This window comes from Rhinoraja longicauda, chromosome 3 (genome assembly GCF_053455715.1).
Source record: "Rhinoraja longicauda isolate Sanriku21f chromosome 3, sRhiLon1.1, whole genome shotgun sequence".
Taxonomy (NCBI): Eukaryota; Metazoa; Chordata; class Chondrichthyes; order Rajiformes; family Arhynchobatidae; genus Rhinoraja; species Rhinoraja longicauda.
The window spans coordinates 53,247,279-53,319,367 of record NC_135955.1 but is presented as its reverse complement, the minus strand read 5'-3'; the positions used below and the strand labels follow the sequence as shown (position 1 = coordinate 53,319,367).

General features: G+C 42.5%; 2 long non-coding RNA genes across 2 annotated transcripts; both read right to left on the bottom strand.

Annotated features, from left to right (window-relative positions):
- Window positions 1-32,084: 32,084 nt before the first annotated feature.
- On the bottom strand, window positions 32,085-43,632 carry LOC144592406 (uncharacterized). The gene is made up of 3 exons (XR_013547121.1): window positions 43,338-43,632; window positions 40,314-40,461; window positions 32,085-33,725 (listed from the first exon to the last, which is right to left on the bottom strand). It is a non-coding gene; the product is annotated as an uncharacterized LOC144592406 (long non-coding RNA).
- Window positions 43,633-53,050: 9,418 nt separating this feature from the next.
- On the bottom strand, window positions 53,051-62,849 carry LOC144592405 (uncharacterized). Its single transcript, XR_013547120.1, has 4 exons — window positions 62,700-62,849; window positions 59,647-59,761; window positions 59,443-59,555; window positions 53,051-53,151 (listed from the first exon to the last, which is right to left on the bottom strand). It is a non-coding gene; the product is annotated as an uncharacterized LOC144592405 (long non-coding RNA).
- Between the last annotated feature and the right edge of the window lie 9,240 nt (window positions 62,850-72,089).

Genomic DNA, 72,089 nt, shown 5'->3' with positions numbered 1-72,089 from the left:
GCTCTAAGCTCTTCAAACTTGTTCTTGAGTGATTGAACGTTAGTGAGAAATATGCTGGGGGGGCACCAGGAAACCCACTTACATTTCTCAGCATTGGACTCCACCTGCCACAGTTTTGCATTCACTTAATCTCTCAGTTCCCCCTTGCAATGTTGTATTGCTGACTACATTTTTTAATGTAACGCCTGCCTTTGTGTCTTTGGCAGATTTAGGTATATAGCTCAATATTCCTTCATCCGTGTTCTGTCACAATTACAATGAGAAGCTGAGTGCCAAGCACATATTTCCAGATGGCTCAAGGGCACAGCTTGATGATTTGGATATAAGCTCTCTACTCTCTACATCCTATCTCCTAACCAAATCCTTACATTAGCCAATAAGTTGCTTCAAGTTCTATGTATAACATAGAACATAGGACAGTACAGCACAAGGACAGGCCTTGGGCCACTATGTCTGTTGCACACATAATGCCAAGACCAACTCTTATCGGCCTGCATATAATCCATATTCTCCATTCCTTGCATATCCATATGTCTATCCAAAAGTCTCTTAATTGCCACTATCATACTTGCCTCAACCACCAGCTCCAGCAGTGCATTTCAGGTACTCACCACCCTCTGCATAAAAAACTTGCCTCGTACATCTCCTTTAAACTTTGCCCCTCTCACTTTAAAGCCATGCCCTCGACTATTTGATTTTTCCATCCTGGGAAAAAAGGTTCTGATTATCTAAGCCTCTCATGATTTTACATACTTTAATCAGGTCTCCACACGACCTTTGTGATTCCAGAGAAAACAACCCAAGTCTGTCCAACCTCTCCCCATGGTTAATGCCCCCTAATCCAGGCATCATTCTGGTGAACCTCCATCATTTCCAAAGCCTCCACACCCTTCCCATAATTGGGTAAATGCAACTGCATGCAATGCTCCAAATACAGCCTTTGTTCATCCGGGTTTCAGTTCATTCCCTTAAGTGGAACTTTGTTGAATGCTTTCTGGGGGATTATATAAATTGCATGCTGAATCTCCAACATTTCTTAACTCCCTAAAAAAATTTAGTCAGTTCATTAGATATATCTGACCCTTTACAAATTTCTGTTTACTATTCACTGATGAGCTGTTAATCTAATAATAAGTTCTAATAATTTCCCTACAAGTAGTCTATAACTTCATAGCTTGTCTCGCCTAGTCTCCTTAAATAAAGCAATGAAATGGGCTTTACTGTAAAAACCAAATTCAAGGTAATTCAGTCACTCGAAATTTAAAATTACATCAGCACCCATGTCTGTCATGAGACCTATGTAAATCCTAGCCACTCTCTCTTCATTTATTGACAAATTTAGTGTTGACTTTAATACTCCTCAAAGATGTTTTTGCATTCCCTTATGTAGCTCTTGCTTTCTCTTTGTTCTTTATATTTCTCCCAGTGCAATCCTTCGCTTTCATGTAATTTTTTTTTTTTTTATGCCATCTCTCATTTCCCTTGTTGACCCAGGTTTCGAACAAAATAAGCAAAGGTTCCCTGTTTGGACCCAAGTATGACTCTTGTTTTCAGTCAGGTATTTTCTGAACTTTTCCCATAGTTCATCTGTGATTTTAGCTATTAATAGTACTCCCAATCCATTGTTATCAATTCCTACCTTATTCCTCCATTGCTTTTCAATGTGAAATCTCATTTGTCACTTGTCCTTTTCACTTCCAAATACAGAAGTCTAGCATGGCCACAGTTAGCTGGGTGTTCCCATATGCTTAGCATCCATCATCAACACTAAATGGTGGAAACCCTCACCACCTCATTATTACATTATGATTCCCCTTTTATCAAAATCCCTGGAGGGTGGAAGGAAGTCATTTATAACAGATCCTCAACTTGATTGACCATATACTGGATTTACATGACACTTAGTTCATCTCCAGCTTTTCCACCATCTAACAGCAACAAGTTCAAATGTATAATGTTGTTTCCACTGGTCTGGATCGGAACAGCTGCTGTTAGACTTCTCAAGAAGTCCAATGATATTAAGTGTGAAACAGCCTACTTGTTCCTTATCCACTAGACATCCACTCTTCCATCATTTGTTGCAGTTTGATGTGTGTTTCAGTGATGTGCAGTACACCACTTGTCTCTGGAAGTGCACCATCTGTTAAGGTGGATGCTGACAATTTACATCCTGAAAGAGGCATTTGGTGCTCAGTATATACAAATCAGTCAACCGGCCTTCTAACTTAGGACATTTTCCCCATAAAACTGGATGAAATATGCACCATTCAGTTCTTCCAATTTACTCAAAGACACCAAATGGATCACTGAAACCTTCTATTATGAAGGAAAATAACTGTTCATACCTTTATTTCTGTGGGTTCATTAGCACCTCATTGGCTCTATGTCAAGGAGAAGAGGAACTGTTGGTATGTGCTCAGTTGAGACCCAACTTGTGTTGATTTTTCTGCTCTGCCTGACTATCTCAGCCAATTTTTTCATTACTACACCAAGAGGAAATTTGAGTAAATCTGCACCAAGACTACATAATTGCCTGCACCTTAAGTAAGATGACTTTTTGAAACTCTTGTCATCAGCTATGAAACACCATGAGTCATCTTTTTTATGAGGGAGTGGAATGTCGTTATTTTGAGAACACCAGGGTGTTGGATGTAATTCTACTTTTAACATTTGAGAATCTGATGTACATTTACACCAGCTTGTAGACTGAAAGGGAAATTAGAAACATAGAAACATAGAAAACATAGAAACATAGAACTATTGAATAAGACATTGCAATAACCCCCGCACAAAAATTGGTTTCAGGTGACTGAATTTTCTTCAACAGTGTATGTGACTCAATAGGTTGGATGATACAAAAAGCAAATGTTTAGAGAGATGTTTAAGGACAATTAAATCTCCCGGGCCAACAAGAAATTGAGACTGTATTCCTTGGAGTGCAGGAGGATGAGGGGTGATCTTATAGAGATGTATTAAATCATGAGGGGAATAGATAGGGTGAATGCACACAGTGTTTTACCTAGAGTGGGAGAATCAAGAACTAGAAGGCATAGGTTTAAGGTGAGGGAAAATGATTTAATAGGAACCTGAGGGGCAACTTCTTCACACAGAGGGTGGTGGACATATGGAATGAGATGTCAGAGGAGGTAGTTGAGGCAGGTATTCTAACAACATTTAAAAGGCATTTGCACAGGTACATGAATGGGAAAGGTTTAGAGGGATATGGGCCAAACTCAAACAGGTGGGACTAGTGTAGATGGGGTATCTTAGTCTGGCATGGGCCAGTTGGGCTGAAGGGCCTATTTCCATGATGTATGGCTCAAACATACTGAAAGCCTTTGTGACCAGCTATCTATCTGTGATGCCACTGAATTTGCTTGGGAGTAGAATATGAATTTGCTCATGTTGGTCATTATTATATTTAGGGGAAAAAACACAATTTTGGAATACTACCAACATTTTGGGGATTGAAAATTGGGTCAAACATGAGCAGTTGGGACGAGCATAGATGGGGAATCTTAGTCAGCATAGTACAAGTTGGGCCAAAGGGCCTGTTTCTGTGATGTATGACTTTGTGACACCACTTTACATTCTGGATGCCAGTATCACCAGTATTGTTTGGTTTTGTTGTTGTCAACATCACAAGAGAAATTATGCATTCGTTTAGGGCAGCAGGCATGAAAGCCTGATTAAGTGTTATGGATCATTCCCACAGCTGCACTTAAGAGTATTGATCTGAGATATTCATTGACATCGCTGGCTACAGCAGCCTTTTGACGAGGGAAACAGTTTTAGTTGATCGCCTCGATATATATTTAGCCATTAAACAGTCATAACCAGGAATGACATATCCTGTCAACCTCCATGAGAAATAGCTTGACATACAATAAATCACCACAGTCAATAGAGCTATACTGGAGGGCACTGACTGGATAATCACCAAGTCAGTGCAAGGGGCTGGAAACAGGGCTGGGATTGGGAGCTGGAGACCAGAGCATATCCAGGAGTTTGCACAGAGAAGTGGCTGGATGGAAGGGGCAGGCAAGCGGAAAGGAGGCAATATGAAATGGCTCCTGTGCCCCAGCCCACATGTTCTTTGTTCCTGTTGTCACTGGACTCAGTCAAGTCCTTGTGGTGGAGGTGAACAACCACTACACCAATGAAAAGAACCAACTCAAAAGCAATATCCACTGCTCAGCATGAAACTTGGCATTGGAATATCAGGAGCCTCCTGGACAGTTCCAGCAGCGATGGACCAGAATGTAGCTTGGGGACGTAAACATTCTGACATCAACATTGCACAATATGCAGGAGATGGCCAGTTTAAGGACAATGGCACAGGGTGCATCTTCTGAATGGACAACCAGGAAGAAGAATATCATATTCATAGTAGAAACAAGGCATTACTGGCTTACAAAACATAATACAAAGTGCTGGAGTAACTCAACGAGTCAGGCAGCATCTCTGTAGAACATGGGCAGGTGAAGTTGAAGGTTGAGGGGAGACGATGGAAGTACAGTATATAAAATTATGAAGCACAGATAGGGTAGATTATCACAATCTTTTTTTTTGCAGGGTAGAAATGACCAACACTAGACAGCATAGCAATAAGGTGAGAGGGGGAAAGTTTAATGGAGATGTGCCGGGCATTTTTGTTTACACCTGGGGTGGTGGTGGAGGCAGATATGATCATGGTGATTAAGAGTCTTTTGGATAAGCACAAGGAAGTGCGAGGTATAAACGGCTATAGATCATGAACAGACAGATGTGATCAGTTTAACTTGGCCATGTTCGGCACAAACATTGTGGGCCGAATGGCCTGTTCCTGTGCTGCACTGTTCTATGTGTTATGTTCTAAACTGCTGGAATAACTCAGAGGGTCAGGCTACATCCCTGGAGAACATGGATAGGTGAAGATTTGGGTCAAGACCCTGTTCTCTGCCTTTCTCTGTTCTGTCGACATTCGGTCATGTAATGCTCATTTCTTTTCCACAGATGCAGCCTGACCTACCCAGTTGTTCCAGTATTTTCATTTTATTAACAAGAAAAACACACGGTGTAGCACCAGCCACTAATCATGACTTTTTTTTTTCTTTTTTTAAAATATTTTATTTAAGTTTTAACAGAACTCATACATTTTAAATTCTATAATAAACAATAATAACTACATTGTAAATTCGATTATACACGTATTGTTCTGTATTTTCTCCCCTCCCCCCCACCCCCCCCTTCCCCCCACCCCCCCGTTAAAAAGAAAGAAAAAGAAAAAGAAAAAGAAAGAGAGAAAGAGAGAAACCTGGAGGCCCGAGGGAGTCAGTTCTGAGTACTTTCTTATTGAATTCTTATTAAAGGTAACAAAACAATCCTGAGTTTAAATATTTCCAATTCTTAATCCTAACTTTAAAATGAATGGGTTCCACACCTTCAAGAAGAAGTCATATCTATTCCTCAGATTATACGTTGCTTTTTCTAATGGGATACAACTACGCATTTCTGCTTGCCATCTTTCAAATCTTATTTCATTTGGATCTTTCCAAGTGACCGCTACACATTTTTTTGCTACTGCTATTGATATTTTAAGAAATCTTTCCTGATGTTTATCTAAAATTAGCTTTGGTACTATTCCTTTTATGTTTCCCAATAAAAACAACCTTGAATCCATTGGTATAATCTTGTTCATCAATTGTTCCAAAAATTTTTTTAAGTCTTTCCAAAAAGGATTTACCTTCTGACATGCCCATGTAGAGTGTAAAAAATTACCAACGTCTTGATTGCATCTAAAACAACTTTCAGATGAGTTTGGTTTAAAATTGTTTAGTTTTTTCGGGGTTAAGTATAGTTGATGTAGGAAATTATATTGTACTAAACTATATCTCACATTAATAGTATTTTTCATACTATCTAAACACAGTCTTTCCCAACTTGGTTAATCAATAATAATATTAAGATCTGTTTCCCATCTTTCTCTTGATTTTTGAATTCCTATCTTTGGACTAGATTTTTGTCTTTTTTTTGTCTTTTTTTTAAACTCACAAATGCTTTTGACTCCATTAACTGGGAAGGACTGTGAAACATACAGAGGCAAACACTGTGAAAACTAGTGTGAAACTGGGCTGTTTGCTTCAACAACTTTTATATCCTTCTCACTGCAATATTGCACCTCACCAACAAGCTCTCAGCAGGACTGGAGCTAATCGTCAGACCTAATAAGAGAATGTTCAACCCACGCCAAGGATATTACAAAACCAAGGTCACTCCAACCTCAGTAGACGAGGTTTACGATGTTGTACTTGACATGCTCAGAGACTGCTTCAAGACAACATTGACACATTCATTGAAATCTATGGGGAGATGATTTTTACACTACACATCCACAAGATAAAAGTCTGCTATCTACCTCCATAGCGCAATCTACAACAAAAGTTCACAGGGAGATCCTCAAAAACACAGACTGCTTCCCATATTGGTGTCATAGTCATCCTAAAACTGAAGTCATCCTCAATCACTCCACTCCAATTTTTTTCTCTTCTTCTATTCCAACCCCCTCTCTTTCCTAACCCCAATGCACACCAATTCTCCCACTGCATTCTCCCCCCCGACACTTACCCTTTGACTTTAGGCTTCACATATCCTTAACTCTTCTCTTCTTATCATCACACTTTTATCTCCTTGCCTTCTTTACGCCCCTTTTGTTGTCCTTTAGAATAGATTTCATCTTTAGCCCATGTCCACCCACCTGCCAATTAAAAAAATCACTTGCCAGGCTTTATCCCACCAATTTTCCATCTTTCTTTGCCCTATTTCAATCAGTCTGACAAAGAATCACGACCAAAAACCTTGTCATTCCATGTCCTCCATAGATGCTGCCTGAGTTAATCTAGGACGTTATGTTCTACTCAATCCTGCTTGACTGAAGAAAAAGACAACAAAAAAGTAGCAGAACTTTCCGTAAGCCAATAAGGACTTGCCATCACTCACCACACATAATGGAGGTCAACTTCATATTTGCCTCCTTGTTCTCTTTAATGAGAAAGAAGATGTTAATAATCAAGAGGCTGTGAGTGGTAGAAAGCACTTCACTGTCCAGTGGGTTAGATACAGCTCCAGTGGAATTTCAGCAGCAAACTTCTTTGAAGCCCTGGATTTGTACTGAACTTTCCTATGGCTTTCTTGGAGCCTGGGGCCTCGTTGATCTAAATGAGGCAATAGAACAGAAGGGTCAAGAGTAATAATGGGGCCTTGATAATTTGGAAATTTATTTTGGTACTGGTGCTCACATATTCTCATATTTCCATATGACAGAGAACAAGGGTGTGTCAGCCCAGAGAAGATTAATTGAAAACAATTCCTCCACAACTCTATCTGTAGTGAACCACCCTTTATTCTGAAACTGTAACACCTGGAACCCCACTCCCCTCCCCATTAGGGGAAACATCCTCTTGGCACCCACCACGTTAATCATTTTCAGAATGTTATTCTTTTTCCACCACTTTTTATTCTTCTAAATTCCAATATGTATAGACCCAACTTGCAAAGCCTCCCTTTTTAAGTTAACCCCTTTTCTCACACTTGCTCACCCTATAATAGATATTCCTATTGTTCTACCCATTTGTTATAGAAACATAGAAACATAGAAAATAGATGCAAGAGTAGCCCATTTGGCTCTTCGAGCCAGCACCGCCATTCAATATGACCATGGCTGATCATCCAAAATCAGTACCCTGTTCCGGCTTTTTCCCCATATCCCTTAATTCCCTTAGCCCTAAGAGCTAACTCTAACTCTCTCTTGAAAACATCCAGTGCATTGGCCACCACTGCTTTCTGTGGTAGAGAATTCCACAGATTCACAACTCTCTGGGTGAAGAAGTTCTTCCTCATCTCAGTCCTAAATGGCCTGCTCCTTATTCTCAAACTGTGACCCCTGAACTCCCACAACATTGGGAACATTTTTCCTGCATTGAGCCTGTCCAATCCTTTAAGAATTTTATGTTTCTATCAGGTCCCCTCTCATCCTTCTAAATTCGTGAATACAAGCACAGTCGACCCATTCTTTCATCATATGTCAGTCCTGCCATCCCAGGAAATAACCTGTTGAACCTACGCTGCACTCCCTCAATAGCAATAATGTCCTTCCTCAAATTAGGATACCAAAATTGCACACAATACTCCAGATGCGGTCTCACCAGGGCCCTGTACAAGTGCAGTAGGACCACCTTGCTCCTAAACTCAAATCCTCTCACAATGAAGGCCAACATGCCATTAGCTTTGTTCACTGCCTGCTGCACCTTCAAGCTTACTTTCAATGACTGATGTACAAGCACACTCAGGTCTCGTTGCACCTCCCCTTCTCCTAATCTGACACCATTCAGATAATAAGCTGCCTTCCTGTTCTTGCCACCAAAGTGGATAACCACACATTTATCCACATTATACTGCATCTGTCACTGCCCACTCACACAACCTATCCAAGCCACCCTGTAGCCTAATAGCATCCTCATCGCAGCTCACACTGCCACCCAGCTTTGTGTCATCCGCAAACTTAGAGATGTTACATTTAATTCCCTCGTCTAAAACGTTGATATATATTGTAAACAACTGGGGTCCCAGCACCGAGCCTTTCGGCACCCCACTAGTCACTGCCTGCCATTCTGAAAAGGACCCATTAATTCCTACTCTTTGCTTCCTGTCTGCCAACCAGTTCTCTATCCATGTCAATATCCTATCCCCAATACCATGTGCTCTAATTTTGCACACTAATCTCTTGTGTGGGACCTTGTCAAAGGCTCTTTGAAAGTCCAGATACACCACATCCACTGGTTCTCCCTTATCCAATCTACATCCTCAAAAAATTCCAAAAGATTAGTCAAGCATGATTTCCCCTTCATAAATCCATGCTGACTTTGATCGATCCTGTCACTGCTTTCCAAATGCTCTGCTACAACATCTTTAATAATCGACTCAAGCATCTTCCCCACTACCGATGTAAGGCTAACTGGTCTATAATTCCCCATTTTCTCTCTCCCTCCTTTCTTAAAAAGTAGGGTTACATTGGCTACCCTCCAGTCCACAAGAACTAATTCGGAGTCGAGAGAACATTGGAAAATGATCACCATTGCATCCACGATTTCTAGGGCCACCTCCTTGAGTACTCTGGGATGCAGACCATCAGGCCATGGGGATTTATCTGCCTTCAGTCCCAACAGTTTACCCAACACCATTTCCTGACCAATGTGGATTCCCTTCAGTTCCTCCCTCCCACTAGATCCTCGGTCCCCTGGTATTTCCGGGAAATTGTTTGTGTCTTCCTTAATGAAGACAAAACCAAAGTACTCGTTTAACTGTTCTGCCATTTCCTTGTTTCCCAATATAAAATTGCCTGTCTCTGACTGTAAGGGACCTACATTCATCTTCACTAATCTTTTCCTTTCTACATACCTAAAGAAACTTTTACAGTCAGTTTTTATATTCCTCGCAAGCTTTCTTTCACGCTTTTTTCCCCCCTCTTAATTAACGCCTTTGTCCTTCTCTGTTGAGTTCTAAATTTCTCCCAGTCCTCTGGTTTGCCACTTCTTCTGGCCAATTTATATGCCTCTTCCCTCGTCAGCCACGGTGGAGCTGCCTTCCCAGTTTTATTTTTTCGCCAGGCAGGGATGACAATTTCTGGTGTTCATCCATGCACTCTTTAAATATTTGCCATTGCATCTCCACTGTCAACCCTTTTATTTGCCTGTCTATCCTAGCCAATTCCCGTCTGATCTCTTCAAAGTCTCCTTTATTCAAGTTCATAGAAACATAGAAACATAGAAAATAGGTGCAGGAGGAGGCCATTCGGCCCTTTGAGCCAGCACCGCCATTCATTGTTCAGGCCCTTGGTCTCTGAATTAACCATGTCACTCTCCATCCTAATGCAGAATTCCACCATATTATGGTCACTGTTGCCCAAGGAGCTTTTCACAACAAGATCGCTAACTAATCCTTCCTCATTACACAATACCCAGTCTAGGATGGCCTGCTCTCTAGTCGGTTCCTCTACATATTGGTTTAAAAACCCATCCCGTGTACATTCCAGGAAATCCTCCTCTTCAGCACTGTTACCAATTTGGTTGCCCAATCTATGTGTAGAATATAGTCACCCATGATAACCGCTGTACCTTTGCTACACGCATCCCTAATTTCCTGCTTCATGCTATCCTCCCTATTGCTGTTTGGTGGTCTGCATACAATTCCAACACGCGTTTTCTGCCCGTGGCTATATTGCCGTTCGACCCATACCGATTCTACCGCATCCAAGCTAATGTCTCTCCTTTCTATTGCATTAATCTCCTCTTTAACCAGCAATGACACCCCACTTCCTCTTCCTTTCTGTCTATCTTTCCTGAATATCGAATACCCCTGCATGTTTAGCTCCCAGCCTTGGTCACGTTCAGGTTGCCGAACCAGGCAATGATACAACCAGTCAATATGCTCTCTACTGTACACCTGTAGAAGTTCAAGGGAATTCTCTTTGACATACCGAATCTCCTTAATCTTCTCAGGAAGTAGAGGCCTTGATGTGCTTTATTTATAATTGCATCAGTGTGCTGGGTCCAGGAAAGATCTTCAGAACTATGCACGCCCAGGAATTTGAATTTTTTTTACTCTCTCCTCCTTCGTCCCATTGATATAAACAGAACTGTGGGGAGTCCAGAACCAGGGGCCACAGTTTAAGAATAAGGGGCAGGCCATTTAGAACAGAGATGAGGAAAAACATTTTCAGTCAGAGTTGTAAATCTGTGGAATTCTCTGCCTCAGAAGGCAGTGGAGGCCAGTTCTCTGAATGCTTTCAAGAGAGAGCTAGATAGTTCTTAAAGATAGCAGAGTCAGGGGTATGGGGAGAAGGCAGGAACGGGGTACTGATTGAGAATGATTAGCCATGATCACATTGAATGGTGGTGCTGGCTCGAAGGGCCGAATGGCCTACTCCTGCACCTATTCTCTATTGCCTATTGTCTATTGTCTCATCCTTCCTCTTCCAAAGTCCACAATCAGTTCATTGGTTTTACTGATATTGAGAGACAGGTTGTTGTGCTGGCACCATTTGGTCAATCGGTCAATCTCACTTCTATACTCTGACTCATCACCATCAGTAATTTGTCCAACAGGAGTGGACCTCACCTACAAAAAGTCCCAACCGGAGTGGAGTTTATCTTCAGAACTAATTAGAACCTGTTCAACTCAAGCCAACGACATTCTAAATCCAAGGTCACTCCAACTACAGCAAACAAGCTTTAATATGCAGGCAATGTTGTATTTGCTCAAGCTCAGATTCACTGAAACATATCGGAGGATGATTTTACGCTAAACATCCACAAGATTAAAGTCCTTTACCTATCTCACTGTGCTGTACACACCACAATCTACAATAAATAATCTAGTTGCCAGGACGAGAGTGTCTGAGCAATAGCGAGAGGTTGAATAGGCTGGGACTCTATTCCTTGGAGTGCAGTTGAGGGGTGGAGACAGCATAAAAGTAGGTGATTTCTCAACCATCACACATAACGGAGGTTCACTTTCAAGTTTGCCTCTTTGTTTTCTTTAATGAGAAGAAAGATGTTGGTAGACAAGAGACAGCGATCAGTGGAAAATAGGAATAGGTTATTAATCTATTGGGACTAATCGTTCTCTCGAATCTACAATGAATGAAGTGGAATTTGGTGTAGGACTTGGCAATATTAAGAAGTTTTGATGCATTCCTAAGAAATAATGTAAAATTCAATGAGGTTAGCAGGCATCATGTTGAAATAATATATGTTTTATGTTAAAAGAAGGCAAGTCAGAGAACTGGAGAAGGCAAGACCAGAGACAGACAAAGAGTGCTGGAGTAACTCAGCAGGTCAGGCAACATCTCTGGAGAACATGGCTAGATGATATTTTGGGTCAAGACCTGAGAGAGGGATTTGAGCATTGTGGAAATTTTAAATTGCATTATTAAAGGTTGTAAAGGGAGAGTGTTTTAATTGGATTTTTCATTATTAAAGACAATTGAACCATTGAACCATTCAAAAACATTGTTATATTATTATTGATGAGTGCAATTAAAGCTGTGATTAACTGACAATTATTTATATGTAATAATGTTAAGGATAATAAAAATTCTTAATCATCCAACTGCCCTGAGCTATACAGCTGATACATGCAAAGTGCTTATGAATGATTCTGATATTTTTAATAATTTAATCTTATTTTAGATTTTAAATTATCTTCCTGATTCTAATTCTGTAGTAAACATTTGCACAGTAATTGTATGAATGAACACATGCAAAAGGGGAGCACGAGATCAGGCTTTCAGCAAACGAAGCAAATGAGTAATAACTCATGTCACCAACCACGCACTCCACCCTCCCCCCACCCCTATCTTATGTTATTGCTTTACGTCCTATTTATCGGCAGTGATAAAGCCATATTAATTTTAATTAAGAACAGTTTAAAAGAGATGTGTGAGACAGATTTTACACAGACTATTTTGATAGTTTAGTTTCGAGATACAGCATGGAAAATGGCCCTTTGGCCCAACATGTCCAAGCCAACACAAGAAGGAGGTTGATCTGTCCCAGTAGCAGTATGTGGGACTAACAGAAACCTCTTGAACATTGGTGACCACATTTTCAGCAGATGTACAAAGACGTACAGGTATGTAGGTTAATTGGCTGGGTAAAATGTAAAAATTGTCCCTAGTGGGTGTAGGATAGTGTTAATGTGCGGGGATCGCTGGGCGGCACGGACTTGGAGGGCCAAAAAGGCCTGTTTCCGGCTGTATATATATGATATGATATGTGGTGAATTTTGGCTTTTTATAAGATGCCACTCAAAAGATTATTAAACAAAAGAGATTTTTAAACACAAAATTACACCATAAGGTATTGGGAGGGAAAAACACTAATAGGAATTGAAGGGCAAAAACTGCAGGTTGGAATATTTGAGCCATTTGGAATTTGGAGACTGGGCCAAGTTGGTTCTTTATTGGGGTCACAGTGAACAATAAATCTGTTGTATGGCTCATTGGGGAAAAGTGATAGAATTTTATAAGAGGAATGAAAATGATTTATTTAATTTGAAACCACAAAACGAAATAAAGGAAACGAAAAATGTAAGAGCATGAGTTAGCTATAATAGATTAAGAAATGTCATTAATAGATCTGACCGCACACAACACATAAAGAATTAAGACAGTTTACAAAAAAATTACAACTTTTAAGGCACAAAATCCTAATGGGGAAAATGTCCAATTGTGGCTAAGAAAGTAACTTAAATATAGTGTTAGATCAAAGGGAAAGGCTTTTAACATCGCCAAAATAAGCATGAAGGACGGGAAATATCTGAACATTTCAGATTTCTGGAAAGGTGAATCGGCCAATTGAGAAGAAAATGGAGAGTACACGTGTAACATAGAGAGAACATGCAAACACACTAACAATTTCTATAGTTGTATAAAAAGGAAAAGGTTAGCGAACGTTAATGTGAGTCCATTACAAAGTAAGACAGGAGAAATTGTACTCGAGAATGAGGAAAAAGCAGTGAAATTAAATCAATATTTTGTTTGTGTGAATTGAAGAAAGCACAAATAACCTTTCAGAAATGGAAGAGAATAACTGGTCTAGAGTGAATGAATTGCTGAATTGAAATTAATCTTGTTTAAAAAAATAACAAAGAAAAGATTCAAATGGACAGAATTGGGAGTGGAAAGGGCCTGAGAAATTGCTTCCTTGGAAATTGGAATAAGTGGCTATTGAAATAATGGTCATCATCTTTCAAAATTCCAAGATTCTAGATGGTTTACATAGATTGGAAGGTAGCAAATGTGTTCTCAATATTTAAAAATGGTGAGACATTGTATCGGTGGCTGGAGGAGACTCACTGTGATGGATGTTTCTTTTTTGTTTTGTGTTGGTTTGTGATTGTGTGTGTAATTGCTTATTTTAATGCTCTTATTGTTGGACTGTGGGTGACGAAATCTCGTCCAAAAGACTTGTTTTTTTTGGATGACAATAAAGGTAATTCTGATTCTGATTCTGATTCATTAGATACAAGAGCTGGAGAACTGCTTTAGGCCTACTTCACCTTTTAGTAAGATTGTGGTTGACCCAGTCTTGTCTTGAACACCACTTTCCTACTCTCTCCCCATACCTCTTGATTCCCTTGTAGTTCAATATCTTGAATATACTCAATGGCTCCACCTCCACAACTCCCTTTCTAAGATCTTCCTCCATCTTACGGGAGAATATGTCACTTTTAAGGTGCATCTCCCACACACACTGCATGACTTCTTCTCCATTTTATTCAGCTCTGCCTCCTCCACTGAATATTTAAAATTGTTAATGTGAGTCCATTACAAAGTAAGACAGGAGAAATTGTACTCAAGAATGAGGAAAAAGCAGAGAAATTAAAGACAAGAATGTCCTCTGAAAATCCTAGGCCTGGTACTTTAACTGCTCTCGGAAGAGGATGGAGGCAGAGGAAAGGTGAGATGAGGAGGCATGAGACATGGTCTCACAATTCCTGGACGTCCGGCAAAAAAAAAGCATTTACAAGTTCTTCTGCAACTTCAGCAATTGTTTCTTGAATTTATTCTTGAATTTATTCAGACAGAACAGGTCTGTCCTCTAAGGAGATCCAGTGATATCATTGAAACATATTTTTTGTTAAGAAATGGGAAAGTACAGTTCTGAGAGGTTGTTTGAAAGGTGTGATTTGGGCAGTAGTGGAGGGGTGAGACTGGGTGGTCATAATCTCAGGCTGATGAGTTGGTCACAGAGCAATGAGATGAGGAAACTTTCTCTCTTTTGAGAAGGATAGGCAGCACAGTCATGCAGCAGCAGAGTTGCTGCTATACTGCGCCAGAAACCCAGGTTAGAAACGGAGTTTGTATGTTCTCCCTGTGACCACGTGGGTTTCCTACGGGTGCTCTTATTTCCCCCCACACTACAAACACGTGTAGGTTTTTAGGTTAATTGACTTTGGTAAAAATTGGAAATTGTTCCTTGTGCATAGGGTAATGTTAGTGTTTGGGGGTGATCACTGGTTGGCGTGGTCTTGGTGGGCTGAAGGGCCTATTTCACGTTGTATCTGTAAAGTCTAAAAATGTGTATGCTCAATCAAAAAATATATTCAAGACTGATACAGATAGATTTTGGGGGCACCAAGGGAGATATACCTTACCTCACACTAAGGGCAGAAAAAGAGAACTGATGTCGAAAGTTTATCATGATCTAAAATTGAAAGCCATAGCAAGAATAAATGGTCTACTCCTGCTGTAAGTTTGCAGCTTTATTGTTATGTGAGTTATTGATATATAAAGCTGCAGCTTAGAACAGTAGACCATTTATTCCTACTATGCCTTTCAATTTTAGATCTTGCTAAAGTTTCAATTCAATAATCAATGAAACTTTCTTGTGACAATAAAGTATAATTGATCATTGAATTGAAACTTTACCATGATCTAAAATTGAAAGGCATAGCAAGAATAAATGGTCTACTCCTGCTCTAAGTTGCTGCTTTGTTGTTATGTGTGGGGATAAGAATATACTGTATGTGACCTTTGATCAACATGGGTATTTTGACAACTTGTACAACGTGGATGAGCCTTGTTATCCTGTTTATATGCAGTAGAAGCTCCAGCTCTGCATTGCACAGGTGAATGGAGAAGTGATCAAAACCTCTCATAATATCGAGATTAAAGCCTTCACTCTGACTTTCCACCCACAGAAATATAACAGCTCTCCTGAAATTCATCAAACATTGAGTGGATGTCGTGAGGCCTAACGCGACCTAACTTGAACTGGTATTGGCCTCATTCCCTGGGGATAATGATATCAGTAACGCTTTATCGCTTGGTGTCACATGCTGTGTATAGAATGGTTGGATATATCTTTGGCGCACGAAGAACAAAATCCTTGCACATGTTGTACAGCTCCTCAGCTGCTGAATATAATATGTCAGGATGCCTAATAAGAGCATGGCACATGAAGAAGCTCATATCCTTTCAGAGCTGTTCTGGGTTCCTCACAAATTGACACAAAATTGATCATCTTAGTTAGAAACCCCAGGGACTGTTGAGAAGCAAAACTGAAAAGATTATATTCTGTGACCTTGAGAGGTGAAAGTTAAGGCTAGCTAATACGAATGTTGTTGGTTGTACAAAGGACTGGGGATTTTATTTGCACATGTATTGGGTTTATTAATTTATTGAATGTTTATTACAGATGTAGTATATGTATTGTGTTTACAGGCCTGGTCTGCAGCTGCATGTAGCAATCCCATTGTTCTATTATGACAATTAAACACTTCTTGACTCTTAAATGAGAAAAATAAAATTAAAAAGGTTGATGTTTCTCTACAGTAGAGTCGTTGAGGCATACGACGTGCAAACAGGCCCTTGCGCCCAACTTACATACACCGCCCAACATGTCCGATCTACACATGCCTGCCTTTGAGGTTGAGTTTAGTCATGTGTCAACAAAAAGACAATACATGATTACAATCGAGTCATTCACAATATACAGATACTTGATAAAGGGAATAACGTGAATAACGTTTAGTGCAACATAACGTTCAGTAAAGTCTGATCAAAGATAGTCTGAGGGTCTCCACTGAGGCAGATATTAGCTCAGGACTGCTCTCTAGTTGTTTATAGGATGGTTCAGTTGCCTGATAACAACTGGGAAGAAACTGTTCCTGAATGTGGAGATGTGTGTTTTCACACTTCTATATCTCTTGCCTGAGGGGAGAGGGGAGAAGAGGGAGTGTCCATGGTACGACATGTGCTTGATTATGCTGGTGGCCTTGCCGAGGCAGCGTGAGGTGTAAATGGAGTCAATGGAAGGGTGATTGGTTTGCGTGATGGTCTGGACAGTTTCCACAATTCTCCGCAATTTCTTGTGATCTTGGATGGAGCTGTCCCCAAACCATGCTGTGATACATCCGAATGAAATGCTTTCCACAGCACATCTGTAGATGTTGGCAAGAGTTGTGGGGGACATGCCAAACTTCCTAAGCTTTCTAAGGAGGTAGAGGGGTTGGTGTGCTTTTTTGGCCTCTGCCTCATTATGGGTGGTCCAGGACAAGCTGCTGGTGATATTTACTTTTGAAGCTTTCATCCATCTCTACTTCCACGCTGTCAATGCAAACCAGGGTACGTAGCACTTCGTTTCCTGAAGTCGATCATTATCTCCTTTGTCATGCTGACATTGAGCGAAAGTGATGGCCATTTGGCCCATATCCAGCTAAGCCTATCCTATCCATCTAACAGTCCGAATGCTTCTTAAATGTTGTGATAATACCTGCCTCAACTACATCTTCGGCAGCTCGTTCCATATGCCTATCACCCTTTGCGTAGAAAAGTTGCCACTCAGGTTCCCATTAAATCTTTCCCTCTTAACCTTAAACCTATGTACTCTGGTTCTCTATTCCTTAAATCTAGTTCCTCATACCTAGGACCTAGTTTCTATTCCACAGACTCTGTGCATTTACCCTATCTAGTCCTCATGATTTTGTACTCCTCTAACAGATCATCCCTCATGCTCCTACGCTCCAAGGAATAAAGTCCTAGCCTGCTCAACCTCTCTCTATAGCTCAGGCCCTCGAGTCCTGGCAACGTTCTCGGAAATCTTTTCTGCACCCTTTCCAGGTTGACACCATCTTTCCTATAACAGGGTCACCTCAACAACTCAATACTCTGACTGTTGCAGGCCAATCTGCCAAAAGCCTTCTTGACCACCCTATCTACTTGTAATGCTATTTTCAAGGCACTATTTTTTATATCAAAAAATACTTTATTCCAGTAATAAATATTTACAAAACATTTTCTTTTCAAAAACTCCATCCGACATTCCCGGAGGTTACACATTCAATACAGGTATTCATTGCCAGATTTACACAGAATCCCTTCCCTTATTTGGAGGGGCGCCTCCACCACACCCTGCCCCCCATGTCCAGCAGCGGAAGGACCCTAGACTGTGCTCCTCCCCCACAGGACCTTGGCGTTGGTTGCACCAAGCTTCAGTGCGTCCCTCAGCACGTACTCCTGCAGTCTGCAGCGGGCGTGTCGGCAACATTCCCCGACGGACAGCTCGCTCCGCTGGGAGATCAACAAAGCTCGGGCAGACCAAAGAGCGTCTTTCACCGAGTTGATGACCTTCCAGCAGCACTCGATGTCAGTCTCTGAATGTGTCCCTGGGAACAGTCCGTAGATCACAGTCCTCTGTGACGGAGCTGCTCAGAATAAATCGTGACATGGGACCCCTGCAAACCTCTCCAGACTCTCTTGGCAAATCCACACTCTGTGAAGAGGTGGGCAACCGTCTCCTCTCCATAGCAGCCGTCCCGAGGGCAGCGTGCGCTGGTAGTGAGGCTCTGGCGGTGCAGGAAGGATCTGACTGGGAGTGCTCCCCTCACCGCCAGCCAATACCTTTTTTTTAATATTAAAAAATACTTTATTCCAGTAATAAATATTTACAAAAATATTTTCTTTTCTGAAACTCCATCCGACATTCCCGGAGGTTACACATTCAATGCAGACATTTATTGCCAAATTTACACAGAATCCCTTATTTGGAGGGGCGCCTCCACCACACCCTGCCCCCCATGTCCAGCAGCGGAAGGACCCTAGGCTGTGGTCCTCTCCCACAGGGTCTTGGCGTTGGCTGCACCTAGCTTCAGTGCGTCCCTCAGCACGTACTCCTGCAGTCTGCAGCGGGCCAGTCGGCAACATTCCCCGACGGACAGCTCGCTCCGCTGGGAGGTCAACAAAGCTCGGGCAGACCAAAGAGCGTCTTTCACCGAGTTGATGACCTTCCAGCAGCACTCGATGTCAGTCTCTGAATGTGTCCCTGGGAACAGTCCGTCGATCACAGAGTCCTCTGTGATGGAGCTGCTCGGAATAAATCGTGACAGGGACCCCTGCAAACCTCTCCAGACTCTCTTGGCAAATCCACACTCTGTGAAGAGGTGGGCAACCATCTCCTCTCCATAGCAGCCGTCCCGAGGGCAGCGTGCGCTGGTAGTGAGGTTCCGGCGGTGCAGGAAGGATCTGACTGGGAGGGCTCCCCTCACCGCCAGCCAAGCCAGGTCTTGGTGCTTGTTGGTGAGTTCTGGTGATGAGGCATTTCGCCAGACAAGCTGGGCAGTCTGCTATGGGAACCACGCCACAGGATCCATGGAGTCTTTCCCCTGCAGTGCCTGCAGGACGTTCCGTGCTGACCACTGCCCGATGGACTTGTGGTCAAAGGTGTTGGTCTTGAAGAACCTTATCCACCAGCGACAGATGGTGCGGCAATGTCCAGCTGACTGGCACATTGCGTGGCATCTGCACCAGGCCCATCCTTCGCAACACCGGGCCAATACCTGCACTCCTAGATCCTAGTTTGTTTACATACTTAATCACAAATGCTGGTGGAGGTTTGGGTTGGTATAAGGAAAGAAACAGTAGAACCAGGGTGAGAAAAAAACATTTTCACCCAGAGGGTTGTGAATTTGTGGAATTCTCTGCCACAGAGGACAGTGGAAGCCAAATCACTGGATGGATTTATGAGAGAGTTAGATAGAGCTCTAGGGGCTAGTGGAATCAAGGGATATGGGGAGAAGGCAGGCACGGGTTATTGATTGGGGTGCGATCAGCCTTGATCACAATGAATGGCGGTGCTGGCTCGAAGGGCTGAATGGCCTTCTCCTGCACCTATTTTCTATGTTTCTCTGTTTAGAATGATTAAAGATAGACACAAAAAGCTGGAGTAACTCAGCGGGTCAGACAGTATCTCTGTTGAAAAGGAGTAGGTAACATTTCAGGTCAAGGCCCATCTTCAGACCGCCTGAAGAAGGGTCTCGACCCAAAATATGAGCTTTTTGTGTCTATCTTCGGTTTAAACCAGCATCTGCAGTTGATTCCTACACAGTAGAATGATTAACTTTTGCAGCAAGAAAATAAGCTGTTTGTCCCATCATGCATGTCCTAACTCATTGTTGGAAGAATTCAAAACTAATTCCATTGACTTGTTCTCTCCTTAACTCCATACCTTCTGAAGCTTCAAATGTTAATATATCTTTCCTTTAAAGTAAAGGCAATAAATGCCTGTGGTGAAGCAGCCAACAAATATTTGTGTGAAGACCTACTAAACTAAACCAACCCTACTTCCTCTTAACTTTTGGTGACAATTTTAAAAAAGTTACTTTTTGTCATCCAGGGAAAATGTCCCACACAGGAGAATGCAGAAACTGGAATCTTCAGCAAAAAACAACTGCTGGAGGAACTCAACAAGTCAGGCAACATCTGTGGAGAGAAATGGACAGTTCATATTTCAGCGGTAGAGATACCTGGGTTCAATCCTGACCAAGGGTGCTGTCTTTAGGGAGTTTGTACCTTCTCCCCGTGTCCACATGGGTTTCTGCGGATGCTCCAGTTTCCCCCCACACTCCAAAGATGTGCAGGTTTGTAGGTTAAATTAGGATAGTGCTAGTGTACAGAGTGATCGCTGGCTGGCACGGACTCGGTAGGCTGAAGGGCCTGTTTCCATGCTGTATCTGCAAAGGCCAGGACCCTTCTTTAGAAAAATTGGTCCTTTGCTTTTCAGATAATCAGTATGCTTGTAAATGTTCATTAATCTCCTTTCAATCTTTCCTGTTCCATGAGAAATATTTCCAATATTTGAAACGCATTCAATAATTTGATGAGCATGAGTGAAATAAATGACCGTGCCATAATGAAGTAACAGAATTCTGAAGTCTGGATAAAGACTGTCAGGTTTTTTTGAGATAGCAGAGCTACAAGTATATCCATTAAAGCTTAGGGGAGAAATTATGGTAAAGAAAATGTGAGGCACCCAAATATGTTTGCATTCAGTTGATGTTCCATCAACAGAGCACTTCTTTGATGGTTCCTTAAGTTAGGGTGGTTCTCTATGAGACGAGATGGTTTGGAGGAGGGTTACTGAACAATATAATGGGAGCATCTGCGAGATTCAGCCTTAAGCATCATAAGAAAGAAGTGAAGACAGACTTGACTCTACAGCTGACTACTTCTGTCACCATCAATCCAAGCACAATGATGGATTTGAGCACCAGGTGACTTTACAGCAGATGGCACAACACTGCAATTGTTGCCAAGGAGGTATAGGAATGTCTGCACATGTTCTTGGTGTCAATTTGACAGGGACAGCAGGTCAGGTAGTGGTGGTTAATGAGCAGGACATCTTTCCTCATTTTGATATGTTGATGCATTAGGAAAAAGGGAGATGTTGAAAGCTCAAGACATATCATATCATATCATATCATATATATACAGCCGGAAACAGGCCTTTTCGGCCCTCCAAGTCTGTGCCGCCCAGTGATCCCCGTACATTAACACTATCCTACACCCACTATGGACAATTTTTACATTTTACCCAGCCAATTAACCTACATACCTGTACGTCTTTGGAGTGTGGGAGGAAACCGAAGATCTCGGAGAAAACCCACGCAGGTCACGGGGAGAACGTACAAACTCCTTACAGTGCAGCACCCGTAGTCAGGATCGAACCTGAGTCTCCGGCACTGCATTCGCTGTAAAGCAGCAACTCTACCGCTGCGCTACCGTGCCGCCCAAATATATTTACAGGATGATATTAAGTCTTCACTCAATATTAATTTGAAAAAATGTCTAGTGCATTATTAAGTTAAACTGCAATGCAGTGTAATATAATGTTGTATCCTTATGTGGTTATGCTTTATTCTTAATTGTTAACTGTATGTTTGTGTTGTCATTTGTGAGCGGAGCACCAAGGCACATTCTTTGTATATGCTCATACTTGGCCAATAAACGTATTCATTCATTCATAAAATATCAGGCAGGCTAGGATTTTATTCCTTGGAGCACAGGCAGCTGAAGGGGGGTTTTGTAGAGGTATATAAACATGAGAATAATAGATAGGGTGAATGTATAGAGTATTTTTTCAGGGATGGGGAATAAAGAGGTAGAGGGCATAGGTTTAAGGGAGGAGGAGAAACATTTAATGGGAACCTGAGATGCAACCTTTTCACACAGAGATGGTGGGTATTGCCAGAGTAAGTAGTTGAGGCAGGTGAATTAACAACATTTAAAAGTCATTTGTACAGACACATGGAGAGGATAGAGTGGAAAGAATACCTGCTATACTTGGCTTTATCCTTCAGGGCATTGAGTATTAGAGTCATGAATCATGGGGTAACTTTATAGGACTGATTAGGCCACATTTAGAGTATCATGTGCACTTCTGGTCACCCCATTACAAAAAGGATGTGGTGGCTTTGGAGAGGGTGCAGGCGAAGTTTACTACCAGAATGCTGCCATAAAATGAGCTTGCTCCACACTATCCAAGAAGCCTTTCCTTGCTTTGACCACTTCACGATGAAGAAGTCGAATTGTGGCACAATCTCAAGTTGAACTATATTAATTTAACCATCGTCTCCTTGTTGCACAATTTATTTTGAAGTAATTGTTTGGATTGTTCCTCTTCATGCGGTGCATGAATCCTGTGATAATGAGTTTTGAATAATCTAGGAATTAAATTTCCCAACCTGACCCAACTGAGTTTTGGATCATGATGATTCATCGTGTTGGGCACACATGTAAGTGGAATTGGTTCCCTCTGTGCTTGTAATTAGCACCTGCTCTCTAACTCATGTTGACCCAAATGCCCAAGGGCCAGCTCTAGCTTTAGTGAGCTTATTATCGCACGCATGACCTCAGCCTCTATTAAATCAGTTGTCTCTAATAGTAAGAATGTGGAGAGGGAAAACTGTAAAGGATGAAAATAAATATTTCCTGTGGGAGATGAACTAAGGAAATAGCAATGAACTTAGAAGCACCATTTTCTCTTACGTCGTACACATAGTCATGCAATATGAGTGTGTTTAGTAATTTTAGTATTGCCATCTGTTGTAAATTTCATTTATACTTTTAATGTAATCATAAGATCACGTCAGGTGCACTATAAACGTTCAATTAAGAATACATTTTATTAGGTTTAATAGATTAAAATACATTTTTTTAACTGGGATTTGCCTTTAAATTCTGGTCCACTGGATTACATTATAGCTTTACATTCTAAAAGCTTTCGGGTGATGCTGACTGATCAGTTGAGTGCTTCCTGATTTTGTTTTCTGATTTCCAGCACTTGCGGTGTTTTGAAGTTTGTTGATCCCCCTATTATGTTTGTTTCCCCAGTGGCAATAGACCAACAAATACAGCAACGCCATATAAGGCCCTATATTCAAGAGGAACAACAAATTACCCCTTAAATAATCATTTGTATTTTATTTTTCCCTTTATGCGATAGGGATACAGCATTAACAAAATACAGATATTTGAAATCAAATTAGACATGTCAGTGCCTTCTGGAGTAGGCAGATGAAAAGAGACAGATGTACAATAGAAGTCATGTAGTTTTAACCAATGGTTTTAATATGCAGCCAAGCTTTTAAAATAGTTATATATGCAGTTAAATCTATCATTGAAACTGGGTGCAATCCAGAAATTCTTGCCTGTTGTTCAAGTGTAATAACTCTTTCATTTAATCCAGAGGATTGTCAATTAGAGCAATCTCTCCCAGGCTATTGGCAAATGCAACTATAATATATCAATGATTTTAATAGAAACTCCAACATTTAGAGGATGTTTATTGTGAGAAATTGTTCTACTATCCAATATATATTTTTACTTAACGTACCTGGAAAATGAGCTTGCTCCACGCTATCCAAGAAGCCTTTCCTTGCTTTGACTACTTCACTATGAAGAAGTCGACTTCTGGCATTAATCACAAGTTTACCTATATTAATTTAACCATCATCTCCTTGATTGCCACTTAGTGCCAGAGTTCAACTGCATTTCCATTTGGTTTGATTATCAAATCATGCAACACAATCTAAAACGTATTAAAAATCATTATTAGTCAAACAATACATTTTCACAGCATGCCTCTGTACTAGACGTATTCAATTATTTTTATGCAGCTGCATTTGAAAAGAGGTAAATTAATATTAGCAGCTCACCAGGACTCACAACATATGAATCTAAATGATGGTAAATTATTTGTATATTTAATAAGGCTTCCAAATTCATGACATTATCAGGGTGCTAAAAGGCAGAAGCAGGCATTCTTTTTTTTAGAACTGGAAGGCTTTTCAAGGAATTTAAATCTTGTCTTCACTTACATCCTAATAGTTTGTAAGATAGTTTACAAGAGGTGAGGAAGAATAAGGTCCTTATCAGACTATACACCTTGCACCCTAGAAAAATCCAAAACACAACATGCAAGCTTTAAGGATTGGAAATAACTCTTTTAAAAATGATATATGCCTGAGGAGAAAAGCACATCCTTTCCCCTTACGTCAGAATGATAAACAAATCACTTCCAATAACATGTTGCTGTGGCTTTGTCTTTATCTTGATTTATTAAAAAAGCACCATCAATAGTTCATTAGATTAGCAATCTATTCATTAGATTATGACAAGTTCATTAGATTAGCAATATCATTAGATATTGTAATAATAATTACTTTATATCACACGGCATCGCCGGAATAAAATCTCACTCAGCGGAATCATTTTTAATTTGCTCTGTGACATTTTAAAGGGAGTTTTTAAATTAACTGACATGATAATTTAAATATCTATTTTACTCTACATCATAAATACAATAGGGTTTAATTTTCCATTGCCAGGAAAAATGTCATTGGTGTTAGAATGATTATGTTTGACATGATCTCCCGGTGGCTCAGGACTTCAACTCCCCCTCCCACTCCCAGTCTGACCTTTCTGTCTTGGGCCTCCTCCATTGCCATTGTGAGGCCCAGCGCAAATTGGAGGAACAGCATCTCATATTTCGCTTGGGCAGTTTGTACCCCAGCGGTATGAACATTGACTTCTCCAACTTCAGATAGTTCCTCTGTCTCTCTCTTTCCCCTCCCCCTTCCCAGTTCTCCCACTCTCTTCCTGTCTCATACTACATCCTATCTTTGTCCCGCCCCCTCCCCTGACTTCAGTCTGAAGAAGGGTCTCGACCCGATACGTCACCCATTCCTTCTCTCCTGAGATGCTGTCTGACCCTCTGAGTTACTCCAGCCTTTTGTGTCTACCATGTTTGACATTGTGTTTCTAAATTAAATTTGCTTAGTTTGAGATTGGGCATTCTGGCTAAAACCAGGCGAACTATGCTCAGGAGAGTGATGGGTAAGCAGCACCTTGTATCTGATTCCCAGATTCTGAGTTAAATTACTTTTTTTCCTTTGTTTAATATTTAGCTGCTCATGATGACCTATAATTCTTGCACCATGTGTGATCTTAAGAAAAAATAATTGGCTAATTCAATGATGGCTGCAATAAGCAATACAGTCCAACCCTCCACTCACCATCAACAACACCACAGTCACATCTGTGGAGTCATTTAAGTTTCTTGGAACCATCATCTCCAGGGACCTTAAATGGGGGGCCACCATCGACTCCACAGTCAAAAAGGCTCAACAGAGGATGTACTTCCTGCGGCAGCTGAGGAAACACAATCTGCCGCAGGCAATGATGGTCCAATTCTATACTGCCATCGTAGAGTCCGTCCTCACCTTCTCCATCATGGTCTGGTTTGGCTCAGCCACCAAGCATGACATCCGGAGGCTGCAACGAATTGTTCAATCGGCTGAGAAGGTTGTTGGCTACAACCTTCCCCCCAATGACGAACTGAACACTGCAAGGGCCAGGAAGCGAACAGGCAAGATCATCTCTGGCCCCTCTCACCCTGGCCACAAACTCTTTGAAGAACTTCCCTCTGGAAGGCAACTCTGGACTGTCAAAGCAGCCACAGCCAGACATCAAAACTGCTTTTTTTCTGAGAGTAGCAGCTCTACTCAATAACCAAAAGTCTGCTGTCTCTTTTTGCTCTGGTTTATTTCACTCACATGTGTAATGTATTCATATTCATGTGTTATGTTAATGAGTTGGTGTTCAATATAAGCAGGGAATGCTGGGTAATAATAGCCCATGTGATGCTGGCAACTAATGTGTGAGTCTAGTTCTTCATTCTGCCATCCGGAATATAACAAAATTGGTGACGAAGACGTATAGGATTGAGACTGAGTTTTATTTTCCTCAAGCTAGTATTGCCTTTGTACAGCTAAGTTTTAGGTGAATTGCTACACCAGAACAGACTGGAAATCAGGGTTTTTGAGCAGACTTTCCTCGTCCTTTTAAAAAAAAATAGAGGGACAAGATGGCGGCGTCCACGGGCTACATCGGAAACCTTGGCACTTTCGACAAAAGTAGAGAGCCGTTCAGCTCCTATATGGAAAGAGCAAACATGTTCTTCACGGCAAACACCATAATGGAGATTAGCAGTGAAGGAGAGGTAGTGACTGCAACAAATAAGGCCATTCGCAAATGCATGAAAGCAACTCTGCTCACGGAGATCAGTCCTGAAGTGTACAGCACACTCGTGAATCTCCTTGCGCCCATAAAGGCAAAATTCGTGCCATTCAATCTTATTGTGAAGAAGTTGGAGGAGCACTTCAACCGAAAGCCTCTGAAAATTGCAGAAAGCCATAAAGGCACTAGAAACCAGAAGCAGAATGAGACAATCAGTGAGTACATTGTTGCCTAGAAAAACGTAACTTTGCACTGTAACTTTGGAACCTTTCTCGAACGCGCACTACGCGACAGATTTGTTTGTGGTCTAGTGGATGAACGAATTCAGTCCAAACTCATGAACACTCCAGATCTTACATTCGAGAAAGCATGCAAGATTGCTACCAGCATGGAGATGGCATCAAAGAATGCTTGCAAGTTTCATCCACTACAGACTGCAGTGGCCATTTACAGTCACAAAACAGTGCCTATGGCCAAACCAAAAGGCGCTAAACCAAAACCAAAGTATGGCGGGGAGCCGAGTTCAGCCAGTTGTTATCGTTGCAACGGTAATCACTCATCCCAATTTTGTCAATTCAAAACAGCCAAGTACTATAACTGCCAGAAGAAAGGCCATATAGTCTCAGCATGTCAGGCCAAGCGTAAAGTGGGAAACACACGACAACACCAGAAAGGAGTTCACAACTTGGAGATGAACCCAGATGGAAATGAACTTGGGTTGTACACCATTTATGCAACCGACGTCGATAAGCCTACAACCAGCCAAGGCAAGGACTTTCGAACTAAACTATTGACTAATGAACAGTTAATCGATATGTGTATTGACATGGCAGCAGATTGTTCGGTCATGACCTGTACGAAACAAAGTTCCCACAGACACCATTGTCTGAGAGTAAGGTCAAGCTGAGAACCTACTCGGGTGAAGTTTTGGAGACATGCAGACAAATGAACTGTAGAATTCAGCATAATGGTCAGTCAGTAACACTGCCCATCATAGTAGCCATCTACAGAAATAAACCAACCCACCTTGGGAAGGATTGGCTGAGTAGAATAGAGTTAGGCTGGGAGAACATTTTCAGCGTCGATTTGTCCAAATCGAGTTACATAGTGGTTGTACCAGAGTCTTTGAGAAAAGTTTTGTGTATTGGCCTGGTATTGACAGTGACATCGAGTCACTGGTGAGCAAATGTAATGTGTGCCAAAATTGCTGGAGTAAACCACCTGAAACACCACTACAACCCTGGTCATGGTCAAGTACATCTTTTCAGAGAGTTCATGTAGATTTCTGTGAAAAGAGTAATGATCACTTTCTGGTACTAGTCGATAGTCATTCCAAATGGGTTAAGGTTAAGCATATGGGGCCAAGCACTACTGCTGAGTGTACCATAGATGAGTTGAGATCAATCTTGCATGCCATAGTTTACCGGAAGAACTTGTTTCTGATAACGGGCCTCAGTTTCATTCAGAACGGTTCAAAGAGTTCATGGTGTAAAACACACACTTGTTCCTCTATACCATCCAGCCTCCAATGGAGCGGCGGAAAGGTATGTTAGAGTTGTCAAAGATGCTCTCAAGAAACAGGTTTTGCAGGGTAGTTCAAAGCTCAGCATGAAACATCGTTTGGCTAGTTTCTTGCTGAAGTACAGAACCACACCACACACAATAGGTTACTCACCTGCAGAACCGTTGATGAAGAGAAGGCTAAGAATACGCCTAAGTCTAGTTCAACCCAATTTGGCCTTGAGAGTTGAGCAAAAACAGTTACGTCAAAAACGCCACTTTGACTCCCACAAAAAGGAGAGGAACTTTAAGTCAGATGAGCAAGTTCGTGTTCTCAGTCCTCCCAACAAGTCCAGTCGAGAAAAAATGGGATGTTGGGAAAATAATGGAAGTGTGTGGAATAAAAAGATACTTAGTTGAAGTTGGAGATAAGATCAAAAGTGTTCATGTTGATCAAATGATTCCAGCCAAAGATTAACCAAAAACTGAGCATGACGGCGTGGAAAAGGGATTTAAGGGATTTATTAAAGTTTAAAATGTCAAGAACTTTTAAAATATAACATAAATTTGACCGAAACTTGCTGCTGCACACCCTTGGACCTCTCATGCAGGCCCGGCAACCCTCCCACAACTGACGACACTCACCCACTCCATCCCCCCTCAACTCCTCTTTTCAGGCTCAAGGTTATCCGGCCATGTCCAGGCCCAGGCTTAGCTGCTTCCCCCGGCACCAGGCCTGGCTCTCCCGCCACAAACTTACAAACTTACAAGCACACGGTATTGGGGGTTCAGTGTTGAGGTGGATAGAGAATTGGTTGGCGGACAGGAAGCAAAGAGTAGGAATAAACGGGTCCTTTTCGGAATGGCAGGCAGTGACTAGTGGGGTACCGCAAGGCTCAGTGCTGGGACCCCAGTTATTTTACAATATATATTAATGATTTGGACGTGGGAATTGAATGCAACATCTCTAAGTTTGCGGATGACACGAAGCTGGGTGGCAGTGTTAGCTGTGAGGAGGATGCCAGGAGGCTGCAGTGACTTGGATAGATTAGGCGAGTGGGCAAATGCATGGCAGATGCAATATAATGTGGATAAATGTGAGGTTATCCACTTTGGCGGCAAGAACAGGAAAGCAGAGTATTACCTGAATAGTGAACGATTAGGAGAAGGGGAGATGCAACGTGACCTGGGTATCATGGTGCACCAGTCATTGAAAGCAAGCGTGCAGGTGCAGCAGGCAGTGAAGAAAGCGAATGGTATGTTAGCATTCATAAGGTAGTGGAGGCCAATTCTCTGAATGCATTCAAGAGAGAGCTAGATAGAGCTCTTAAGGATAGCGGAGTCAGAGGGTATGGGGTGAAGGCAGGAACGGGGTACTGATTGAGAATGATCAGCCATGATCACATTGAATGGCGGTGCTGGCTGGAAGGGCCGAATGGCCTCCTCCTGCACCTATTGTCTATTGTCTATTGTCATAGCAAGAGGATTTGAGTATAGGAGCAGGGAGGTTCTGCTGCAGTTGTACAGGGCCTTGGTGAGACCGCACCTGGAGTATTGTGTACAGTTTTGGTCTCCTAATCTGAGGAAAGACATTCTAGCCTTAGAGGGAGTACAGAGAAGTTTCACCAGATTGATCCCTGGGATGGCAGGACTTTCATATGAAGGAAGACTGGATAGACTAGGCTTATACTCGCTGGAATTTAGAAGACTGAGGGGGGATCTTATAGAAACATCTAAAATTCTTAAGGGGTTGGAGAGGCTAGATGCGGGAAGATTGTTCCCGATATTGGGGAAGTCCAGAACCAGGGGTCACAGCTTAAGGATAAGGGGGAAGTCTTTTCGGACCGAGATGAAAAAACATTTCTTCACACAGAGAGTGGTGAATCTGTGGAATTCTCTGCCACAGAAGGTAGTTGAGGCCAGTTCATTGGCTATATTTAAGAGGGAGTTAGATGTGGCCCTTGTGGCTAAAGGGATCAGGGGGTATGGAGAGAAGGCAGGTACAGGTTACTGAGCTGGATGATCAGTCATGATCATATTGTCACGTGTGGCTGCGCCTAACGGCTGCGGCTCTCTGGCAGTCTGTCTGTATTTTTTCCTTTTTTTGTTGTTTGTGTGTCGGTGTTGGGATGGTTTTTGTTTCTGTTTTTGGCCGTGTATGTGTGGGGGGGGGGGGGGGGGGTGGGGGTGGTGGGGTGGGGGAAACCTTTCTTTTATTAGGTCTCTTCCCCGGGGCGCAGCTCGGCCGCGGGGCCTTCCATCGCCCGCGGGGCATTCAATCGCCCGGCGTGGCTCGGCCGCTGGGCTTAGCATCGCCGGCGCGGCTCGACCGTGGGACCTAACAGTGCCCAGCGCAGCTCGGCCGCGGGGCCTTCCATCGCCCGGTACGACCGCGGGACTTTTCAGCGCTCGGTGCAGCTCGGCCGCGGGGCCTTCCATCGCCCGGCGCGGCTCGGCCGCTGGACTTAACGTCGCCGGCGCGGCTCGGCCGCAGGACCTAACAGTGCCCAGTGCGGCTCGGCCGCGGGGCCTTCCATCGCCCAGTGCGGCTCGGCCGCTGGACTTAACATCGCCGGCGCGGCTTGGCCGCGGGACTTAGCAGCGCCCGGTGCGGCTCGGCCGCGGGGCCTTCCATCGCCCGGCGCGGCTCGGCCGCTGGACTTAACATCGCTGGCGCGGCTCGGCCGTGGGACGTTTCAGTGCCCGGTGCGGCTCGGCCGCGGGGCCTTCCATCCCCTTGCGGGGCCTGTGCGTGTCGGTTGCCTCGTTAGGGGTTGAGCTGCCTGTCCGTGGGCGTGGGGGGGAAGAGAGTGGAAGTTTTGTTGCCTTCCATCACAGTGAGGGGGTGTTTGGACTCACTGTGATGGATGTTTGTCTTGGGGTTGTGTGTCCTGTGTACTTTTTTCTTTTTTTTGTTGTGTTTTGTGACTGCTGTAATTTCGTTCGGTATTTTTACCGAATGACAATAAAGTTCTGTACTGTACTGTACTGAATGGCGGTGCAGGCTCGAAGGGCCGAATGGCCTACTCCTGCACCTATTTTCTATGTTTCTATGACACTACGGAGCTGGCAAACCTGCCCCCAAGAGACAAGTGGCAGAGCCCTGCTTGTACCCGAGGGCCGCGGAGGAGGGCGAGGAGAGAGCAGCGGTCAGCGCCGGGTCACAGCCTTGACCACGGCAAGATACTGTTCATGTTTGTTCTGCGCAGGCGCGACCCAGTTTGTTCTGCGCACGTGCGGATCCGGTAGTCATCTTGGGGATTAACGGGCCCCAATTACGCATGAGCGGTTTTAAAAACTTTTTAAATGTGAATAACTTTTAAAATATAACACCAATTTCAATGAAACTTCCTCCAGAGGACCCCGGGACGATGGTGAGTAAGTTGGGCTTAAAATTGTCACGCTATCGTGTACCGTTTTGGCTGTACTTCGGAAACAAACAAACAAACCAACAGGATGAGAGTTTTACTAATATATATAGATGGACAAGTACTTAGTAGAAGGGACATGAATGATATAATCAAAATTACAGCACAAAATCAGGATGTTCAGTCCATCTTTGTGTTTATAGATATGCAATAGTCCAATCCAGGCTGTCAGGGAATGAGCCGCTTTTGATTACTCTTACAGTCTGCAGTCCAGAGATCAATGTGTCAACTCTCATACAATGATTACAATAAAATAGCCACAGCAATCATTGAAGGCATAAGGTAACATGGTGCAGAACTGTGGAAAATACTGTTATGAGTGAGAATAGATCCCTTGTAAATTCATTCGGTTTAATTAAATAGCAAATTTCCAACAAAACCAAAGTCTTAATAGTCCTGTATTTTGTTTTGATTGCTTACTACCTTGTGCAGTTTTAAATGCCTCTGAAAAGGTTAATCCGTGTGCCTAAAACAAGCTGTAGGCAGTTTTAAATGTCCTTTTTTAGTAAAAAGCAGTTGGAAGAATAACAAAATAGGATTAGGAAAGGGAACATATGTTGTTTCAGGTAGAGGGATACTGTTGGAAACTGATTGGCAATGTCTCAGACTTTCTGTCAAATACCAGAATCTACCATTCCTTTTGTTGTTTTGAAATGTAATGCCCATTCCCCGTTGAAGTGTTTTGTTTCATCACCGTGAACTGAAAATAGTGAAAGAAGTTTCAAATTCGAGTCGACTTTTATTAATGCATCTGCAGCCTTTATTAAGAGCAAAATAAAGTTTTATTAAGTTCTCCAACAATCAGTTGCAAAATTAACAACATCCCATTTTCTGCGAGATTCTACAAACTCAGGTAGATCTCAGGATTAAAAATGAAACAATTCTCAGAAATCCCTTTCTTGCTACTATCCCGATACCCTGGTTGCAATGTGCATATGTGGGGCAGATGGACAAGGACAGGGTTAAGTCTGGCTTTTCTCCATGTTCTAATAACTTGGCAACACTCACCAACTAAGCTCACATTTGACAAATGGCTGTCAGCACTGCCGGAGCCACACTGTGATACCAACTTTAGGAAAGCAAGGCAGGAAATGGAGATAACAATTTTGGAATCACAATGTGTGAAATTAAAAGGTTTCTGCATAACCTATAGTGAGTATAGAACACATTATGCCATTACTTACTGTCCCTGCAATCAATGGGGATCTATCTCATCAGTGAAGCAACACAGACTGGCATTTTTATCTCATCAGATATTTCAGTTACCTGGAATAAAGTATTACTCGTAGTTGCTAATGCCTTGTTAATGTCCTCACAATCCTATGGCAGGAATGAACAGTCTGTGCTTGAAATTGTGAGTTTGGACAGTCAGGCTACATTGAACATATTCATTGTTTCAAGGTTGAGCTCAGTCAATCTGAGAATACATGGAATAAGTATTCATCATTGACATGGTCACCGACTTTTGTATCTCATGCAGCAACTTCAGTTTGATGGAGCTACAGTAAGCAAGAAACTACATTTAATCATTTCTTTGTCTTTCTTTCATTCTCCATGTAAATCTTCATACTTGATAATATACTGAAAATCGTTCACTTGTTTTCATAATCACATCTCAAAAAACCTTTTGGCTGATACCTCCATCTACGTTCTATATCAACGGTGGCCTTTATGCGGCAACTCTTTGCATACTTTGGGTATGTAAAACAAATAATATCACTGTGACTTGTTACAAGTGACAATAAAGTTTTGTTCATTCAATGTTCTACATCCAATTCTTTGGGCTCTCATAACCACTTCTTCTGAATCGTGATCACTTAGAAGATCTGGATATACCGTATGCCATCCCAGTAAATATATCCATTAGTTAAATTACAATAAAAGCCCATTCATATCAAAATCATTGCACTGTAATTGCTTAGTTTTTACCCATTACCTCATTAAGGACCACTTCTGCTACCTGTAAACATTTTCTTACATATATAACCCCAAACTTTCATAACTTCTGTAACTCGAATTTACAAAAAGTAAATCTAAAGTGTTCTATAAATAAGAGTGCAATAAATCAAGCAATAACTTTTCACATGAAATCTGATGATTATAGGGAACTGAGCAGATTTAATAAGAATATTATTGTAAAGAATTAGGCAATGTATTAGAGTTAATTCAGAATGCCACAATCTTCTAAAACTATACATTTGCACTACAGTAGATAAATATCACGATGACTGGCTGTCCTAGATTGACTTGATTGTATCTTCACCAATTAAGCACTGGATGGTATTTGCTGAACAGGTGCTTCAATTGATACCACAGATTTTTTTTTCTTTCTGTCATCTTCCAGAATGGTTTGCATCAGCCTTTTTTTGCTTTCAACTCTGTGGTTCCATTCTTGGATGAGTCTGCAGGTAAAACACATTGAACTTTGTTGATTGCTTAGTACATAAAAAGATGTCAATTGCTTTCAATTATTTGGGAGAATCTATTAATTCTGCTCTCGGCAGTACCAAACTTTGGCGTTCAGGACGTTTTGTATTTTGGCAATATGAAACATTAAATACATACCCTTCCTAATTTCATAGAAATATAGAAACATAGAAAATAGGTGCAGGAGGAGGTCATTTGGCCCTTTGAGCCAGCACCACCATTCAAGATTCAAGATAGCTTTATTGTCCAAAATGGTGGCGCTGCCATAGCAGCTGCGGCTTACCTGCGGTCCATTTGTCTTTGTGTTTTTGTTGTTTTTTTGTCTTAATTGTAGTTGTGATGTCGTGTTTTTGTGTTTGTGTACTATGTGTGTATGTGGGGGGGAGGGGGGGAACTGTAAAATTGTAAATAGGTGTCCCTTCCGAACGGAGACCCGACCTTTGTTTTCTGGGTGGTGTCTCCGTTCCTGCTGCGGCCTACCATCGCCCAACTCCTGGAGCTGTCGGCCTCCAGGGCTCCGGTTCGCAGAGCCCGCGGACCGGACTTACCATCAGCGGAGCCGGCCGTCTTCGGAGGCTGCGGGAGCGGCTGCGACTCGCCTTAGGCTCGGGCCGTGTGGATGCCGACATCGGGAGCTCCGGCAGCGGCAGCGTGTTCGCCCGCCCCGGATCGCGGGGCTTGGGTCGCGGACATTTCACCGTCCGGCGCGGCCTAAGATAGGCCGCGGGATATTTCTCTGCTGGGCGGGGGCTTCAATGTCGGGAGCCACGACCGCCCCGACGTGCAGCAACAGCGGCAGCAGCAGCGTGTTCGCCCGCCCCGGATCGGACTTATCATCAGCGGAGCCGGCCGTCTTCTGAGGCTGCGGGAGCGGCTGCGACTCGCCTTAGGCTCGAGCCGCTGCGGACCGTCTGGCGCGGCCTGCAACCACAACAACCTGACCGCGGGAGAGGACAGCAGGAGAAGGGAAAATACATTGTGGCCTTCCATCACAGTGAGGAGAGGACTGGAGGAGACTCACTGTGATGGATGTTTTCTTGATGGATGTTTCTTTTGTGTGTTTTGGGGGTTGTGTAATTTTAATGCCTATTTTGATCATCCACATTCAGTAACCCGTGCCTGCCTTCTCCCCATATTCCTTGATTCCACTAGCCCCCAGAGCTCTATCTAACTCTCTTTTAAATGCATCCAGTGAATTGGCCTCCACTGCCCTCTGTGGCAGAGAATTCCACAAATTCACAACTCTCTGGGTGAAAAAGTTCCTTCTCACCTCAGTTTTAAATGGCCTCCCCTTTATTCTAAGACTGTGGCCCCTAGTTCTGGACTCCCCCAACATTGGGAACATTTTTCCTGCATCTAGCTTGTCCAGTCCTTTTATAATTTTATATGTCTCTATAAGATCCCCTCTCATCCTTCTAAACTCCAGTGAATACAAGCCTAGTCTTTTCAATCGTCCCTCATATGACAGTCCCGCCATCCCAGGGATCAATCTCGTGAACCAACGCTGCACTGCCTCAATTACAAGGATGTCCTTCCTCAAATTAGGAGACCAAAACTGCACACAATACTCCAGATGTTGTCTTACCAGGGCCCTATACAACTGCAGAAGAACCTCTTTACTCCTATACTGAAATCCTCTCGTTATGAAGGCCAACATGCCATGCTTTCTTCACTGCCTGCTGTACCTGCATGCCAACTTTAAGTGATTGGTGTACAAGGACACTCAGATCTCGCTGCACTTCCCCCTTACCTAACCTGAGATAATAATCTGCCTCCTTGCTTTTGCCGCCAAAGTGGATTTTCTTATGAATGTTTCATTTCTGTTCAATGAAAAGAAAAATTGGGAGAAGTATAAAATAAATGGCTAGTCCACCATTGCCCATTGCATATTATTGCCAATTGTTAAAATATCTTGCATTTATTTGGTGGTGAAATTATCTGCTATATTCATATTTATCATGTACTGAAAGAAACCCACTAACACCTTATGTCACTAAAGTTAGATTCACAAATATTCTTCTTAATATCCTGACCCTGTCAACAACTCACTGAATTATTTCAGTTTAGTTTATTGCAGGGCAGTGCAGTGAAAAGCTTTCGTTGCGTGCTATCCAATAAGCGGAAAGACAATACATGATTATAATCGAGCCATTTACAGTGTATAGATACATGATAAGGGAATAACGTTTAGTGCAGGGTAAAGCCAGCAAAGTCCGATCAAGGATAGTTCCTCATTCCCAACCCAAGTACCAAAATTACCTGCAGTACCTTTACCGCTGCACAGACTGAGATCATTTAACGGAGACTGGAAGAAACTGCAAATGCTGGAATCTTGAGCAAAAAAACAAAGTGCTGGAGGAACCCAGCAGGTCAGGCAGTATCTGGGAAGTGAATGGACAGTGTCGATTCAGGTCGGGACCCTTCTTCAGGGTTTCGATTGCGAGTGAGAGGTGGATTCAGGATAGAGGTGGGTGAATGGCAGATAGGTGGAGCAAGTGACAAAGGTTAGAGATGAAAAAGAGACAATAGGATCAAAAGAAGAGGTGAAATGTAAAGCCGGAGGGAAGGATGTAGATGGAATGGGATGGGGAGGGGAAAGAGGGGGCGTAAAAGGAAAACGTGTAGAATAAATAGTGTGGTCGAAGATGGAGTTTGAGAAATCCGCTGAGACTATTTCAAAGAGAATTCTCATTAGTACTCTATTCACTGCAGCCAAGGGGTGAGTCAATTAAAAGCTGTAGTTGTCCAAATTAGACGTGCTGGTCCATGTATGTGTAGGTTTCACCTCACAGATTAACCTTCACTTCCTCTAATTTTGAAACATTGTCAGAACGTATGCGTGGAAACAAAATGCAGCTTATGTGTAAATTGTACTATTTTTGTTTGGCAGATCCTGACTGGTTACATTTTATGTTTTCAACTCCCAATATTTATGACAATATTTATTACTTGAAGAGATGATAAGATGCCACATGAACACAAACTTCATTTGATTTTAAAACGATAAATTCACAAGTGTGTTATGCATACTTTTTCCAGTTCTCTCCTCTCCCAAGTTTAAATCATTGATTATGTTGCTGGCCATACTATTTCCATAAGTATGAATAGTGGGTGAGAATCATCGACCGACTCTATTAATAAGAGTCGGTCGATGATTCTCACCCACTATTCATACTTATGGAAATCCTCACAAAGGGGTTTTTTCCTTCTTTTTAGTCTGAAGACAGAGGCTCACTCTTGCCCCTCATCTCTCCTCCATCTGGGTGGCACGTTGGTGCAGTGGTAAAGTTGCTGCCAGAGACCCGGGTTCGATCCTGACTACGGAGTTTGTACGTTCTCCCCGTGACCGCCTGGGTTTTCTCCAGGTGCTCCCACATTTCAAAGACGTGCAGGTTTGTAGGTTAATTGGCTTCCATAAATTGTCCCTAGTTTTGTAGGATAGAACTAGTGTATGGGTGATGACTGGTCGGCGTGGATTCAGGTGAAGGACGCATAGGACCTGTTTCCATGCTGAATCTCTAAACTAAACCAATTTAACTAGACAATAAGCATGGCAAGCATAATACTTCAGAACCAACTTGTGTCACACGTCAGAAAGAACATTATAATTCCAGCGTCCGAGCTCACAGAGGACCCACATGCATGAAGAATGGAGGAGGAGTTTTAATTCACCAGTCCATTGGGGGAAGTGATCCCTACATGCCATTAACTAGCTAACAGCAGGGCAGCGGGTCTGGAGAAGATTGATATTAAAATGCTTTAAATTACTTTTGGCAAAGAACGAGAGAAATTTCAACAGAGTTAAAGGCAAATGCCAAGAGGTGACAGCTTGAAGTTTGGTAACGTGGACAAGTGCTTTACCCCACCAATCTTGCATTGGCAGAGTAGCAGCAATGGAATTTTAAATATCTGCTGATCACTACCTGCAGTTTCACGTTGTGGATTTGAAATTAGTTTAGAGTCATTTCCAAAAGTTACTTTTCTGCCACTTGAAGTACTCATTAGAAGAACGTAGTCACGGCATATGAGGGTGTTTCCATGCATAGAGGAATATGGAACGAGGAGACATAGAATTGGAATAAGAAGCCATTTAAAATGGAAATAAGGAGGAATTGTTTTTCTCTCAGAGGCTTATGAAGCTTTGGATTTTTCTACCAAGAGTGCTGCAAAAGCTGAATTGCTGAATGTATTCAAAGATGATTCAAGGGGAGTAAACGATTGTTGATTGAGTCTGAAGAAGGGTCACGAACTGAAAAATCACCCATTTGTGTCCTCCAGAGATACTGCCGACCCATTGAGTTACTCCAGCTGTCGTGTCTATTTTGTGCACCAGCATCTGCAGGTCCTTGTGTCCCAAATATTATTGATAACAGGTAGGAAAGTGGAACTGAGGCCAAGATGAGATGAGATTTTATTTAAAGACAGAGAGGGCTTGTGGGACTGTACAACCAACTTCTGCTCTTCTTTCTTATTTTCTTATGAATGTTTCAACTGACCCAGCAAATGTGGTTTCTCCGTTTTCACACATCAGATCGTCTGATGACCACTGGGAACATCTCACTTGGATAATATGGTTGGTCAGTGATAAATAGGTCACTCCTGATTATGGAAGAGCTTTGGTTATTAGCCTTGTATGCAATTCAAGTCAATTCTTGTTGAGAAAATCAGAGTGTAGTCAATACTCTTCGAAAACAAGACTTTTCCCTTGCTCAATGGACAAACTCTTCTGTACCATGTGCAAGTACAGAAGCTCAGCATGAAAGGCTCAGGTATTCGTTTTCCTGGAAAAACAGTCCACTTTGAGTTGTCTGAGAACAGGTAGGAGGAAGAGGCAACCTTTCACTGCACAAATGGAAAATAAGGAAAAGCCCCTTCCCAGTTGCAGCCATGTCAATCTGACCATGGATTATGTTAGGAATTCTTTTCCGAAATGGGGCTTTTGCAGTGGCTTCGTATCCAATCGCATGACGTCACCTGAAAGCATTGACTGGGTCCAAAGGTCCACATACAGTTCTAACCTGATGGTCAAGAAGCCGTACACATGAAGGAGTGACCTAATAATGGTTTCAAAGGTTTCAAAGGTCTTTTGTGATGGAAACAGTACACATCTCAAGACTAGTGCAAAACCAATGCAATTATCAATTGTTTTTGGTATCATCATTCCTCCTGTAGACGATTGAAAATCAGCTTTGCATTACTGTTGCAGCAAAACCACAGAAAGTTCATACTTAAAAATTGATTGTAATGCCGACGGTTGGATTTGGAACAAAATTAAATAATATCGTCTCAACAAATCTCCACTGAAGTTTAACAACCTTAAGGAGAACAATGAGTGGTTAAGAATATCGAAGACATTTCACGTCAGTGAGAACCTCGTCAACCCTTTGACTGATGTGTGGGATTATGAGCTAACGCTGATAAATATCACTGAGAGTCAGATTTGGCACATTGCCAGTTTCTTCCTGAGGCACTAACTCATGAAGGCAGCATCTATCATCAAGAATCCCCACCATATATACCATGCCCTCTTCTCACTGCTACTCTTGGGCAGGAAATACAGAATCATGAAGTCTCACACCACCAGGTTCAGGAACAGTTGCTTTCCTACACCCATCAGATTCTTGAACCAACCTGCACAACACTAATCATACCTCGGCAACGGAACACTACCTCTTGGCCTACCATGGACGGTGTCTATATATTTTTGACCTAACGTCTTGCTTTTGCAGTCTTTTTTTTCATTGCCATGTATAACTTATATATAATTTATGTTTTGTGTGTTGTATGAGTGTATGTGCCTGAGATGCTATTGCAAGCAGCATTGTTATTGCACTTGTGCATATGATAATAAACTCAACCTGCCATGGGTATTCTTGAATTGACAGGATGTATAACTTTACCATTCTTTTCCTCCTCCATTAAATTAAATTTGCATGATATACATGTAGGAAAGTGGGGCATTTGTTGGGATGAGAGAGAGGTTTAATTGGGGGTGTGGTGTGCTGTGCTGGAAGTTTGATGGCATAGAAATCCTAAGGAAATGGTTAGCAAATTAGGTTGTGTTGCTTAAGGGCATATTATCCCATTTCATTCATTTTCCATTCCTCCCTATCCCATTGCAACTGCTGAACCTCTGACAATGGCTCATTTTCTACCCCCTCCCCCACCCCACATTGGAACCTTCCTAATCTTCCTCATCCCTTTAACGCAATCAATCTCAATGTTTAAAACTGATAGAATTGGTTCCATAAATACATGGTATGTAATTAACTAATGTTATTTAAAAAAAATTAAGTAGCCAACGTTATATTGAATCATCAGACGATCCACTGCAGAAAAGCATCCCCATGGACATGAATGCAATTCATTGCAATTCACCATGACTCCACTGCATTGAATTTCATTGATTATTTCCATCAGGTTATGATAGGCAATATACAAAGTAATTGTTATTATGTCTCAGCCAGGGAGAAAATTAATGTAATCAGTGAAGGGAGACAGCATATTTTCCAGACATTAACCCACCTATTACAATTTATTTGCAAAGTAAGCACACCACACACCTACTAAGGGCACTCTTGCTCAGCCTCAGCCTCTCCTGCTCCAGCCACTCCGTCTGCTTTTCAATTTTCTTTTCCCAAATAATTTTTAGATCGTATTTAGAGCCAGCTGCTCTCTCTCGCTGAGATATGTAAGACAAATCAGCCATTCCTAGAAAAAAAAAGTAGATTGTGAGTTTATGGCGTCACGGATGTGCATTATAACAATTTTGATAGCAATGTAAGCTCCTTGCATCGTCCCTTTGCATTTTCACCATGACTGAAATCCAGTTTGGAAACATTTTAAAATCAAACCTCCAAAAAGCATCTTTCACTGGAGTAAATAATAATAACTATTTATTTTCCTTTATTTTAGTTTAGTTTAGAGATACAGCATGGAAACAGACCTTTCGGCCACCAAGTCCGCGCCGAACACAATAACCTGTACACTAGTTCTATCTGAACTAGTCTGAAGAAGGGTCTCGACCCGAAACGTCACCCATTCCTTCTCTCCCGAGATGCTGCCTGACCTGCTGAGTTACTCCAGCATTTTGTGAATAAATCCACTAGTTCTATCCTATGCACGAGGGACAATTTACAGATGCCGATTAACCGACAAATGTCTTTAGAATGTGGGAGGAAACGTGAGCACCCAGAAAAACCCACCCGGTCACAGTGCAATCTCCGTACAGATAGGACCCGAGGTTTGCATTGAATTTGGGTCTCTGACGCAGTAAGGCAGCAGATCTACCACTGTGCCACCCGAAGGTTTATCATCAAGGAGACCTAAGAGACCAACGTTTTCTACTTTGCTTTTGCTGTTTTTGCATATCTCTTTGTTCCTTTTTTTTTTAATACCTTAATTTTTTTAACCTTAGTTACCCAACACTTAGGCCATTCAACATCAATGCTTTAAATGGCAGGAAGAGCAAGGGGAAAAATTGCTTGCCGCATGACCATATATTTTAAAGCTAAAACGAGGTTTGCAGAATGAACCTCATGTTTCACGATATCCATTTAAGATGCAATCCACATCTCACCCACTGAATGCCCACCTCCTTCTCACACTCCACATCCCCCTACATCCCTCATTTCCCCTTAGCCCACCATCAGCTCTCCCTCCCTGTGTTCTGAAACCTCCAGTTGTACTGTTGCCATCTGCAGGTAGAAAATGTTCTGGTTGGCTTTAAGAGCTCTCAACGTTTATGAATTAGATCTTTGGGAAGTCTCTTTCTCCATCTTACCTCTTAACACTAACATTTTCTGTTTGTGCCTCTACAACAACTAATAGGATTGGTGTAGTAACATAAAAAAAACCAATATGGCTTCTTGACAATAAATGAAAATGAAAAGATTTAATAGCAACTATTCCTTTCTCTTTTCCCCTTTGCCCTGCTCCCCTTTTCCATCTTCTGCTATCCTCTTGAAGGTGCTGCTTCCTTGTGGGGGTAAATTCCACCAGCAATCAAAAGGTAACTCATGGCACTAACATTATTTAAGTAGACCAGTATATGTATCAAACACAAACCAATTCCAACCTCACTTGATGTTCATATCCACAACCCCCGTTGCTGCAAACCAATCAAATTCTGCACAACCACTCAGCTAGAGGTACACGTTTTCCTCCCCCCCCCCCCCCCCCCCCATCCCCCCAAAAGTACAGTAAGTGAATTATATTTTAGCATGTTTCTTTATAATCTGTTCATTTACAGATCTGTGAAAAAAACATGTACAAGTACATAAATGTGAATTAGTCAATTTATGTCTTAAATTGAATTCTGTAAAACATCACGATTATATATATTTTTTTAACTTTGAATTAGTGCAATATTTAAACTGATAGCAAGCATGCACATGGATTGTTACCATATGTACTATTTATATTTTTTATAAGTGTGTTATTTATTCAATGCACTTTGCCGTGCTGATCACTCAGATAGAGAGAGGACAAATTCCAACTAACTAGACATTATTACTAGTTTACAAGACATTACTCCAGTTTACTGGATATTACTCAGCTGACTACTGCCCTTAACTGTATGAACCATCAAGATAGCACCCGAGTACAATTTAGATCATGATCGTTAAAATAATCTATTAAGTTCCCACAACATTTCTGTTAAAGCAGTTAATAAAATTGATTCATTAAAATTTCAAAAGGGTCCCTTAATAAGCAATGAAAACTTTATCTGTTAGAATGGTGGATCCCTTAAGTATTTCCACAAATAATAACTATGTTTAATTAATTGTACTTTTCCTCTTGCATGGATTAAATGTAAAAAAGAGATTTTATTTATTAATATCAATAGGCTAATTTCTGATTTTTGCACTGAATATCTGTTAACCATAGACCATGAGCTTACTATTTATTATTTTCTTGAAACACATTCTGTTCGTTCACAGATCCATAACAATCATATTTCCCCGTAGTTATTTATCAATGTGAATTAAAGTCATCTTTATGTCATGAACAAAATTCTATAAAAACATCAGAATTGTATTTTTACTGTGAATTAGCACCATGTGATATAAAATGTGCAGGATTAAATGTAACCATGTATTGTATCTTTTATAAGATTAATGGCACAAATTCTTTACTTAAAACACGAGCTGTTGATTCACAGATCCACAATAGCCACAATTAGATATATAATTAGAGTAAATACTTTACTGAATTATTAGATGGATTTGAAACCTTGTACTTCGAATTGCAATCACCACACGATTTGCTGTACAGATTTCCGAGAACTTTGATGGATTACTTTTGATGAAAGATTGGCTTAAATCAGGAGAGGCTTCCAGCTGAGGATATTTTAGAAGCATATGTGACACTTGCTTAACAACATTTGTTCCAAGATCTCCTGCCATCATAAACATTCACACTACAAATTGTTGGAGACAATTGTTATTCACTGAAAATATTTCCCAACATTTAAATCTCAACAATTTTTTTAAAAAGTGCAAGTAAGATTTACAGTGGAACTCAGCAGAAAGTTAATAAATGTAAACATATTAAAAAATTAGAATTTTAAAATATAATTCACTTACCAAACCTGGGGCGTGGGAAGGGAGAAAGTCGTTCCTCTAGCCAAACTGATTGTTCCTTGAAGGGTGATGATGTCTATCTGTTAAAGGACTGAACTAGAGTGGGTAATGGCACACACACACAAGCAACATTTCTTTACGTTGTGTCGCTGCTCTGTTTATATGTGAACGGGTGACAAAGTCTATTTTGAATAGAGACCTGGGATCAGAAGGCTTGCATCATTCCATGCATTTATAGCATGCATATGCATGATGACATTATAGGCTGTGGGTTCCAGAAGCATCGCCCATGGAGTAGGATATTTGCTGGCAGATGTCATTGAACTCCTGCACGCCAAACATAACTTGGCAGAGCTCGATCAGATATTTCTTTGAAAAGCACATCATTCACTTGAGTGCAGCTTTCATGGGCATTGCTCAATTTTTCTTTTGACCTAGCAGGAACTGAAAGTGTGAAATAACTTATATAACAATTCATGGTAGAGTATTACATTACATGGAAACTGGCAGAGAAAATGAATTTGATTCTCGACTCGTGATACCTTCAAGTAATATTTCAGAACCTAACTGTTAAATGTCACAGGGTCACTCATTAAAGGTCTGCAACAGCAACTCTGCACATTTCAAATTATGTTACGGATTCAAATATTCTAGTTGATTTGTAGCTATCATCTTAAATCTTACTGTATGTTTCTGTCAGCATCATGCCAGTGGAATGCAATACTCCGAGAAAGTTTGGGTTTCAGCTAGTTTTCAGCTTTACTGTCTTTTAAGAAAAATAAATAAAATGGTAAATGATATACTTGATTTGTGTAAATCATGAATGTATTGAACATTGCCAATGATACAAAGCTGATATCAGTTCCATGAATATTGTACAAGTGTACATACACAAAGTGCTGGAGTAACTCAGCAGGTCAGGCAGCATCCCTGGAGAACACGGATAAGTGACATTTCATGTCAAGGCCCTTCTTCAGGACCCTTCAACACCTAAAGAAGGGTCTCGACCTGAAACATCACCTACCCATGTTCTCCAGGGATGCTGCCTGACCCACTGACTTACTCCAGCATTTTGTGTCTTACCTTGGTAAACCAGCATCCACATTTCCTTTTTTTCTACAAGTGTACATGCACCATGAGAAACCCAAGAAAATATGGATTACTTTCTGCACAAAAGCAAATACTGTTATTTTCAGTTGATGGTGCCAGTTGACCATCGCGTTCAATAATGCCAGTTTTGCCACCTTGGTTGGTGAGCCTGAGTAGAGCCTGAAGGACTCCCCCTGGAAGGACGCACTCAGGCATAGTAGGGGCAGGGGAAAGACGCTGCAGTAAGTGTAGATGCTGAGGCCCCAATGCGTTCTCTGGGTCTGGTGACTTGATCCCAACAGTCTTCAAATTTGGCCCTATTGGTCAAAGCACACCAGCCTGCCCTGTCCCAGGCATAAGACTCCAGATGTCTTGAAAGAATGCCACTGTTTAAGGCCACTTCGTTACAATCCTTGTATCGCTTTACTAGACCCTTGCAGAAACTCCATAAAGAAGTTGGTTGGCCACACGGGAGCTGTCCATATGAATTGCATGTCTGTCCAGTGCATCAGGATTATGCCTATTTGCTGACTGGACCAACCCTGTCCAGAACTTAAATGATTGTCATGCTGCCAGAACAAAGAACATAGAAGAGTACAGCACAGATACAGGCCCTTTCACACAGAATGACTGTGCCAAACATGATGCATGTTAAACAAATCCCCCTCTGTCCTGTCATTTGATGTCCAAGAGTGACTGCTGAGCTCTCATGCGGAAACACTTGAGCTTTTGATCCGTTTCCTGAAAAGCGTCCAAGTCTTACAGGCACACAAAAGGCTTGTGAGCCTGACATTGGCACACTTTGATCTTGGATGGCAGTGACATTTCCAAAATTCATCACAAGGGAGCAAGAATATAAGAATCTTCCCAACAAAGCATCAGGAGCTAATCCAGCTGATTTCCAGAGATGCTGCTTGACCCCCTGAGTTACTCCAGCACTTTGTGTCCTGTTGTGTAAACCAGCATCTGCAGTTCCTTGTTTCCATGTAAGATGGAGCTACCTTGATAGTTTCCACAGCCGGCTTTGAGAAATGCATCCTGGAAAGGCAACCAAGCGACTGACTGGCCTTGCTGATTGGAACCAGTACTTCCATGTTGGGAGAGCTGTCAGAAAAGATGGCGCTTCCCAGGAACTTGAAGTGATCTTCAGTGTTCAGCGCGGTGCCATCGATGCTTGTGCTGCACGGATAGATCGCAGAGCCTGGAGCGGGTTGGTGCAGGACCTCGGTCTTGTTGAGACTGGTGGGAAGACCGAAGAGTCATGAGGCTTTGGCAAACTTATCCATGATGATTTCAAGATCATACTCCGATCAGTCATAAGAGTCATCGGCAAATAGTGCCTCTAAGATCAGTTGCTCAAGTGTCTTGGTGCTTGCCTTCAGTCTCCTGAGATCAAAGGGCGAGCCGTCCAGTCTGCACCTCCAGTACACTACTTTATCAAGGTCACACAGTGCATGGTTCAGTACACATGAAAAACATGTTGAACAGGACTAGGTCAAGTTTGCAGCCCTGTTTCATGCCATTGGTAATGTCATATGGTATTGAAGTGTCACTGTTGGAGAGGTTGACATCCACAATGACATCACAGAAGAAGCAAATGATCTGGAAGTATTTCTTGGGATTGCCGAACTTTGCCAGCTTCACCCAGAGTACTTTCCCTTTGACTGCGTTGAAGGCCTTCATCAGGACAATGAAAACCCTAGAGTCCATTTGCTGCTCAATGCATTTCTCAAAGCCGACTGTGGAAATCATCAAGGTTGCTCCTTCTTGAAACAAGGAACTTCCGATGCTGGTTTACACAAAAAGACATAATGTGCTGGTGGAACTCGCCTGGTGAGACATCATCTCTGGAGAACAGCTAGATAAGCTCCTTCTTCTCCTTTGTTGGGAAGATTCTTGCACGTGTCACCTTTAACCACCTGATTAGCTCTGTCGCAGAAGAAACACTGCCAAAGGCTCACTCTAGCTTCAGACCAGACCACAGCACTCTTATTTTCAGTAAGCACCTTCGAATGATTTAGTATCTGCCCAGTTAAGATGAGATTTGGGGTACTGTTCAAGTTATGTGTATATAGCAGTGAAAAAAACAGGATGGTTGAAAGAAAAAAAGGAGATAATGCAATTTTTATAAAGTCACCATGAATGGGTTAAACCTTTAGCTCGGCATGTGATTCCAGATTATGTGCTATCCTTTTACTTGGCTGCTGCTGCACTGCTGTTGGTGTTGGAATTTGTCAGCTAATATGCAACTTCCATATATTTTGTAAGAAACATGTTTAACCTTTTAGAAGTATTGGAGAAGCTACCGTGACCAGATTATGTTCAGCATTAGCGAGACGTGGCTACAAGGATGGTTGGAAATAAACGAAAGATACAAGGGTGATAGAATGATTTTCTGGCTATTAGTTTTCTCGATGGATGTGAATTTCCTTGTATGTAACAGAATAATATTCGAAACACTTTTAAAGATCGAGCGTCTTCTTCAGGATTGAGAATGATCTATTATAATTCCAGTTTTGCAGGGACTGAGATGACCCTATGAGGCCAATGTAGGATCATACATTGTGCCAGATCTGTGCTCTTGTTCACCAAGTAATCTTTTCCTCATTCCATACTAGACGGTAAAACACAGAATACAAGGTATGCCTGATTTGGTTTTATTATCTGTCAGATATTGTTAAGGACAGCATTGATCGCTTATCCTCAGCTGCCCTTGGCGGGGATCTGCCTTCTGAACTGTGGAACTGCACATGAAGGGGATGCATCCTCAGAGTGGTTGGGCAGGGAATTTCAGCAGCTTGTCCCAGAAGCAATGAAAAAACAGCAATAATTTCCAGGTTTTGTGCGTGATTTAGGAGGGCTCAGAGGCGGAGAACTTCCATAGTGCAGTTTGTGAGCTTTGCGACTGGTGCTACAAAGGATGGAAGGCTCTTGCAATATTGGGTTTGGTTTATTATTGTCACGTGGATCAACGAACTGAGAAAACCTTTGTGTGCTATCCAGTCAAATCGTACAATGTGCGTACAATCTAGTAATACACGAGTATCTCGGGTAGTGCAATGAGAAAAATAGCCAGGGTGCAGAATATAGCATTATTGCTGCAGGGAAAGTACAAATATAAAAAAAACACGCAGAGGCCACAATGATATAGGTTCAGAGGTCGGGACCACGCCCTTATCTTGAGACCACACCATTATCATTCAATGGTTTGACAACAGGGGAAGAAACTGCTTCTGAATCTGGGGTACATGCTTTCCAGCTTTTGTATCTTCTGCCTGACAGGATAGGGGGGAAGAGGGAATAACTGGGTGTAGTGTAGTGTAAAGAATCTAGTAAACCCTAAGCCTATCCACCCGGCAATGCACAATCTGTCTACTCTCAGACCAAACCTAAACCTTGTCCCAGGACATTTGTGTGCTTAGTTTAGAGATACAGCATGGAAACAGGCGCTTCAGCCCACCAAATCCATGCCAAACATCAATCACCCATTCACACTAGTTCTACATTATCCCTATACTTCCTCAATTTAGTTTAGAGATACAGCGCGGAAACTGGCCCATCGAGTCTGTACCAGCCAGTGATCGCCGCACATTAACACTACGCTACACACACTAGCAACAATTTTACACATACACCAAGCCAATTAACTTACATACCTGTACGTCTTTGGAGTGTGGGAGGAAACCGAAGATCTCGGAGAAAACCCACGCAGTCACGAGGATAATGTGTAAACTCCACACAGACAGCACCCGAGGTCAGGATCGAACCAGGGTCTCTGGCCTTGTGAGGCAGCAGCTGTACCAGCAGCGCCACCTCTGGGTGATAACTGGGATCTACTGCTGCAGCTTTCTCACTCCTCAGTTAGTGTTATGCAGCAAGCTCCTCATCTGACAAGGCCATTAACCCAATGATCAAGTTGCCTGGGGACTGGAAACAGCAGAGAAAAAAAGACTTGTGTTTATAAAGGATTTAAAATGTTTGGCAATCCAGTTTTTCCAGTTTTCCTAATGTAAAGACACTCCAACGCCTCCACACAACACTCCCTTACTATTGTGTTCAATGTTTTCTTTGACAAAAGCAATCCTTTACACTCCCTTAACCGCTTTATCAATTTGTTATCTGTTTCCTTCAAATATGTGAATAAACACCTTCAAGTCCCTCTACTCCAAGTCACCCCTTGCAATAGTAACATTTAGATGATCCAAATTGTTCCTCCAAATGCACCACTTCAAATTTAGATTAATAAATCTAAGCTGACATTACCATAAGTCCTTCTAAACTTCACAGATATTTTCTGTTATCACTGCATTACCAAGTCATTAATCACAACAATACTACCATATGGCTTATTTGCACACAAGGAACTCAGCTGTTCTCCATTCATAAAAGCACTTACGAGCCTTGTCAATTATTCCACCTATTTTGGACCTGCTGTGTTCCTTTAATCATAATCTATTTTCCAAATAATTCTGTCTAGAGTTTATTCCAATGCCTTTTAAATCTTTAGATGTATTGAACTACCTTCAGCTTCTTTCTTCATCATTCACTCATTGTGGCAAGTTGCTAGAACTGACTTAATGGAGCGCCACAGGAAATACTCAATGTCAGTGTCTTCTCTGAATCCAATGCCCACAGCCTTGCAGCTTTGGTTACACATCATCTACTGTATGTTGGGCAGGACAAGTTATTTGTATACTCAGAGACACAGTAGACACAGTTCCAAGCTGTGGCACAGGATGAGATTAAGAGAAAAAGATTCAAATGCGTGATCAATGCCTCCTTGAATCAAGTACATCTTCCTAATTCCCGGCTACCATTGTTCCATACCCATCAGAGCAGCATTCAGATGGCTTTGAGACCTTCAACACCATACATCAGGACTTCAGGGGTGCAGTGGTAGAATTGCTGCCTTACAGCACCAAAGATCAGGGTTAGATCCCGACTACAGGTGCTGTTTGGGTGGTTTGCACGTTCTCCCTGTGATCACATGGGTTTTCTCTGGGTGCTGCGATTTCCTCCCACATTCAAGACATGCAGGTTTGTAGATTAATTGGCTTCTGTAAAAAAATGGCTCCTGGTGTCATAGAATGATAGTGTGGACCAACTTGCCCACACTAGCCAACATGTTCCAGCCACCCTAGTCCCACCTGCCCGCATTTGATCCATATCCCTCCAAACCTGTCCCATCCATGTACCTGTCTGTTTCTTAAATGGTGGGATAGTCCCTGCCTCAACTACCTCCTCTGGCAGCTTGTTCCATACATGCTGCCAGAGGAGGTAGTTGCAGCAGGGACTATCCTAACATTTGGATATTGCCAGGCATTGATCCGTCACTTCAGAACCAACAAAACCAGAGTGAACTCAAGCCATCCTTGATCCCGAGGGGTTGCCTATGTAAATACATCACGTTCAAATTCAGGTGCCCAGTACAACAGATTCTAGAGACTCATCTAATGATTTGGAGCCTGCACTCAGCTATTTCTTAGATATCAAGTTAAAAATAATTTGTTGGCAAGTTCTATAGTTGAAAGCATCTAAGAATAGCTCCCAGGCCTGTAATTCCACCTCCAGTATTCTCTATGCTTTAACAATTGCTGACTCCCATAACTCACCAACTAATCCATGCTTCCCAGTTGTGGGAATTTCAAAAAGGACTTCAAGTTGGATTTCCATTTTTTTATTTTTGCCTGCGACCTGGTCTTTAATTCTGCCTGCAGTGAAAAACTCATTTCATTGTCCCATCTCATTTTAGTTGTATGTTACCGAGATCTCCCTCCCAAGTCCCTTCTTCAGACTGCTTGTAGGGGCAGTGAGAGACAAAAGCTAGAAAAGGGCAGAGGCAGGACAAAGTGTGGCAGGTAATAGATGGACGCAGGCGAGGTTGTGTCTATTTTGGTGGGCAGATGGTTGGAACAAAGGCTAGAGATAAAAGTAGATGTGAGACAGGATTGAAGAGTCGAGGACTGTGAAGCAGGAGAGAGGACAGTAGTGTTGGGGGGGGGGGGAGGAAGGTTAGAAGGGAGAAATAGGCATCCAAGTGGGGCACAGGAAAGGAAGATGTTATCTAAAATTGGAGAATTCAATATTCCTCATACAAATAAGATTTTGTTGGGGGAAAGAGGGATGGGCTTTTAACAGATTAGATGCTGGGGTGATAATTTTCCAGATTGGAGGCACACAAGCTCCAGAAGACATCTTGCTCAGAGGGCTGTAAAATTTGGGATTGACTACATAGTAATTGTGAATGCAGAGTCTCTGTTATATTAAAGGTCAATATAGATTTTTGGTTATATTGTAGCCAACTCTTAAATTTGCAATGAGTTTATTAAATGGTATAGCAAGCCTAAGCAACTGCAAGACATGTAAGCCCCAACTAATGCCTTTTTTGAAATGTAAGATGAATAATCAAACATTTCACGACTAGCAATTTCCCACCATAAGGGTCACAATAGAAGGCTTCTCAACCACAGGTTGAAAGTGCAGAATAATTTCATAGCATTGACACAGTAATTTAGGCTGTTCCCTGCAGGGAACTGCTCGAGCATACATGCCAAACTTGCCAAAATGCAAGGCCATCCACTAGATGGCAGTACATCTCACTGATTATTCATTTTTATACAAAAAGCAAGACTGAATTGCTGACTAAATAATAATAATAATAATATATTCCTTTATTCGTCCCACACCGAGGAAATTTACAGTGTTACAGCAGCAAAGTAGATAGCAAGAGATCATTCATTATAAATAAAAGATACATAAATTGTCATCAGTTTTCTGTGTGTTCTTAGCTGTTATTGTTGACTCGTCTGCTGGGAGCAGTGCAGGTTGTGCAGTCTCACAACAGCGGGAAGGAAGGACCTCCTATATCTCTCCTTCACGTACTTGGGGTGAAGGAGTCTGTCACTGAAGGAGCTACTCAGTGCAGTGACAGTGTCCTGCATGGGGTGGGAATCGTTATCCAGCAGCGATGTTAGTTTTGGCATCCGCCTCTCTCCCACCACCTGCACTGAGTCGAGGGGGCAACCCAGGACAGAGCTGGCCTTCCTGACCAGCTTGTCGAGTCTCTTCCCTTCCGCCGCTGAGATGATGCTGCTCCAGCAGACCACTCCATAGAAAATGACCGATGCCACCACCATGTTGTAGAAGGTCCTTAGGAGTGCCCCCTGCACTCCAAAGTACCCGAGTCTCCTTAGCAGATAAAGTCTGCTCTGGCCCTTTCTGTATAGTGCATCGGTAAAGCATAGCAACACAGTTTCCACTTCAAGAAAACAAAGGCAACTTAATTTTAGAAGTGAAGCAGAAAAGTTGATCATAGCTAACAACATAAATGCTAGTTTTCTGATACAAACACAGTTATTGCTCCACATTCTCCAGAGATGCTGCCTGATCTGCTCAATTATTCCAGCATGTTCTGTCCTTTTCTTGAAGTTAAAAGATTATACATTGAATGCGGAGGCTGGTGGAATAGAAAGTGAGGAGCACAGGAACTCTAATCCTCCTCCTCAGAAAGGATGGAGTGTCAAAAGAATTTTAGTGTCAAAAGCATAACACTATTGATTGTAGACACTGAGAATGTCTGAAGAGGTTTTGCACAGTTTTGTACAATAAAGTTTATTTTGGGGGAAAAAATACATCAAAAAGGCACTGGTGTGGAAAGGTTTCAGAGCAGATACAGCAGAGTAAGAGCAACTGGGAGAAATGAATGGAGAAGGCAGGGTGAGAGGAAGCATAGTCCAAACACCTATAGGAGAATGTGGTTTTTTTAATGGATGTTTGTCACTTACCAATGCCCTGAGATGGAGACAGAGAAATGGAGAGGGACAGAAAAAGACAAAGGGAACACAAAGTAATTTCACATTATATTTATTGTAAATTACTGAACATTCAAAAAAAATTAAATGCTTTTTTCACAAATATTATTAAATTGCATTTACACCTAATTTATACTTTAATTCTGTTAATCTGGCTTTACAGACAGAAACGATGTATCAAAGCACAATGAAAGCAGTTGTGATCTTATGATATTAATAGAGATTGTCAACCCGATTGTCCACGTTTAGGTCTCCAGACCCCTGGAATCCATCGTAATGAAGGATTTTCAATGAAGTCAAGGGCATTACCTGTCACGCAATAAGAACAGCTACACATATGGAAATCAGACAATCAATCGTTAAGAAATCAATATCAATAAAGAAAACTTGTATGACAATTGCACAAATAAGAGACACAGAGGTGCACAAAAAAAAATAGCATTGTATCCAAGATGTGTCCAAAATCATTCCAGGTTCCTATTATTTATCAGGTTGACCATCTCAAAACGATGCTGGTAAACAGCAAGATTGGGAAGCGAGAAAAAAAAATGCATTATTTTTTAAAAGTCCTTTGACTGGAAGTATCCATTTATATTTTGTGCTTTCTTGGGCCTGGAATGAGAGTGGTTCATTTTCAAACGCTGCTTCAATGATATTCTTTCGTGGATAATCAGTTGAGCCAAATACTGGCGGAGATCCAGACTCCACAAAAAAGGCAAATTACAGCAGTAGTAGCAGCTCTCCATTGGTAGTTTACAAAATTTAAATACATCTCACACACAGTCCATAAAATCATAACCCAACTATTACAACAAAGCACGATGCAGACAACAGCAAGTATAGCGTTATCACTAGCCTGGAGCCACCACCAATCAATACACTATAGCTGTTAAAGAAATCATCTTCTCGGCCTGGATCTGAAGAACAAACAAGAAATCTGATGTCAGACATTTATTGGGGACAAAATAAAACTTTTTTTGGCGGGGGGGGGGGGGGGGGGGGGTATAGAGACACTGAGGAAAGAATCACTGTACAGGCTAGGTTTCAATTGTTAAAGGAATATATAAGCCATTTTAAAATTCTAATACAAATTAATGTCAGAAACTCAAATTATATTTACAAGAAAATGCAACTTGGAGGAAGCAGTTTACAATAATCAATACACGAGAATAAAAATAGCAGAATGAGTTAAATGGTGCCATTTGCTCCAAACAGTGGAAACACTTCTAAAATTATGCAGACTGAGCTGCAATTTGGGGAAATGTGATCAAAACTCAGATTTGAATAACACATTCACACCAACGTCAAGCTGTTAATTTACAGAACAGGATTGTATTTACTTTCAAAATTAACATCTTTGTCCTTGATCAGTTTATAATTCCCTTACCATTGCATTAGCTTTTTTATCAGTTCTCCCTTGTTACACGTTATAATTCTCCCCTTCAAATTAACCATTCATCCCAAATGAAAAGATACCTCATTCCCCAAAATCACCCCCTTCCTTCCACTGCAAATCATCGAATGACAGAATCCAAACCCCCCACAAAATGTGTATGCTGGAAATATGAAAATACAAGAGACACCCAGCAAAACCAATATATATGGAGAGAAACAATTAATCTTTCAGGACTTCATCGACATGAAATATTAACAATTTCTCTCACTAAATGTTGCCTGGCTGCATTTCTGCAGCATTTCCTGTTTTTACATCCTTGAACATGCTGTTGCCACTTAGAAATCCCCCATATTTTCTATTTGAAGACTTCCATCAGATCTATGATCTGGAAAACAATTCTTGCTCATCCTTCTCTTGTGTGCAGACTAATAATGTTGACCCCACTGCCTTCCTCCAATGCCTATCATTCAGTTTTGTGAGCTATCCTTTGCCTGTCAAACTGCAATCAATCTAGTTGCAGGTTACATGAAGTCTGGCAAGGATTTGTGACAGACAAGGAACTGCAGATGCTGGTTTACCAAAAGAATAAAGTGCTGGAGTAACTCTGCAGGTCTGGAAGACATGGATAGATGATTATTTGGATTGGAACACTTCATCGGAATTTGTGATAACTTTATTTAAACTTTGTTTTGGTAAAGAGGTGGAATTGACTGGATGCAATATACTGTATAAAAAAATAACTGCAGATGCTGGTACAAATCGAAGGTATTTATTCACAAAATGCTGGAGTAACTCAGCAGGTCAGGCAGCATCTCGGGAGAGAAGGAATGGGTGACGTTTCGGGTCGGGACCCTTCAAGGGTCTCGACCCGAAACATCACCCATTCCTTCTCTCCCGAGATGCTGCCTGACCTGCTGAGTTACTCCAGCATTTTGCAATATACTGTAGTTTGGTGGCCTGACAATAAAGTTACTACAAATCATTACAAGGAAAACGTGCAAACACCACACAGACAGTATCCGAGGTCAGGATTGAACATGGACCCCTGGTGCTGTGACGCATCAAGTCTACCAGCTGGGCCACTGTGTTGCTTCTATTTTCTTTGGGATCCTTACAACTGATGGCCATTCACCATTTCCAAGGCTTGCAGAAAGCCATCCTACAGAACATTATTTGTGATTATCAAGATATCGCAATTTATACCACAAGGTAGATTTAACCATAATACTAATTTTACACTGATTGAGAGAATTTCAATTTGCAAAAATGAAAATTATTTTGCACAGTACTTAATGCACCAGTAACAAAAAACCAAACCTATCAAGGCACATTGCAGGAGTGATTAAAATTAGGAAATCAAGCAATTTTCTTGAGTGGTGGGTTGCCAACCAAAATTTAAAACTTTCTGCTGCTATCCCCAGCCATGCATCACTCCTGCAACATGCCATGAATGTAGAATGCCAATGATTTAAAACATAATACCCGTGAGGAATTTAGGAAAGGTGTTTTATGTTTGATTGGCAAATAGCACGTTTCTCAACCTTTTCAAATGCTTCCAAGCAGCATTAATAGGCTACATTTACGTTAGGGTCATCCTGATTGGAAATAGGCCCTTCAGCCCAACTCCTGTTAATGGAGAATCTTGGAACAAGTTATAAAGGCACTATGTAATTGCAAATTGGAGCAAGCCATTCCAGACTACATTTACACGAGTATTCAGACCTCCAGTGCCTCACTCAAGGATGTTCACCATAAGTGTTTCAACAGGACTTTCAGCCACAGTCAGGCAAGAGCCAGCCTACTAACTAATATACACAATAGACAATAGGTGCAGGAGCAGGCCATTCAGCCCTTCGAGCCAGCACCGCCATTCAATGCGATCATGGCTGATCACTCTCAATCAGTATCCCGTTCCTGCCTTCTCCCCATACCCCCTCACTCCGCTATCCTTAAGAGCTCTATCCAGCTCTCTCTTGAAAGCATCCAACGAACTGGCCTCCACTGCCTTCTGAGGCAGAGAATTCCACACCTTCACCACTCTCTGACTGAAAAAGTTCTTCCTCATCTCTGTTCTAAATGGCCTACCCCTTATTCTTAAACTGTGGCCCCTTGTTCTGGACTGCCCCAACATTGGGAACATGTTTCCTGCCTCTAATGTGTCCAATCCCCTAATTATCTTATATGTTTCAATAAGATCCCCCCTCATCCTTCTAAATTCCAGTGTATACAAGCCTAATTGCTCCAGCCTTTCAACATACGACAGTCCCGCCATTCCGGGAATTAACCTAGTGAACCTACGCTGCACGCCCTCAATAGCAAGAATATCCTTCCTCAAATTTGGAGACCAAAACTGCACACAGTACTCCAGGTGCGGTCTCACCAGGGCCCGGTACAACTGTAGAAGGACCTCTTTGCTCCTATACTCAACTCCTCTTCAACAACAGTTCAACAGTTCAACAGAGCTTTATTTGTCATTCGGTACCAAGGTACCGAACGAAACTACATAGCAGTCATACAAAAAAAAGAACACAAGACACATGACCCCAACACAAACGTCCATCACAGTGACTCCAAACACCCCCTCACTGTGATGGAGGCAACAAAACTTCCACTCTCTTCCCCACGCCCACGGACAGACAGCTCGTCCCCGACTGACCCGCACAGTCCCCGCAAGGGGATGGGAGTCCCCGCGGCCGAGTCGCAGCGGGCGCTGAAACGTCTCGTGGCCGAACCGGGCGATGGAAGGCCCCGCGACCGAGCCGTGCGCAGCTAAGTCCCGCGGCCGTGCCGGGCGATGTTAGGCCCCGCGGCCAAGCCGCGCCGGGCGATGTTAAGTCCAGCGGCCGAGCCGCACCAGCGATGAAAAGTCCCGCGGCCGAGCCGCGCCGGGCGATGTTAGGCCCCGCGGCCGAGCCGCACCGGGCACTGTTAAGTCCAGCGGCCGAGCCGCACCAGCGATGTTAGGCCCCGTGGCCGAGCCGCACCGGGCGATGGAAGGCCCCGCGGCCGAGCCGCACCGGGCGATGTTAGGCCCCACGGCCGAGCCGCACCGGGCGATGTTAGGCCCCGCGGTCGAGCCGCACCCCGCGCCGTGAGGAAGAGACCTAAAAGAGAAAGGTTTCCCCCACCCCCCACCCACACCACCACCCCCCCACCCACACCACCACCCCCCACACATACACAACCAAAAAAAAAAAACCCATCCCAACACCGACACACAACAAAAAAAAAAGGAAAAAAGACGAACAGACTGCTAGCGAGCCGCAGCCGTTAGGCGCCGCCACTTCCCAGATTACGAAGGCCAACATTCCATTGGCTTTCTTCACTGCCTGCTGTACCTGCATGCTTCCTTTCAGTGACTGATGCACTAGGACACCCAGATCTCGTTGAACATCCCCTCTTCCTAACTTGACACCATTCAGATAATAATCTGCCCTTCTATTCTTACTTCCAAAGTGAATAACCTCACACTTATCTACATTAAACTGCATCTGCCATGTATCCGCCCACTCACACAACCTGTCCAAGTCACCCTGCAGCCTTATTGCATCTTCCTCACAATTCACACTACCCCCCAGCTTAGTATCATCAGCAAATTTACTAATGGTACTTTTAATCCCTTCATCTAAGTCATTAATGCATATCGTAAGTAGCTGGGGTCCCAGCACCAAACCTTGCGGTACCCCACTGGTCACTGCCTGCCATTCCGAAAGGGACCCATTTATCCCCACTCTTTGCTTTCTGTCCGTCAACCAATTTTCTATCCATGTCAGTACCCTACCCCCAATACCATGTGCTCTAATTTTGCCCACTAATCTCCTATGTGGGACCTTGTCGAAGGCTTTCTGAAAGTCGAGGTATACCACATCCACCGACTCTCCCCCGTCAATTTTCCTAGTTACATCCTCAAAAAATTCCAGTAGATTTGTCAAGCATGATTTCCCCTTCGTAAATCCATGCTGACTCGGAATGATCCTGTTACTGCTATCCAAATGCTGAGCAATTTCGTCTTTTATAATTGACTCCAGCATCTTCCCCACCACTGATGTCAGACTAACTGGTCTATAATTACCCGTTTTCTCTCTCCCTCCTTTCTTAAAAAGTGGGATAACATTTGCTATCCTCCAATCCACAGGAACTGATCCTGAATCTATAGAACATTGAAAAATGATCTCCAATGCTTCCACTATTTCTAGAGCCACCTCCTTAAGTACCCTGGGATGCAGACCATCAGGCCCTGGGGATTTATCAGCCTTCAGTCCCATCAGTCTACCCAAAACCATTTCCTGCCTAATGTGGATTTCCTTCAGTTCCTCCATCACCCTAGGTTCTCCGGCCCCTAGAACATTTGGGAGATTGTGTGTATCTTCCTCAGTGAAGACAGATCCAAAGTAACGGTTTAACTCGTCTGCCATTTCTTTGTTCCCCATAATAAATTCCCCAGCTTCTGTCTTCAAGGGACCCACATTTGCCTTGACTATTTTTTTCCTCTTTGGAGAACAAAATCTATTCTGGGCACAGATAGTTATTAGAAGGAATACCTAAACTCAACTTTGGGAGCTTGCTGCTATTTAGCTCCTACATACAACTTTAAATTCATTCACAACTAAATGCAATTCATTTGATGTTTGAAAAAGATGCTACTATTTTAATGCATTCTTCAACATTAACAATCTTGTTAACATTCTTCCAAAGTCAGTTAACTATGTAGAAAAAACTGAAGCAGTGATGCATGTTATTCATTTATTAGCAACACATAAACAAATAAGAGCATAAACAAAATTAGTTATACTAGAACAGCCCAATGCCAGGAAGGTTACTTGTGGAAGAGTTCAATAGCCCTTTGTGAATTAATGCCAGTCTTCTGAAATGTTGCACCAGTCATTTTAGTCTGTCAAGTAACCATATGGCATAGCTTCAAGCCATAGGAGCAGATGTAGGCTATGTGGCCCATTGTGTCTACTTCGCCATTCAATCATAGCCGATATATCTTTCTGAAGAAGGGTCTCGGCCCGAAACATCGCCGATCAGTCTGAAGAAGGGTCTCGACCCGAAACGTCGCCCATTCCTTCTCTCCTGAGATGGTGCCTAACCTGCTGAGTTACTACAGCATTTTGTGAATAAATATCTTTCCCTCTCAATCTCCTGCCTTCTCCCCATAACCCATGACACCCTTACTAATCAAGTGTCTGTCAAGTCAGCGGCTAGGGGCAGTTATGTTGATCCACTCCAAGCAGAGTTTGCTAATTTCAGCAAGACTGGTAAAGTAACCTGGAATGGCTCCAGTACATGTATAGGAAAAAAAGCAGAAACCAACCATTGTATCCATCCCTAATAAGTATACAATTTCCCTTCCAAAAAGAGGTAAAGAACCTGGCATATATATTCTCAAGCAAAAGGCAAAGTTCTGGTGAAATTCAGAACAGGCAATGGACAGACCATTTCCTTCACAGATGCTGTCTAACCCAATAAGATCCCGCAGCGCTGTTTTTGTTTTGCACAAGATTCCAGCCTCAGATTTCTTTGGCTTGGTGTAGCCATATTCTCTTGCTGTTGAAGATTTTACGACAGTTTTGGCTCACATTCGCCATTTGGATCTGGCAAATGCTTTGGAGTTATCCCCAGTACAGGAGTGGGTAATTTTTTGATGTGAACTTTGGTACAGAAAATACAATTGATAAACATATTGCAAGTTTACTCTCAAAACAGAGTCATTTGGGCAGTGTACTTGAAATCATCAATGCTTCAATTCTAGAGCAGGCATTTTAGACAGATTTCAGAAATGGCATGGTGTGTGATCCTCAACACTTACCACATTTCTCGATCCTTCCCAAGTGTTTTGCGCATTGAAATCTTCCATTGCCGCATTTACACCAGGTACATTGCTTTAACGCCCATTCGTTTTCTGGAGTTTCGCCACACATTCTGTCAAGAGGAGAATGTGACATACAATGTAAAGATCACCACAACACAAGCTAGAAAGAAAACAACATTGCCAAGTGGAGTATTTTCTTACTTGTGATTCTCATCCCTCTCGCAGTACCTGCCAATGAAAGGTGGTGGACATGCACAGAAGCTGCCCAGGATACAAGTTCCACCATTATTGCAGCAACTCCTGTCTAGACTCTTGCCTGGAGGCAACAAAAATCAATTAATATGCACAGCTCTTAATCCATGCTGGAAGGATTACACCAAACATACTGCAAAAGCTGCATTCAGATGACACCAAAGCCACCCATCCCTTTTTAAAGTATACTATAAATAGTTTCTCTTTTACACTACCTGATGTACTCGTATCCGATATGATTTGCCCAGATTGTATGCAAAACCATTTTTCACTATCTCTGTGCAGGTTTAATATTGTCACATGTATTTATGTACAATGAAATGAAAAGCTTTGTTTTGCATGCTATCCAAACAGATCAGAAATACAATCAGTCACAATACAATAGGGGAAAATACTGACTGAGTCCAGAATATAGTTCTCAACATTGCAGCACATCAGTTCCATAAACACAGTCCAAATTTCCACAATGGGGTGCAGATGAATTGTACAGTACCTTAGCTTATGAAAGCTTGATAATAGAAGGAAAGAAGCTGTTCCCGAGTCTGGTGGTGCACACCTTTATGCTTCTGTACCTTCTGCCAGATGGGAGCAGGCAGACAAATAAAGTCAGAAGATAGACACAAAAAGCTGGAGTAACTCAGCGGAATAGGCAGCATCTCTGGAGAGAAGGAATGGGTGATCTTTCATGTCGAGACCCTTCTTCAGACGAAGGGTCTACACAAATAGTCAGGGTGGGACAAGTCTTTGATTATATTGGCTACTTTTCCGAGGCAGCAGGAATGTAGATGGAGTCAATGGTGGGATGTCTGGTCTGTGTGATGGACTGGGCTACATCTACAACTCTGCAATTTCTTGCATTCTTGGGTAGAGCCATTCCTCAACCAAGCCTTCTATGATGCATCAGTAGAAGCTCGTAAGAGTCTCTGGACATGTGCCAAATATCTTCAGCTTCAGGAAGTAGGGGTATTGGGGGTATTGGTGCGTCTTCTTGGCTGTTGCGTCAATGTGGTTGGTCATTGGTAATATTAGTGACAACGAACATGAAACTCTCAACAATTTCCACACCATTGATGCAGATTGTGGCATAGACCTGATGGGCTGAATGGCCTCAAACATGTCAATAGGTGCAGGAGTAGGCCATTCGGCCCTTCGAGCCAGCACTGCCATTCAATGTGGTCATGGCTGATCACCCACAATCAGTACCCCGTTCCTGCCCTCTCCCCATACCTCCTCAAAAAAATCTGAGGTAGAATAGAATACCTTTATTGTCATTGCAACAGGTACAACAAAATTAAAATAGCAATCCTGACAGTGCATAACACACGAGAAATAAAACATATATACAATAAATGCAAATACAAATTGTAACAAACAAGCGAGTAGTTGATAAATAATTAAATAAATACAGGAATGGATATGGATCACATTGTAGTGCAGTTTAAAAAGTGTAACCTAGTGCTGAAAGTCAGTGTACAGTGCGTATCAGTGTTTGACAGTGTTCAGTTCACGTATGGCTCTGGGGTAAAAACTGTTCTTGAGTCTGTTTGTGTGAGATTTGATCGACTTGAAACGTTGACCAGAGGGCAGAAGATCAAACAGATGGTGGCCAGGGTGGGATGGGTCTTTTATTATTTTGTCTGCTCTGCTGCAGACCAGCTATCTGAGGTCTTCACAAAAATCTTCAACCTGTCCCTATCAAAATCCATCATCCCTCCCTGCCTGAAGTCTGCCACAATCATCCCACTGCCGAAAAAGACTATCATCAGCGGCCTTAAAGACTACCGTCCGGTAACATCACAAAGTGCTTCGAGAGGCTGGTCCTGCAGCACATCAAAGCCAGCCTCCCACCCACCTTCGACCCATACCAGTTTGCCTACAGAGCAAATAGGTCTACAGAGGATGCCATCGCCACTGCTCTTCACACTGCACTGACCCACCTTGAACACCAGGGGAGCTATGTGAGGATGCTCTTCCTAGACTTCAGCTCTGCCTTTAACACAGTTATCCCGGGCAGACTGGTCACCAAACTTTCTGACCTTGGATTTTCCCAAACCATCTGCCAATGGATCAAGGATTTCCTGACCAACCACCACCAGACCGTCAGAATAGGCCCTCACCTCTCCTCCACCATTACACTGAGCACCGACCGGCTCACCACAGGTAGTGCAGTAATCAAGTTTCACTCCAGCAAAAGATCTTTGATTTAAACAACAAAGGTAGTCAAGGTAGTGTAAGAAAATAACTGCAGATGCTGGTACAAATCGACGGTATTTATTCACAAAATGCTGGAGTGACTCAGCAGGTCAGGCAGCATCTCAGGAGAGAAGGAATGGGTGAGTTTAGAGACCCGAAACATCACCCATTCCTTCTCTCCCTAGATGCTGCCTGACCTGCTGAGTTACTCCAGCATTTTGTGAATAAATACCTAAGTGAGAGACTATAGGTTTGTAATAAACATCAGCCATAGACTGGTGTGAAGAAGGGTCTCCACCAGAGATGTTGCCTGTCCCGCTGAGTTACTCCAACGTTTGGTGCCTATCATCAGTCATAGAATGTCTCCTGTAAAGGGGACAGAGGTCATGAAAGTGGAGAGAGGTGTCCGAGACTGTTCCAAGTGAATTAGAGGGCAGAGTTAAAACGGTGAAGTTAATTAAATTAACCAACTGTGCGCGGGTGGAGGAGGCAGGCCTGATGTGATGCAGCCCAGTGTTCGTTTGGACGTAAAGTACGACATTAGAGAGCAGTGTTAACTTGGGTCATAGAGTGATACTGTGTGGCAACAGGCCCTTCGGCCCAACTAGCCGACACTAGAGAAGTCTGTGTTTGAGCAATTCTCATGTATGAGGGATTACCTGGAGAAATATAACAATGGCGAAAATGTGCAAAAGCATTAGAAATGTTTAAACAAACATCCCGTTTTTATGACGATATTGAAATTACTCTATTAATTAAAAAAGCAACAGAAGTTTGCAAAAGAAACGCCAGACGTGGCTGTAACTTACTGTCCGTCAGCCCAATGAAGCGGATGAAGTTGGCAGCCACCGAGCCCGTGCCCGACTCCTGCCGGTTACTGTTGAGCTGCTTGAACTCGGTTAGAGATTCGGGGCTTTGCCCGACAGGTTTCTCAATGTTGGGCTTTGAAATCTGTTGGTCACAGTCCCCCCCATCAACTCCACAGCCTGAAACAGACAAACGGGAATGTGCCTCACCCAATTCTACCAACAACCTGAGTTGCATTCATTCACCCAGCTCATGAACTTACCCTTCACAGACCCCGAACCCTGAACGCCGGAGAGGAGGAGGAGAAGAAATCTGTAAACATATGGGAAAGTTATTTGTCTAAAAAAACAAATGTGGCAAAGTTGCTGCTACATTTTACTTTAAGCTGCACAGCCTTGCCTAATAACTGCAGAAATATCCATGGGCTCTGGCGATGGTTTCAAAGGTGAAGTCTATTCCAGACTGCAGAATAATGAACTGACTGCGGTCTGAGCTCCAGACCGAATTCCCATTATAAACAATTATCAGCCAATTCTCACCTCCACCTTTCCAGCAGAGAAACTTAACCAGCAATCTTGAAATCAAATTAACAAGTGCAAATCAATAGGCAACAAACCCGCTTGAACAACGAAGCTTCAGAACCAATTCGTCGCTACTTAATGTTCCCAGCGTGACATTCCTGCCTTTCTGGCTACAAACATTAATGCAGACCCAACGCTCAGTTAGCGAATGTCTCTCTCTCCCTTTCTTGCCAAAAAAATCACTCTGACTCGAATTTTAAATTGAAACTTAATCGTTATTTTATGACATTTTTATTCATTCAATGAAGTGCATCACTTTTTGGCGTTTCTGAGTAAAAAACACTGCGGATGTAAATTAAAATATGCAAGCATTTAGTCGGCCTACAAATTAAATAAACAGTTTACGATTTTATTGTTGTCTGCTGATACGAAGGCTAACTGCTCTGTAAATATTAATGGCTTAATTCCATTATTATAGCAACATGTTAACTTCCAGTTAAATCATTGTCACTTTCCTCATGTTTAATCAGAAGGGTTTCCAATATTTGCAGATGTTTAGTATGCAGAAATAAGGAACTGCAGGTACTGGTTTACCAAGGAAGCTGGAGTAACAGCGAGTCAGGCAGCATAGACACAAAAAGCTGGAGTAACTCAGCGGGGCAGGCAGCATCTCTGGAAAGAAGGAAAGTATGACGTTTCGAGTCGAGACCCTTCTTCAGACAGGCAGCATCCCTGGAGAACATGGATAGGTGAACTTTTGATTCGGGACCCTTCTTTAGACTGATTGCAGGGGCGGGAGAAAAGAAGGCTAGAAGAGTGGAGAATAGACACAAAAAGCTGGAGTAACTCAGCGGGACAGGCAGCATCTCTGGAGAGAAGGAATGGTTGACCTTTCAGGTCTAGATCCTTCTTCAGAAGACCACTTCAGAAGGGTGGAGGGCTGGACAAAACACGCTGGGTAATAGAAGACATAGTTGAGGGAGATTTTTGATAGACAATAGACAATAGGTGCAGGAGTAGGCCATTCAGCCCTTCGAGCCAGCACCGCCATTCAATGTGATTATGGCTGATCATTCACAATCAGTACCCCATTCCTGCCCTCTCCCCATACCCCCTGACTCCACTATCATTAAGAGCTCTATCTAGCTCTCTCTTGAAAGCATCCAGAGAATTGGGCTCCACTGCCTACTGAGGCAGAGAATTCCAAAGATTTACAACTCTCTGAGTGAAAAAGTTTTTTCTCATCTCTGTTCGAAATGGTCTACCCCTTATTCTTAAACTGTGGCCCCTAGTTCTGGATTCCCCCAACATTGGGAACATGTTTCCTGCCTCTAGTGTGTCCAATCCCTTAATAATCTTATATGTTTCAATAAGATCTCCTCTCATCCTTCTAAAGTCCAGTATATACAAGCATAGTGGCTCCAGTCTTTCAACATACGACAGTCCTGCCATTCCGGGAATTAACCTACTGAACCTACGCTGCACTCCCTCAATAGCAAGAATGCCCTTCCTCAAATTTGGAGACCAAAACTGCACACAGTACTCCAGGTGCTGTCTCACTAGGGCCCTGTACAACTGCAGAAGGACCTCTTTGCTCCTATACTTAACTCCTCTTGTCATAAAGGCCAACATGCCATTAACTTTCTTCACTGCCTGTACCTGCATGCTTACTTTAAGTGACTGATGAACAAGGACACCCAAATCTCTTTGTACTTCCCCATTTCCTAATTTGACACCATTCAGATAATAATCTGCCTTCCTGTTCTTAACACCAAAGTGGATAACCTCACATTAAACTGCATCTGCCATGCATCTGCCCACTCACACAACCTGTCCAAGTCACCCTGCATCCTCATAGCATCCTCCTCACAGTTCACACTGCCACCCAGCTTTGTGTCATCTGCAAATTTGCTAATGTTACTTTTAATCCCTTCATCTAAGTCATTAATGTATATTGTCAATAGCTGCGGTCCCAGCACCGAGCCTTGCGGTACCCCACTAGTCACTGCCTGCCATTCTGAAAGGGACCCATTAATCCCTACTCTTTGTTTCCCGTCTGCCAATTTTCTATCTATGTCAGCACCCTACCCCCAATACTATGTGCTCCAATCTTGCCCACCAATCTCCTATGTGTGACCTTATCAAAGGCTTTCTGAAAGTTCAGGGACACTGGCTCCCCTTGTCCATCTTCCTAGTTACATCCTCAAAAAATTCAAGAAGATTAGTCAAGCATGATTTCCCCTTCGTAAATCTATGCTGACTCGGAACGATCCTGTTACTGCTATCCAAATGTCCCGCAATTTCTTCTTTTATAATTGACTCCAGCATCTACCCCACCACTGATGTCAGGCTAACTGGTCTATAATTTCCTGTTTTCTCTCTCTCTCCTTTCTTAAAAAGTGGGATAACATTAGCTACCCTCCAATCCACAGGAACTGATCCTGAATCTATAGAACATTGGAAAATGATCACCAATACGTCCACGATTTCTAGAGCCACTTCCTTAAGTACCCTGGGATGCAGACCATCAGGCCCTGGGGATTTATCAGCCTTCAGTCCCATCAGTCTACCCAACAACATTTCCTGCCTAATGTGAATTTCCTTCAGTTCCTCCGTTACCCTAGGACCTCTGTCCACTAGTACATTTGGGAGATTGTTTGTGTCTTCTTTAGTGAAGACAGATCCAAAGTACCTGTTCAACTCGTCTGCCATTTTCTTGTTCCCCATAATAAATTCACCTGCTTCTGTCTTCAAGGGACCCACATTTGTCTTAACTATTTTTTCCTCTTCACATACCTAAAGAAGCTTTTACTATCCTCCTTTATATTCTTGGATAGCTTACCTTTGTACCTCATCTTTTCTCCTCGTATTGCCTTTTTAGTTATCTTCTGTTGCTCTTTAGTGACAGATGATTGGACAAAGGCTAGAGATGAACATGCACAACGTGTGAGACAAAAGGATTAGAGAGTTGCAAATTGTGAAGCTCGATAATTGAGGAGGTGTGAACCATATAGGAATGTATGGGGAAAGGGAAAGGTCAGCCAGGGCTCAGGGGAAGGGGGGAGGGGGGAGATAATGGAAGAGAAAGGGGAGGGGGGGGGGGGTTTATAGAGGCTACCTAAAGTTGTAGAATTCAATGTTCATGCTAAAGGCATTGTCAGCTGCCTGAGTGGAATACGTGATGCTGTTCCTCCAGTTTGTGTGTGCCCTCACTGTCAATGGAGGAAGCCCAGGATAGAAAGGTCAGTATGGGAACGGGAAGGGTAGTTAAAATTGGCAGACCGAATACAAGTGTTTGATGGAAGGTCTCCGATTTTTATTTTATTATCCTTTCTAAATGAACTTAACCATCTACCTGTTACTTGAAGGTATTACCGTTGTGGTTCCTCTACATCCCTGACATTTTTCCCCATCATCAATTTTCTTGGGGAGACTAGAATTTTACCAATGCCAGCCATAAAATTATTTTGACTTAACATCGACAGCGCGGCTCGGCCGCGGGACGTTTCGGTGCCCGGCGCGGCTTGGCCGCTGGACTTAACATCGCCAGCGCGGCTCGGCCGCGGGACGTTTCAGTGCCCGGTGTGGCTCGGCCGCTGGACTTAACATCGCCCGGTGCGGCTCGGCCGCGGGACGTTTCGGTGCCCGGTGCGGCTCGGCCGCGGGACGTTTCAGTGCCCGGTGCGGCTCGGCCGCTGGACTTAACATCGCCCGGTGCGGCTCGGCCGCGGGACGTTTCAGTGCCCGGTGCGGCTCGGCCGCGGGACGTTTCGGTGCCCGGTGCGGCTTGGCCGCTGGACTTAACATCGCCCGGTGCGGCTCGGCCGCGGGACGTTTCGGTGCCCGGTGCAGCTCGGCCGCTGGACTTAACATCGCCCGGTGCGGCCGCGGGACGTTTCGGTGCCCAGGGCGGCTCGGCCGCGGGACCTTCCATCCCCTTGCGGGGGCTGTGCGTGTCGTTTGCCTCGGTAGGGGTCGAGCTGCCTGTCCGTGGGTACGGGGGGAAGAGAGGGGAAGTTTTGTTGCCTCCATCACAGTGAGGGGGTGTTTGGAGTCACTGTGATGGATGTTTGTGTTGGGGTCGGGTGTCCTGTGTTCTTTTCTTTTTTGCTGTGTTTTGTGTGACTGCTGAAATTTCGTTCGGTGTAAAAAGCCGAGTGACAATAAAGTGTTGTTATGTTATGTTATGTTATGTTATGTTATCACAAGGTCAACGGTTATATATTCCACAACGGCTTATGTCCTGATTGCATTAAGCCTTTCTTCCATCAACAAGGAACAAGTTAGAACTGTGATGAAATGCCCTCCACCTGCCTTGATGAAGGCATATATAATTATAATAAAACTCCTCCAGCATACATAGAAACAGCTTACTTGTCTGGCAGGCTATTCACAACTCTGAACATGCATTCCTTCCGCACATGGGTGGAGTGCATACAATCCACAAAATATATATTTTTAATTAGAAAATGCTGGAAATTTGAAATAAAAGGTCAGGTCAGGCAAGATCTGTAGAAAGAAAAACAGAGTTAATATGCAGCTATAAGCACTACAGTGCAAACGCTGAACCAAGGCTGCAGCCATACCACAGCCCAGCCCAGCCTGTGGCTAAGATATCTTTTGGTGAAGATGCATGGATGGTGAGTGAGGGAAAACATGGGGAGGAGTTGGGTACAAGTACAAATGAGAGGATAAGGAGAGCAGAGATCTAGATAAAAGAGAGCGTCAATGGGCAGAAAAAGAAACCAGGAAAATAAATATGGGTCCCTTGAAGGCAGAAACAGGTGAAATTATTATGGGGAACATGGAAATGGCAGAAGAGTTGAACAGGTACTTTGGTTCTAAGTTCACTAAGGAAGACAAAAACAATCTCCCAGATGTACTTTTTTGAGGATGTGACAAGTAAAATGGATGAAGGAGAGCCAGTGGATGTAGTCTCTGGACTTTCAGAAAGCCTTTGATAAGGTCCCACACAGGAGATTAGTGGGCAAAATTAGAGCAGATGGTATTGGGGTAGGGTATTGACATGGATAGAGAATTGGTTGGCAGAAAGGAAACAAAGAGTAGGAATAAACGGGTCCCTATCAGAATGGCAGGCAGTGGCGAGTGGAGTGCCGCAAGGCTCAGTGCTGGGGCCGCAACTATTTACAATATATATTAATGATTTAGGTGATGGAATTAAAAGTAACACTAGCAAAATTGCAGATGACACAAAGCTGGGTGGCAGTGTGAACTGCGAAGAGGATGCTAGGAAGTTGCAGGGTGACTTGGACAGGTTGAGTGAATGGGCAGATGCATGGCAGATGCAGTATAATGTAGATAAATGTGAGGTTATCCGCTTTGGCAGCAAGCACAAGGAGGCAGATTATTATCTCAATGGTGTCAGATTAAGAAAAAGGGAAGTGCAACGAGACCTGGTTTTCCTTGTACACTAGTCACTGAAAGTAAACATGCAGGTATAGCAGGCAGTGAAGAAAGCTAATGGCATGTTGGCCTTCATAACAAGAGGATTTGAGTATAGGAGTGAAGCGGTCCTTCTGCAGTTGTACAGGGCCCTGGTGAGACCACATCTGGAGTATTGTGTGCAGTTTTAGTCTCCTAATTTGAAGAAGGACATCCATGCTATTGAGGCAGTACAGCGTAGGTTCACGAGGATGGTGGGACTGTCATATGAGGAAAGATTGGAAAGACTGGGCTTGTATTCACTGGAATTTAGAAGGATGAGTGGGAATTTTATAGAAACATATAAAATTATAAAATAACTGGACCAGCTAGATGCAGGAAAAATGTTCCCATTGTTGGGGGAGTCCAGAACCAGGGGCCACAGTCTAAGAATAATCATTTAAAACTGAGATGAGAAAAAGCTTTTTCACCCAGAGAGTTGTCAATTTGTGGAATTCTCTGCCATAGAAAGCAATAGAGGCCAATTCACTGGATGAATTTAAAAGAGAGTTAGATAGAGCTCAAGGGGCTAGTGGAACCAAGGAATATGGGGAAAAGGCAGGCACGGGTTACTGATTGTGGATGATCAGCCATGATTCCAATGAATGGCGGTTCTGGCTGAAGGGCCAAATGGCTTTCTCCTGCACCTATTTTCTATGTTTCTATGTTTCTATGTTTCTATTTTCTATTTATACAATTTAGTTTGTTGTCACGTGTCCGAGGTACAGTGAAAAGGTTTTGTCACGTGCTATCCAGTCAACAGAAAGACAATACATGATTACGATCAAGCCATATACAGTAAAGATACATGATAAGGGAATAACGATTAGTGCAAGGGTAAGGCCAGCAAAGTCCGATCAATGTTAGTCCAAGCTTCACCAATGAGGTAGATAGTAGTTCAGGACTGCTCTCTGAATGTGGTAGGATGATTCAGTTGCATTATGGCATCTGGGAAGAAATGGGCCAAGCCACAGGATGCTAGAGAGAGCGAGGTGCAGACTCGGTGGGCCGAAGGGCCTGTTTTACGCGCTGTATCTCTAAACTAAACGAAACAGAACCTGATCGCATTGGATCCCTTTGACACTGGATCACAATCTCGTTCTGCCGCATCTGTGATATAGTTGATGTGCAAAGGCATTTGTGTTAAAAGGATTTACACCATGGCAACTTCCACTCTGTAATATGATGTTCAGAACCCAGCAAACCTCTCTCTTCACCATCTCAAGACATTGACACGACTACCATGGAGTCACACAGAACAGAAATGGGTCCTTTGGTCCGCTGCTTCCATGGTGGCTCTGGCGTATCCAGCCAAACTAAACTTACTTTTGAAAACTTGGCCCATGTCCTTTTATGGCATGATGCATGAAGTGTTCATCTAGATACTTGGTAAATTTTCTGAGAGTATCTTACCTTTTGGACCAGTGTCCCGTGTGGGACCTCACATCAACTGTACTATTCTCGATGACATCCTGAGTCACCTTCTCAAAACATTTAACCAGGTCAGTCAGACAGGGACTCCTCTTAACAAATGTACATTAATCCAGTTTCTCCGAATGCTCTCTAGTAATTTCCCTATCACCTGGCTTCAATTAACTGGCTTGTGTATCAGGTTTTAAAATTATGAAAGTTTGAAAGAAACAGCTTTATTTGCAGAATTTTAGAGAATGGAATAAGAAGCGGTCATTACTAAAATATTTTTTAAAGGAAAATGTTAAATATTTGAAGCAAGGAGGGCACAAGTCAATGAGATAAATTGTAGCAGTGAGAGTAGTTTAGTTGAGTTTAGAGATACAGCATGGAAACGGGTCTTCGGCCCATCAAGTTCACGCCAACCATCCATCACCCGCTTATACTGGTTCTATGTTATCCCACTTTTTCATCTGCACCCTATGCACTAGGGGCAATTTACAGAGAGCAATTATCCTACAAACCTGCACTTCTTTGGGATGTAAGAGGAAACCGGAGCACCCAGAAGAAACCCATGTGGTCACATGGAAAACATGCAAACTCCACACAGACAGGACACGAGGGTAGTATCAAACCCGGGTATCTGGTGTTCTGAGGCAGCAGCTTTACCAGCTGCAACACTTGGCCAAGTGAATAATTATTTTAAACCTGATTCAGTATGAAACTCTAAGTACACAAAGATAGCATGAAGATGAATAGAATTTTTCAGCTAGGCATTGGGTTTGTAACTTCCAATTTCCCAATGAAAATTTTGTTGGGTGTGTGCCTTCTCCAGACTCAGGTCTGAATCTGTGTAAACACAGGATGGTGACAGGGGCAGAGATCAGAGCCTTGAATTATGCCCTTTTGTCACTTTTGCACCTTTGTGAGATTAATCAAAAATGAAACACAGAAGCTGTCATGAAAATTTTAATGAAAATAATGAAATTAAGAAAAGACAATATGTGAATATGAATTTATTGTTGTGCGGTATGTATTTTGTTTGTTGTATTTGATCCTCCAAATATTTGGATTTTGAGAAAAGTTGCCAGATATTTAGTGTCGTTGGTTATGTTCCAGGTGCTTTGATTCCTAAACTTTAATTGGTGGCACAGTGGCACAGCTGGTAGAGCCGCTGCCTCACAGTGCCATAGACCTGGCTTTGGTCTTGTTCTCGGGTGCTGTCTGCGTGGAGTTTGCACGTTCTCCCTGTGACGACATTGATTTCCTCCAGGGTCACCGATTTTCCTTCTACATCCTAATGATGGGCAGTTTTGTTGGTTAATTGGCCTCTGTAAATTGCCTCTAGTGTGTAAGGGAGTAGTTGAGAAAATGGAATGAAATAGAACTGGTGTAAACGGGTGATCGATGGTCAACTAAACTATTCTAAACTAAACCTCTTATGGTCACAGAGATCCACCCTGGAGGATGGGAGGAGGGGATGAATTTCATTATTTTGGAATGTTTTTATTAGGTACCGTTTCCTTACCAAGCAATGAAAAGTAAATTATCTGCTGTACAAAACTATTTCCCCCACTGGTCAGCTTTGGCTAGCATTGCGCCCTTTGGACAAGTGGTTATGAAATGAAACATCTTTTCAACTTGGCTTTTACTCTTTTGGCTACTAAAGGATTAAAGGGATCGCTGATCAAGTTTAACTTTGAACTATTCATTAATGCTGAATTAGATGGGCTTCATTACAAATCTGTTTTTACTCAGATACATTTGCTGCAAGTGAATTATGTCAGTACCCAATTAAGCCACTAGATGGTCATCTATGTAAAACCATTATATGCTGAGAACAGTTGAGTGTTCCTGTTGTCCATAATCTTGAACGCAAAGTTAATCATGTGATACAAGGTAGATTTTGACAGAATACAATAACTTCATTCCACCAAAATAAGGCACTGTTTCTATGTGAGAAGTGGACCGCTAGTGGCCCAGATGGTGGCAGTCTTCACTACAAGAAGGTTCTTAAAA